This window comes from Chenopodium quinoa, unplaced genomic scaffold (assembly GCF_001683475.1).
Source record: "Chenopodium quinoa cultivar QQ74 unplaced genomic scaffold, ASM168347v1, whole genome shotgun sequence".
NCBI lineage: Eukaryota > Viridiplantae > Streptophyta > Magnoliopsida > Caryophyllales > Amaranthaceae > Chenopodium > Chenopodium quinoa.
In genome coordinates, this window is record NW_018745286.1 from 3,776,953 (window position 1) to 3,849,041 (window position 72,089).

The window sequence follows — 72,089 nt, forward strand, 5'->3', positions numbered from 1 at the left end:
TCTTTCAGGCACTTTTCCCGAGGCGAGGAGAATTATCAACTGTTTCATACTTCTCGAGGCGCGAAGGTTTGCAATTTTGTCCTGAGGCATGGACACCTTTTTAAGTCTGATTTCTGAGGCGTGGAATTTCACTTATGATGTTGTAAGCTACTCGAGGCGTAGGAGTTCACAATAAGATTTCCGAGGCATGGAATACTGTCATTCATCATCCGATACTCTTCCAGAGGCGCGGAAGATTATCATTCATTCAATAAACTGCTCAAGGCGCAGGAGTCTACGGCATGTTTCCCGAGGCGCGGAGACTTGTCATCCCTTTCATTTAGTGAATCGCTCGAGGCGCAGTGATTTAAGATAGGATTCCTGAGCCGTAGAAGACTGTCATTCAACATCCGGTAGATTTCTCGAGGCGCAGAAAGCTACTAAACGTATTTGGTGCCGATGCACTGGTGTCCAATACGCATTCTATCCCTTTACTCTTTTATCTGTGGAACGAACGCTTTTCTGCAAGTACCGGCGTATACAGAGTGATTTAGGATCGCAAAACATCTTAAATCATTCTCCGTCCCTATAAAACTACTTTGACTTTGTTTTCGAGACTTTTGTCTCTACAAACTCAGCCAAAGTAGGGGCTTCTGTAGACACCTTAAAATGTCTCCCCGACCAAAGCCCGATGACGAAACAACCTTATTGCTTATTTTGGTCCAGTTCGCGTGATGGATCTAAAATTTACTTGAATAGACCTTTAGTTCTAGACCACTATTATTTTCCAAGCCCTTCTATTCATTTCATTAACCCAAACCCTTTTTTTAACCCAAAGTCCATAAACCTTCACCCAATTTCATCTTTTCATAATTGCAGCCCAAAACCGAGCAAGTCTAATTTTCGTGCCTCATAATTTTTATCCAAATCCTACTTGGTTAGTTGGATAGCCCTTGAAATAAGATTTCCAATGATATATAATAATCTCAATTCCGATTATAAACGAATAAGATATGATCAAAATACTAAACTCTATCAAAAACTAACACCGTCCCACTATTTCGTCCATATCTTTATTTCTTCAAAATATATAAATCTGATTCTAATTGGGTTGGAAAGTAGACTTCCATATCTTTCTAACAGTACATTATTTTTCTTATTCTGAGTTCTGGATCAAAAGTTATGATAAAAAACAAAAACCGTAAAACTACAGACCCGCGCAACGCGTTTTCTAAACTCTATCTTTTCTTAAAAATTTATCTTCACTCGATTTTAATTCTATAAATTCCTCCCTTATTTCTGATTTTTAGGAGGCGATTTCGAGATCCCAACAACTATATTTCATCCCCGCATTTTTTACGTACAATTTCTATTGTTCGCAGCTTTATTTCTAATCCTATTCAAGTAATTCAAAAGCCAAAACAAGACCCGAAGGTTCTACCTTTTTGACTAAGGCGTGAAGGTATAATCCCAAGGGTGAAATCAATTTTTCTAACTCTTTAACTTAACTCTTTCAATTCAATTTATATTTTTATTGAAGTTACTAACTATGTATTCATGATATAGCAATTTAATCCTATTCAAGTAATTCAAAAGCCAAAACAAGACCCGAAGGTTCTACCTTTTTTACTAAGGCGTGAAGGTATAATCCCAAGGGTGAAATCAATTTTTCTAACTCTTTAACTTAACTCTTTCAATTCAATTTATATTTTTTATTGAAATTAATAACTATGTATTCATGATATAGCAATTTAAAGGAGCACACATAATATGTTGCTTCCAATATTATTGTTGATTCTATTGTTTATTGTTGATCACCATATTGCATGTTTAATGGGAATATGTAATTGAATATAACGCTAATAAGATAATTTAGACGACTGATTTAGGTTCCTTTTAATCTTGTTGTTTAATCAAAGTGGTCACTAATATTGAGAATTATGTGTGCATTAATATTCAACCAATTTAGCCTAATCTAGTTTGGAGCAAATTGAATCTTTGTTTGCATGTCTTTGAGATTGCAGGATTACTTTTCACTACAAGAATCGAGTAGAGGCCAATACAGGCGAATGTGACTCCATGACTCACTTCGTACCATCATGCTCGATCCTCCTTTCGTGGTTTCGAACCATATGGAGTTAGTAATCTCATGGATTATGAATGGGGTGTAACCTTCACGAGCCAATCGTTGTTGCCTATCGTTGTCCCTTATACGTGGTTGCCTTAAAATGATATGTGATGAACAGTTTACAAGTTCCTTAAAAACTTATTGGCGACTCTCTACTTTCCTTGTCCCTAATCGTATTATGTCAAATCTCGCTTCCTATGAGTGTCAAGCATATTTACAACATGCTTAAGTAAGCGCTTCGAATGACGCCTACATTTACCCATACATTATATAGAATATATATTAACATGAGTAATAATAAAAATGAACATGATTAATTGTAAAAATGAACATGATCATAATGAACATGAGCATTTAATAAATGATTTAGGAAACACTAACAAACTAAATATACTTATCCAAAAAAAAACTATTTATTTAACCCATTTTCAATGACAAAAAAAAAGAACCAATCTTCATAAATATATCATGTTATTACACATATAAACTCGTATTCTTTTTTTCTAATATAGTAGATATAAATTTCCCGAAATCTACTTTATTATGTATCCCTTCATATTTCTTCATAATGGACCATTGATTCGCGATGTGTGCAATCTTGTTATCTTCTGTTGATAATGAATGAATAATGCAACAATGGAGGGACAATGATGACTTATCACTCTCCCCTAGATCACTTCGATCCTTTGGCTTATTCCCATCATTTTTGCATGACTAACACTAAAATTACAAAGTAATAATGTTGGAATTAGCTTATAAACAATTGGTAAATGAACACAAAATACTAACTTAATAAACATTAAGTATAAAAAATGAACAAGAAAAATCATGAAAATAAACTTTTGACCATTTATTATATTGGAAATGAACATGAGTATAATTTATTTGAACATCGGGTTATAATTTATGAGCATAAGTATTTTGAACAAAAAATCAAGATGAAAGAAAACCTTTGACCATGAATGGAGTAGTATATTAAAATTGAACATGTAGACAATGAATGTGAACATCAAAGGATAGTTAATGGACAATGGGTATAATATTTCAATCAATTTAGAAGCGTAATCATGAAAATAAACTTTTGGCCATATGTTATATTGGAAATGAACAGGAGTACAATATATCTAAATATTGAGGTTAATTTATGAACATAAGTATTTTGAACAAAATTGAAGATAAAAGAAAACCTTTAACCATGTACTATATTAGAAATGAACATGAATACATTAAATGTGAATATTGAAGGACAATAATTAAGAATGGGTATAATATTTGAATCAATTTATAAGCCAAATAGAACAAGTATATAATACCATACAATCACTTTTAATATCTCAATGCTTCACATAAATAAACACAAGCGTTTAAGTTTTGAACATTGATATACTTTTTTAAAAAAATTCAAAAACTTTATACGTACAAAAAAAAAAGGGATATCAATTAATAATGTTATAATATGAATAAAGAAACAAAAAAATTATATTTACAATTAGATTTGACAGAGGAGATTCAATTTTCTACATTAAAAAAGTAAGAGAATCAATTAATGGCGGAATATTACGAAATAAAAGACAAAAAATATAATTTTCATTTAATCTTACCTTTTTGGTGAGGATTCGTGTTGTAAGTTTACTTCTTGTTGACATGAAATATCCATGGATGAAATTGCAAGTGAAGAAAGAGAAAATGGTAGAGTATGAAAATGGAGAAGATGGTACATGGAGCCAAACAAATCTCTGGTTATGGAGTTTGAGGAGAGTGAAAGTAATATGAGGAGGAAAATTTAATTGCGTTCCGCGAAATAAAACACATTGTTTAGGCCCGGTCCACCTTTAAATAACTACTGGGGAGTATGTTGTTTGATTTGGGGCGTTTATTTGGGAGGATATGATTTATGGGCTGTTATTTGGGCATGGTGCACATAATAACTATTAACCGAATTCACTTTGACTAATGTCAGTGATTTATACATAAGAAAAATATCAATCAATAACTATATACTAAAAGACACACCAGCAATGACACGTGTCATTTTCTGGTGTGTCTCTTATTATAATTTTTTTTAAAATAATCTTTAGAAAGCAAATCTTATACATAAATAAAAAGATAGCAAAATAAACATAAATAAAATATTTGGCAAATCTTATACATAAATGAAAAAGATCGCAAAATTATACATAAATAAAATATTTGATATGTCTTTCCATAATATATACATTGACAACTTTTTTTTTTTTTGAGAAAAATATAAAATTAAGTAAAAAGAAATAAATATTAAATCAGTTTTTTAACATAATTGTGCTAGAATGTTATGTACTACCTATTATAACAATAATTTTATTTTTTTTATTTAATTATGTGTTAAAAACCTCTAAGAAAGTAATTTGAATTTCAAATATTAAAAAGGTAGTTAATATAAAATATTCGATGTATCCTTCTACAAATAAATATTAATAAGTAACAACTATAAATTTAAGGGGGAAAAAAGCAGGTTATTTACATAATTTGTGACATACATATGGACTACAGAGTGCAATATACAATATTTTTAAGAAATTCATTTGGTTAACAACAAGAAAATTGTACCAATTTGTTGATGAAAAATATATGAACAACACATATTGTCAAATGTATTTTAAAAATAACTATATATCTAGCTAATAAACTCTTTTATAATAACTAAATGCATTATAGGCTATTTTATAATAAATTCATTACTCCGTATAATATTTTAGAAAAATTCATTATTAATGTCAAAAATAGTTATTAAGAATACCGTGTATGGCACGGGACCTAACCTAGTAGGTATATAAATACTTGTTGAAATTGTCTCAAATAATGCTTATTAATATTAAATTGCTATAATTTTTGAATTTTAATATTTAAAAATATTATTGGTCAAAATTTTGATTGATACCCAAGAGAATCGTTTCACACAAAAACGGAGGGAGTAAAAAAAATTTCTAGCACACGTGAGAAAGACGTGATATACTAGTTTTTTTTTTTTGAGTTATACCCACTTTACCCTTTGGGATGATGAAAGACGTGATATACTTAATCCTGGGCACCGTGCCGGGCCGTGCCGCCGCGGGCCGTGCCTGGCGGGCCACGGGCTGGTTCGTGCCGTGCCGGTCGTGCCGGCGGGCCCAGGATTTTGTGTCGTGCCGTGCCGACCATTTTCACAGGCCAGCCCACGGCACGGCACGGCCCTCGTGCCTGGCGGGCTCGTGCCGTGCCGGCCACGTGCCGGCCTGCGGGCTGGTGCAATTTTCAATTTATTTATTTATTTATTTATTTATTTATTTTATGACAACGTTATAAATTAATAAGTTTATAATGTATATAAGTTATAAAATTATAATTATAAGTTTTATAAGGTAACTTATAAGTTTATAACTTATAAGTTATAAGTTATTAAGTTATGCATTTTATAATTATAAGTTGAATATTTATGTTTTATAATTTGTATATTCAATATTCAATATTTATATTTATATATTTACTTTATACTATTACTTTAAAATTTAATGTTTATGATTTATTAGTAATTGGTATAATTTTATTTTATTTTAATATGAATTTACAAATTGTAACAAAACGGGGAAAAAAGGCAAATTGGACTTTGGATGTGAATAATGCGTACTTTATATTATTATTACTTAAGTTGAGAAAATTGTACAATGATAACAATGATAAAAATCATACAATGATGGTATTAAACAAAAATTGGAAAATGATAAAATTGATATTTTTAAAATCGTACAATATACAATAATTGTCTATTCTTCTTCTCCTTCTTCTTGCTCGTCTTCGTCTTCGTCTTCGCCTTCGCCTTCAAGGTCATCGGCTAGTTGCATAGATTGGGAACTAGCCGAACCCAAACCGGAAGCGGAGGTTCCTTCTTCGTTGTTGTTGTGGTCGTAAGAACGGTCTTGTGAGCGATTTTCCGCATCCAACCAATCTTTGAAACACACGCACATTTCTAGTGTTTCGGGTTTTAGACTTGTTCTTCTATCGTCTAAAACCCTTCCGGATGCGCTGAAAGCTCGTTCGGAGGCGACGGGGGAAACTTGGATAGCAAGAATGTCTCGTGCCATTGCCGCCAAAGTTGGATGCTTCAAGCTTTGTTGTTTCCACCATGCAAGGAGGTCGAGGATGTTTATCTCATCGTCGTCCATGCCTTTGGTGAAGTCGTAACTCAGGTACATCTGCAACTCCGAGACGTCGCTTTGCGTTCTCCTGATTGATGAATCACCTGAAAACCTTGAAATCAAGTTAGTAGCTTGTGAAAATAAATGTTTGGCCTTCTTACTTACGTTTTTGGATGGTTGGGAAGGCCCTGAGCGAGGAACGGTGCCATATTTGGCTTCATAGACTCTATATAAAGCAAAAAACTGATCCTTCACATTAGTCTTATAGTTTTCTACATCATCGTCAAGAAACATGCATTGAAAGTAAATGTCAACTAACATAAATGTGTTTTCATACTTTTGCCTAGGATCTAATATGGAAGCAAAAATATAAATCAAAGGAATCTCACTATAATATTTACGCCACTTTTTTTCCATTGCTGGAAGATACTGATCATAATCACTTTGATGGCGATGATCAGCGAAAAGTTGGGCGAGTAAGCATGCATTAGAAAGAAAGTTTTGAGCACAAGGATTGTAAACAGTAGAAAAACAATACGTCATGTTATATAATAACTGTAAAAATTGCATATATCTTTCGCAGTTTTTCCAATCATCATCATACAAAGCATTTTGTGGAAATTTTTGGTTGTAAAATAATGTTAACGGACCCTTGTACTCAATTGCCTTTGTTAACATGTCATAGGTGGAATTCCACCTAGTTGGGCAATCGGTTCTAATTTTTATTACCCTTATCTTTTGTTGTTTTAGAAAACTCTTCCATTCTTGGTATCTCATGTTAGAGTTATTAATAGACATAATAACATCTTTGATTTTGCTGTAGTATGGGCCAATTGCCCGAACTCCATCCTGTACACATAAGTTAAGTACATGGCAAACACATCTAGTATGAAGAGCTTCACCGTCTAATAGTACATCGGTTAAGTTTTGTTTGATAAGATTAGCTGTGTATGTCATAGAGGTTGCATTATCAAAAGTCATAGACATCATTTTATCTCGAAGGTTGTATTCGTCTATTGCTTGCATTAAATGGTGAGCAATGTTAATGCCGGTGTGTGGGTATTCCAGCATTTTGAAATGTATTATTCTTTTTTGTAACATCCATTGATCATCTACCCAATGGCAAGTCACACATAAATAGTGATATTTATAACCACTATCCCAAAAATCGGCTGTTAAAGATACTCTACAGTTAAGGTTACTCAATTCGGCTTGTAACCGGACTTTGTACTCTAGGAAATTTTTCATTGCGGCGGAACGAACGGTTTTCCTAGAGATTCTTTTATGTTGGGGTTGTAGTGCTTTGTTAATGTAGGTGTTGAATGCGTCACTTTCCGAGAAAAGAAAAGGTTGTTCGGCGTGTACTATCATTTCTCCTAGTTCATCCCTATCCCTCTCATAGTTGTATGTAAAGCCGTATGGATGAAATTGGGAAATTTTGGGCTGGGTTGGATCACTAGCTGGTTTTGCACAAGCTTTCATGTGTCTAGATAAGTGTCCCGTCCCGTTTTTGGTAACTGCCGTGAATACACTATTACATGTTTTACATTTTGCCCATTGTTCACCATCTTTACTTAGGACAAAATAACGCCATACCTCACTCCTTCGGTTTTTCAAAAGTAGCATCTCAGTTTCGGTTAACCATTCATGATGTGTGTGATGGTTAGTAGTGAGACTAGTGGGAGTGGCAGTAGAAGGGGTAGAACCGGAGGGAATTCGGGTACTTTCTTGGCTACCTTGGCTAGAACAATAGTTTTGTTGATCACCGATATAATTAGGTGGAAATTGGTATGGTGGTAGTGGAAATTGGTTTAGTGGTGGTGCTGGAAATCCCGACGTATTATATGGCTCATAGCCCGGGGGGAAGTAAATGGGGTCATTGGTTTGACTCGTAATTTGGGGGCTCGTTGTATTTGGTGGTTCCCTAGAACTACTACTACGGATAAGTCGGCCTTTCCCCCTAAACCTAGATGATGGGTTGTTCGATGCCATAATTAACAATTAATTTTTTTAATAAAAAGTGGTTAACTATAATAATAATAATTAATAACAACAATTTTAACAATAAAAATATCAATAATAATAATTAATAACAACAACTATAACAATAACAATAACAACAAAAATAAATAATAACAACAATTGTAACAATAATAATAATTAATAACAACAATTATAACAACAACAATAACAATTAACAACAATAATAATTAAACAAGATTATTCTAATAATAACAATAAAACAATAATAAATTTAAAATTAGTTTAGATCTTACAACCGTGCTTCAACGCTCCACTAATTACGATTACGAACTTTTTAATTTTTTCCGATATTAGGAAAATAATTAGAGAATTTAAGAAAATAAGGATTATTAGAGATTTAGAGAATATAAGAGATAAGAAGAAGAGATTGTGATTTTGTGATTTGGGAATGAAATGGAGGTGAGTATTTATAGAATTTTTGGGGAGCAAATTGGCAAAAAACTAGCCGTTTTTTAGCCGTTTTTTTGGCTTATAAGAGCTAGAATAAACGGTAACATTACCGTTGGCCCGCGGGCCATGCCTGCGGGCCAGCACGGCGGGCCATGCCCGTGCTCGTGCCGAGCCGTGCCTGGGAATTCTCAACCCTGTCCGTGGCACGGGAGTTGAACTTCGTGCCGTGCCGTGCTTGAATTCGGGCCGTGCCGGGCGGCACGCGGGCCAACCCGGCCCGTGCCCAGGTTATTATACTAGTAGTACACTCGGTTAGTCAGTTTTGTTGTAAGTTGGTAAACTACTTGGTGGGCAGTAAAATCTGTGTATCACTTTCCTGTTTCCTCTGTAATCATCAGTTTATATGAATCGCTTGACTCGTCCGTTAAACCTGTTCAACCCAACAACCCGCCTTCTCCTTCAACCCACCACCATCAAACTTCACCCCCGCATCTCCGCCGCACGCTTCCATCTCCGCCGCCGACCACACTCTCTCTCCGTCTCAGTCTCCGTCGTTCACCGGATAACAATGGACTCTGATAATTCTCCCGCCAATCTCTCCGGCAGCGTAATCGACGATTTCGTCAATGTTCAGAATCCGACGAATGAGCTCGATAATCACGACCCTAATTTAGTCGCTATCGATAGTGATGATAATGGAGGAGTGAGAATTAGTGATGATAATGGAGGAGAGAGAATTGCTGAAAGTGAAGGCGCCAACAACGCCGGTGAATCGGAGAGTAGATCGCTTCCTCAAGAACTTTCCAGAAATGTTGTTGTTTTGTCTTGCAATAATGGCGATGGTTATAATTGTGACGTTTATTTGGTCGGAACTGCTCATGTGTCTGAGGTAATTAATTATTTAATTAATTAATCAATTTGGGGTTTCTTGATTATGTTTTATCTTCGATGATTGTATGAATTTGGAAATTGGGGATTTCTTGATTGTTAGTTTTTTAAGAATTTAGTTTTGATTTGGATTGTTGGTGTTTTTTTTTTTTTTTTTTTTTTTTTTTTTTTTCTTGTTGATTGTGATGATTCGAACAATTTCTGTTGTTGGAAATTTTTGTTTTGAATGTTTTAAGGTGTGATGATTAGTTTGCTGTAATTGTCGGTTTCGAACACTTTATCGTGGTTGTTTGCTGTTTTTCTTACCAACAATATCATCATTTCAGGATAAAAGTGGAAATGTTGATAGATTGTCTTGAGTTTGAATTAGTGCCAATTATCGGGAAGTAATTCTAAATAAGTTGAGGTTGTCTCGTTCACAGCGTATTGCGATTGCTCGATTAGTCAGAGGGGTGTTCCCTCTCATTTTAACTGAATTATAGTGTGCATTTTGATGTTGCATTATGAATTGGTTTTGACCTTGAGGTCTCACTCTTGTTTTAAAAGGGCTTATATCTTGATTAAAGCTTATCTTCACTTTGCAAATATCGTTTGCAAGCAAATTAAGTTTAGATAATGGGTCGGTCTTAGGTTACATCGTATCGCTTTACAACTAGAAGAAGCTTAAATTAGTTTAGATGATGGGTCTCAGGTCAGATGAATCTGGGGTTAAGGGAAAATTTTGATGGTCGTTTGCTGGTATTTTTACCAATAATAATATGTTTATTTGAATATAAAAGACAAAAGTGTTGGTTGATTGATTGAGTTGATTTTTCTCATATTGCTGACTACTAAATCTTGAATTCGCAATTTTGGAGTCCCAATTATCACTGAAGATAATGTTTCTGCTTAAGTAGCTGTACACAAATACACACGCAACTTTACAGCTTCACACAGTTGTCAATTTTTGATTCTAGACTAGATAATACGTTGACATGAAAAGGCAGTATCTCGTCTTTTAATCCAGAGGCAGCGTTGAAGCATGATTTTAATTTATTTTGCAGGAATCATGCAGAGAGGTTCAAGCTGTAATCAGTTTCTTAAAACCAGAGGTGCTTCTCTATCTATCTTTTTAAACTTCAGAATTTAACAGAATAATGCTGTATAGCAATAAAGATTCCTGCTGTAGCTATCGTATTTAGTTTTGATGTTATGAACGTTTTTTAAGACTTCTTTTTGCTGTGGTACGGATGGTTTTAGGTTGTTTTTTTGGAGCTCTGTTCAAGTCGAGTGTCTATTCTTACCCTTAAAGATTTAAAGGTCAGTGTTTCAACCTTTTTTCCTTGATGATTGTTTGTACCTTTTGTCATGTTGAGGCTTGAATCACCATATTTTGCAGTGATTCTAAACTTAACAGCAGTTGTTTAAAGTTCTGTATGATTGATATTATTATATTTGTTCTTTTTTTTTTTTTTTTTTTTTCAAATATTTGCGGGGCTGCTGGGGGGGGGGGGGAGAGGAGGGGGTTTGGTTTTCATAATGACGTAATGTGTTATTTACTTGTTACATGATTGTTTTTGCAATGATTTCGGGCCTTGGTTGATGGTCTGCTTAGTTCAGTTGCTTTTATATTAGTATAAATTGGAGCTCGTTGTTTGATTATCTAGACTTACGTCAAGATGAGTATGTGGGATATGTGCTCACAAATGGGCTTGGGCTTAGTTTTCATCAAAATTAACAATCAAGCTATCTTGAATTGTGTATATGTTGTTACAAGTTAGAATTCCTGTAAAAAGTCTTCTAAAAATGGGAAAATATTCTATTTATACCATGTACCTGCTCCATGTCCAATTTTCAATAAGGCTCCGTGTCTGAAACTTTCAGCCTTGACACATTTGACACTTGGATATGTACCCACGCCCAACATTAATATCCGTGTCTATGTAACATAGATCTAGACAATTGTCCAAATTAGATCATCAAGCAAGGCTAGGCTATTCAGCAATGGTTAGTTATCTTGTTTTGGCAGTATCTTTGCAGTGATGTGGGAATGACTATTTGTTGCCTTTTGGGGGGTTCTGATTTTGGTTCTTTTTTCCAGTTTTTTTGGAGGTCGGGTAGCACATTTCATTAGCAATACCTAGCTCGCGAGTTCAAGGTTACAAGAAAATCAATGATCCGCACTAGAGATGGATTAATGAGGCTGGAGATAGGAGTCATAGGACACTTGGACGCTGGAAAGCACATAACTAGCTTTATACTATTAATTAAGGCTTCAAGTCGTTGAAGAAAGGGGCACCTTAGGCTAGTATTGCTTTTAGGAGCAACAGTGGATGGCCACAGCATGGCTATATTTTTCCTCTATTTGGGAAATCCTCTGATGTTCCATAATTCCCTTGGCATTTGAATTGAAATCTTGCTTTCAGGGGGGTTAAGCCAGCTACACATTCATCTGGACCACTACGAGTCTCTAGAATCACTGGTAATTGTTTGCTACCATTGCTTGCCTCTTGCATCATTTTCAGTTCTTAATTTATCTTAGTATGCAAAGAACTGAAGTGAGAAAGAGTGTGGGGTTCAATTGGTCCCAAAAGGCCATAATAAAAACAAATTGAACAGGAACATTTAATTTTTACTGTAAGGTTCAACAATGAAGTTCTTAGACTCACCTTACGAAATTTTTATGAAAGAATTTATGTATTTGTACAAGTGTTTTATTTTATGGATATGAGAGTTATTTTTAAGGATGAAATAGTGTATGTTAGTGTACCATGATTTCACCTTCTGAAATTTTTCAACAGGGAAAGTGTTTTGATTTTTGACAAATTAATAGTGGGCATTTAGTTTTTAAGACTTTTAGTTCCTGTGTCCATGTTCTGGGTTGGGCTCTTATTTATCATGTCCCTGGATCTTCAAGTTCTTTTGCCTTTTCAATGTCAGCCTCTTGGATGTACACCTTTGACAACCATATTCAATTTTGAGAATCATGGACAATGTCTAGTTTCCTAGTTTTGTGCCTCATAGGCCCCAACGCACTGCAATTCTCCCTGTTCCTGCACCCCCCATCGCATAAAATCTCATTCTGTTCTTGATGGATGTTAAACTACAATCTGATCACATGTTCTTTCTCTTGTACGTCTACCCAGCATTCACACCCTGTGTATCATAGAGGATATAAGTGCAACTCCCACTCTGTGATCATGATAAATGACCCATTAGAACCCTTTAGTGACAAATGAATGAATAATTAAGATCTTCCTTGACCACTCTTGCATCATGAGCTTTCCAAACACTTATTAGAACATTTTTAGGAGTTGATGGCAGTGGACTTAATGATGGAACACCATTTAAGAACTTAGGGCCTGAAAGACGGAATGATAGACTGTGGAGGATAGTACTTAACAACTGTGTTAAAAATCACATCGATGGATTTAGAAACTAGAACAAGCAAACAGCAAAAACCTTCCAGACATTGTTGGAATGGTGAGGACTGAGTACATGTATGTGGAGTCATATTAAATGTTGACTAGTTTGAATTTGTACTATGTTTCCTACACTTTTTTATTCCATGATGTCCACCCCTCTTCTGAAAAATGCTAGGGATACTGGTATTTGTTGTGGGCTAACTGGGCATTGATTTTTCATTAATTCGCAGATACCAACCATGACAGAAATGATAGACTCATGGAAGAAAAAGCAGAATATTTTTGGAATACTCTACGGCTGGTTTCTTGCAAAGGTATGTACTAATTTACTTTCTGAAAGGGCTTTTATTGATAGCATCCCTTGCAGTCTTTAGTATGCTGTATATTGAATCAATGTGAAGCTATTTGTTTTTTCTCATCAAAGTGACCAAACGTTTACCTCAATTTCAGTTTTTATGAATAGTAAGGTCTGCTGAGAAATTAAAAACCATGCTTAAGTGTGTGTTCTATTTTTGTTTCTCCTCCAGTATCGATAGGTCTCTTCAGCTGTATTCATCTTTGGCACTTTCTCAAACTGAGGCTCTAATTCTATTACAGAGAAATGCATTGGATTCGGGCCTTAGCTGGAACCTTTAAATGCTAACCGTCTTTCCTATTTATTTTTTTTCTTGAAATGTCAAGAAATCTTTTGAAGTTGCTCCTTCTGTATTACCCTTTCTTAGAGTTTATATTATATTTGTGAGATTATCACTGAAGTGAAATGTCAAGAATTGCACAAGAAGGTTGGTCGTTCGAGAATATGGTTGTAGGCTAGGAAGGCTGATGAGTGAATTAGATAACACTGGACCACGTCATTTGCGAAACACTGACAGCGATACTTCATTTTTCAGCTGACTTTTTTTTTGCAGTGGTCTCAGCTGATGAATGGCAAGTATTTTGGTGTTAAATGAACCCAACAGATCTACTGTAGTGATTGACCCCATACGCAAGGATGTTTACTCTTTCTCTTTAAATGTTAAGTCTAGATTTGTGAATCGAACATCAATTACCCAAGGCCCTAAGCTGTCTGCTGAATATATTGTGAAAATCAAATTGAGATCACTATCCTTTATTTCCAAATTTAAAGAACTTTACTGTCTGATAGCTCTTGCTGATTCTATTTGGGTATAGGAGACAAATTAGTTAGTAAAGAGGGTTATAGGACTTTGGTTTGCTAAAGATTGTAAGTGGCTAGCTTGATGTTGATGCATTACATATTTTTGCTGATTTTAGCTCTTCTGAGGGCGAAGATGTCTTATTAGGTGGGAGTTTGCTAGACTTGCTAAGATATTTTCTCAACTTTGAAATTCTGTCCATTGATCTGCATGGCTCTTGGTTATATCAAAAACCTGGGCTGGAACAAGGTCAAGAAAATAAACTTGATTCTAATGGCAGAAGTGGGATGGTAATGTGAGCTTGGCTACCTATACAAAGATCAAAAGTTTCATTTATGGTATCAAGGAGAAAGCTGATGAGAAGTTTTTCATCTGATGGGAGGAAAACAAGGCTTTTGTGGGCAAAAAGCTGGAAATTTGTTCCAGAATATTTAAAATTGGCAATTGACTATGAGAGACATTGTATGGATTATGCTTCAGGTCTTGTTAGTTGCTTGACGTCTCGTAGTCTCTTATGACAGTGACAGCTTGCTATCTTAAATTATTCTCTCCCTTCATAATTCATATACCCTATTCAATTTTTTTTCATTAAGAAAAAGCAAGTAGGGTTAGCAGGGATGATCGGGGTAATTTTCTTTGGCCTGGTTATTTTTTTGTAACTGCTCTTATTTTAATTAAGCATGCTTTATATATTGTATTTTTTTTTTTTTTTGGGTCAGGTTGCTGACAAACTTGAAGTGCTTCCTGGTTCTGAGTTTCGAGTGGCATTTGAAGAAGCAATGAAGCTTGGCAGCAAAGTTGTACTTGGTGATCGGCCCGTGCAAGTAAGATTATCACTGGTTAAATTTGTCCAGAATTTATGGTTAATTGTAAATTTTAATCCAGTCTCCTCACTCTCCTGTGTCACAAGCTAAAATAACCCAAATCCTTTTGGGATTGTTGTTTTTGTTGAAAACTGCCAAAAGTTAGTTTAGTGAGGGAGTTTGGAATTCTTGCAGCCTAATTATTGAATTATAATTATGTGAATATATTGATGCTGCATAAATTGCTCTTTTTTAATGCAGTTTACTCTTTATGAATGCTTTCGTTTTGCTTTACCCCTATTCAGTTTTTTTATTTGTTAGTTGTTATTGAGGGCAAGGCTTAATGAATTACCCCACTTTTCAGCAGTTGCATTGATTTTTATTCCTTGAAATTTCAAGATTTCCAGTGACCTTCAAATTTTATGTTTTTTTAATTACTGGTATTTTTCAGAAGATTATTCACCAAATAAAAAATTTACTTGGCAAACTTTTGACTTGTATTTTATAATCAAACTGAATTTGTGCTAGCTGCTTTTCATGAAAAGCGTTTGTTTGGCTTCAATGATTTTGTAAAGTGATATGAGGCATCATTGTTGATAAATAGTTCTTGCTGTCTTTGATTTGAGTATCTATATATTATACCCTCATTGTTGATAAATGGTTCTTGCTGTCTTTGATTTGAGTATCTATATATTATACCCATGTAGATGCTTTCGATAAAACCTTTTCCCTGCAATGGGTGGTAGTATCTGATGCATATTTAATGCAGTACCTTATATCTCTCTCTTTTATCTTCATTGGATGTTACCAATCACAAAGGTCTCCCTTTGTCCCTTAATCTTTTCACACTTCCTAACTATGGAGTTCTCCAAACTAAAAACCCTTATGGAGAACACATTTAGTTGATGTTTTTCTCTCCTTAAGAATGCCGCATAGGCGCATACCCTCCTCACTAGTCTCTTTTGAAAATATGGGTTATTTGTCAGAACGTACCTTATTTGACACATTTACGTGAGAGCTTTTTTGGGGAAAATAGTAGTATAGTACCTTAATAGACTAAGCATCTTTACAAAACATCTTATTGCTGGATCCCCAGAGAAAAGTCAACCACAGAAGCTTTCCCTTTTATAGGACTATTTCTCTCTCTTTTATTTTCCACACATTCACTCTCTCTCCCCTCCCTTGGATTTTCTTTTCTTCTTGTTAATGCAACCACACCAGTATTTTGTGATTTACATTATGCTCTCTCTTTTGGGTCTTCTTTGATGACTTATGGTCCCCTTTCCTATTCTTCCTTCATGAGTCTATCCCTCCCATGGCTCCCGTGTGACTTCCACTTCTAGTTCATGACTCCTTGGTGGTCGAGACAACCATTGTTTTTTTTTTTTTATTTCACATCATGCTCTCGCTCTTTTGGTCTTCTATGATGACTAATGGTCCCATCTCCTATTCTTTCTTCTTGCCTCTCCCCCTCCTGTGTGACTCCTACTTTTGGTTCATAACTCATGGTGTTAGAGACCAAAATTGTATGCAAGTATGATCACAATTTGTTGTATGTCATTTTGAATATTATTTGGAACTTTCGTTGTTAAAATCTTAATATGTATATATGATGTCAAATTTTGCTGTTGTATTTTGGAACTAGGTCACATTACGAAGAACATGGAGTAAAATGCCACTTTGGCATAAGATTAAACTAGTGTACTCTTTTCTCTTCCAAGCAGTGTTTCTCCCAGGCCCAGATGATATAAATAGAATGGTAAAGTTTATTACATGAATTGACTTGCTGATATCAGAATTACTCTCGTAAATTTTCATTTCATTTTTGATGCGCATTTCTGTATTGCTTTGAGGTTTGACATGTTGTACACTTGTCCAGTTAAAGGAAATGGATGATGTCGATATGTTGACTTTCGTGATTCAAGAAATGAGCAAAGAGTTCCCCACATTGATGGAAACACTAGTGAATGAGCGAGATCTGTTAGTTTTCTCTTGCCTATGTATCCAGTTTTTTTTTTTTTTTTTTTTTTTTTCAAAGCACTCTTACCTCTATAAGCTTGATATGATAAACGCCATTCTATCTCTTCTTCAGTTAGGTGATCTTACCGGTTTTCTCTTTTTCATGGGTATGCTGGACACCTATTAAATGAATGATACACCTATGTATTTTCCGTATCACAGAAATTTGATAAAGTTTAAAGTTATTTGCTCTTTTATTGTCTGCCTTTGAGAAACTTGCTTAGTTGTTTTTTTCCTCTTCTTTTTGATAAATAAATAAATTTTTACTGCTGAGCTGTCAGCAGAATTACAAGAACAGAAGACAATTTTTCTCAAATAGCAAAAATAAAGATGGAGTGACCTCCAACCGTCCAAAATTCCAACTGTCCAAAATTCCAGATGGTTTTTTTTTTTTTTTTTTTTTTTTTTTTCAATTTTCAATTGTGACTAAACTGTTGATAGTTATTACAAGTAATATGTTTCCGTGACATTATGCTATAAAATCTGTTAAAATTATCATTTCTCTTCTACTTTCTGTCTAGCAACCCATGCAACACCACCCAACCAGCCAACACAACATTCTACAGACCTTGAAACCATCGTTTGCACCACCAAAAAAAAAAAAAAAAAAAAAAATTCCACAACTTGGAATTTTGCTAAAGTGCAGGTCACCATCTAGAATTTCCCAAATAATATTAATTATCTAACAAAATTTTGACTGAATATGCTGTATATGGTCACAGAATTGTGCTAAAACATAATCACATACCATCTCTTATTCTTGGAATTGATGAAGAGATTATTTTTGCAAAAGTAGAGGTCACCATATAGATTTCCTTAATATGTAACAAATTTATAACGAAATATGCTATATATAGTCACAGAATTGTGTTAAACAAAATCACAAGGTCGCCATGGAAATTATAAAATATTTCCACCATCTAGAATTTTTCAAAACTGGAGTTCACCCATCTAGAATTTCCCAAAACAGATTAATTGAAATAAATGAAGAGAACTTGTTACAGATCTAAATTAGTACAAGAGAAAATTCGGTACTCCCCATCCACAGAAAATAGCCACTTCCAAATATTACTTGCCATTTCACAATGAAAATGACATGCGAGAAAGAGTCACTATTTGCACAACACAACATGCACACATCCAGCAAAATAGCTATCCCTGATCTTCCTTTGGAGTGTATCACTAATGTTGATTCTATCCAACCCAAGGTTCACACAAAAGTTCTCACCTCAAGGGGAACTCTAGCCTCTAATAAAACTATGAACCGGGAAGAGGGTGTACTTCCATGTAAAAGATTGACAGACCTAAAAAGACAGGCAACAAAAGGTGCTTTAAGAGAAATTTGCTTCTCATCACATCTCAGGAAATGCTCAGAGAAACTGGGTGTAAGTTGGTTGGCTTGGTTTCTGCTCTTGCAGTTGGTAAATGCAAAATATTTTTGTTGGATTATAGGTGTTTTAAAGAGGAATAACTGAATAGCTCTTTATCTTTATATTATTTGTCTTTATTCTTGTCAACCTGTTGATATGCCACTGGATCTTTGCGTGGCCTAGGTATATGTCATCTACATTATTGAGGGTTGCAAGGGAGCATACATCAGTGGTTGCAGTTGTTGGGAAGGGTCATCTACAGGGTATAAAGAGGAACTGGGAGCAACCTGTTGAGGTTAATGACTATCAAACTTGTCAAATTGTGTTATTATAGATAATGCTGAAAATTAATTGTCATCCAACGTGCCTTGACTATTTTATTATGGATTCTAATAGAAGTTATGTTGTGAGATAAATCAATATCTTTACATATTGACTGACGTCACCTTTACATATTGATAGATGAAGTCACTTCAATTAAACTGACTAATATGCACTGATTGTTCATATTAAGAAATTAAAAATGTAGGCCTAATCTTGATAAGCTGGTTTACTGTGTTTTATTCTTTTCCATGCTACCCCCCTTTTTTTTATCTTGAAGATTTTTACTAGCACTTTTGCCACCAATTAGTATCTATTACTCCCCTTTTAACATTATTCCATTTCAAAAATCTGTTTTCAATAGTATCATCTCAGCAGATTAAGTCTTTAAGGGAAATCTGTTTTGAGCCTTTTACGAGTGGCTGCTTTGATACAAAAACCTTTAGATGAGTGTAGACTTTAGTAAAACCCCCCACCCAAAGGGATCTGTTTTGTATACCGAGTTTTCGTAAATATAAGTTGGTGTGTTGGCAATCTTCACCTATCTCTGGATTTTCAGTGGTTTTGTTTTGCCATTTGTAGGTCGCGGATTTAATGGAAATTCCAACAAGTCGTCCTTTCCTCTCAGCTGTGAAGGTCCTTACAACTGTTGGTGTAGCAGTTGCAGGGGCTGCAGTAGTTTCCGGTATATACCTGGCATCAAAAAAGCAGACCTAGTGACATTTTACTGCTTTGTCAATCTTCTTGACTGAGAGATTGTTAATTGGGGTCGAAATTTACAAGATACTGAAGATCGAATGCCATGATGTTTGCTCGTTGATGAAAGCTGATTATCAGTAACTTGTCATCAAGCTTTTGCTGTGTAGTGTTAGTTGCAGTACATCATTGTAGTTGGTCGTAATATTCATCAATATACATATGATTCATAATGCTTTTGTTGATATTATCAGTGGTTGTAGGAGGGATCGTAACTGTAATTTGAGTGGATTTTGGCGATTTGTGTCCCTGTTTTGTAAAAACTTTTACACTTTGTTCTTCATTAAGAAAAGAAAATAACTTGTGATGTCGTTTTAAAAATTTTGAATCTTATTTGTAGCGTCAATTGAATGCAGGCCTTTTATTTTCATCCTTTTTTTAATTGCTTTTATTTTTTATTTTTTGATGCAATTCTTGCTCCCTTTTTGCTGGAAATAATGTTAGGTACAAAGTTCGCTCTCTTTTGGGGGAAATCGTAAAGCCTTTGTTTGTACTAATACATACTTTCATCGTTCACTTTTAATTCAACAGTTTGACCAAATAGCTCTCATGTCAAATTGTTGCAACTAAGAGTGAACACAGCAGGTAATTGTTTTGTATACTTCAATATAAGTTAGCCAATATAATACATTTTGCATTATTTCAACACATTGCAATGAACTTTGGTCTGTAGAAAATGACCTCTCCAATAAATATATACACCTATCAAGGGTTGAATATGAAGTGAAGACTTTCATTTTCCCTTTTAGCTCTATCACCTTAGATTATGTATTTTTGGTGAATCCAACGTACATCTTTTGCCGTGAAAACGAGGCCCTTATGTTATATTTTTTGTCAATTTCGAGCTCAATTTGGATCCTTAAGAGATAAAATGGCCCGTAAAACCTTAACGAAATGTTTTTCGGCACGTAAATCGATAAAAAAAATTAAATTGGGTTGTAATTTACAATTTATTAGTACCGTTGGGCTGTAATTTGCAATTTTTTTTGTTAAATAGCTGCAATTTGAAAAATACAAACTTTAAATGGCTGCAATTGGCAAATTTTCCATATTTTTATATGAACTGGTTTCATGAAATCGTGTTTGTCAATACATTACATTAATCACTACTACAACTATATGCACACGATGCATGATTTGAACTTCTAAATTTATATACACCATCCATTTTATAAGATTAAGTAAAATTAAAGGCATTTTAAGTGGACACCACAACTCTACTTCTTCGCTTAAATAAAGATATCTTTATCATTTAGTAAAATTATACACAAAAAAAACAAATTATATCTAAAAATTAAACATTAGAACAAATCTAACATCTTCTCATGATACTATGTTTATTTTTATTTTTTTTATTTTTTATTTTTTTTCTAAAGAGAAATACCAAAAATAGTCAAAGTAGATTACATTAATACAGTATAAGAACAGGTCATTTGAAAGACAATGGAGGAAGCAATAATTTTATTTATTCTGCTTGTTGATACAATGACACACTGACATGGTGTCAACCCCGACAATACATGTATGTCAAGGCTGAGTCATACAAACTGTACAATGGTTTAATTCACTAGTACCTGATACAGTATTCAGAACATGTCGAACTCAACCATGCTAAACTGCCAAAATTATTCAACACAAGGAGGAGGAGCTACTAGAAGAAGTGTCGACGTCTCAACGATAATCATAATGACAATAGATAGTGATCTTGGCCAGGCTTAAGCACGATAGTATTTTCACTTCTAGTCCGATTTTTGCATGTCTTCTTCTGTTTTCCAAACTACGTCCTCTAATGAGCTAGAAAGCTTTTTATAGAACTGCAAAAAGATGACAATGATGTACAAGTAAACCAACAGGCCAGGCAGGCACTAGTGATCTTTTACAATTACACTTTCAGTTTGAATATTCATGATGCTACAAATAAGATTTTTTTTTTTAATACCCTCTATCCAGAATAATTAATCACTTGTACTATTATAAAATATTAAAATGTGTGGAAATGATGTCACCTATCCTAAAATGGTAATAGTCTAGTATTGAATTTTCAAGACAACTTATAGAGAATATCAGAATATACACAAAATATACTCCCATAAAAATATCTTTACATATATTGTTAGATTTTCTAATATAATTATAACTCTCATAGCAACGAAAAAAAAAAAAAAAAAAAAAACTTTAATGAGAATACTTCATGAATGGGGAGAAATGTTAAACAACTATTATACAGTGTATAGTAAAATCTATACCTAGTCTATATAATCACAAACCCAGAAGGACATCTGTCCCTGCTTCTAATATCTTCCATTTTTTGGGAAAAATAAAGAAAGATGCAATGTAGATCATTAATAGTTACTTGTTTTATTCTCTCTTCTATTGCATCTCCTTTTCAGTTTTTTCGCCCACCTTTCACAGTTCCCCTTCCCTCCCTCTCTACCCTTCACGAAACTAGTTCTGCTTATATCCTTACTTGTGAGCGGTTGAGATAATATGACAACTAATCTAAATGGACAGCAAAAACAAGAACAAAAAAGCAAACCTTGTGAAATTCCAGGGTATCTCCCTTGGCTTTTCTAAGCTCCACCAGATGAAGGGATGGGGCAACTTGCAGTACCTATAACAAAGAAAGACGTATAAATGAGATTATCATACAGAGGATTTTCTCATGTCAGCATACTCAGTTTTCATTTTCACTACCTCTGTAGCGACATTGAGGTTTCCCTTCCGACCAGCTTTCATATTTTCAAGTCTCATCTAAAATAGAGAAGTAAACTAGTGTCAAATCAAAATTTTGTTAACCCACAATTACCTCACTTCTGCTAGCATCAACCCCTTTATCTGTCAGAAATATAGAGGCTTAAATGTTGCACATTGTTTACCTTGTAATTTTTCTTGTGCACATCAAAACCAAGAGGTTTTGCAGCTTCTTCTATCTTTTTAATTATTTCACTGGCAGGGCTACGAGATGTAAATCTTGTTTCTCTTTTAAAAACCTGGTTGAGGACAGAGATTAAGCATTGTGTGGCAAGGAACCCCTCAATCTGCAAGTGCAGACAAGCATCTCCAAGGGATCCAACTGCACGCAAAGTGTAATGCAGGAAAGCATACAAAACAATTGAAACAGTAGTTTTGACTAAAGCAATTGAAATTTTAAATTGAAGACCTTTCCCTGCATTCATCGAGGTATAAAATAATAATATCCCATAGGGCATATTGTGACACTGGCATATTCAAAAATTGATGAGCAATTTTTTTACATTATCTTCCTTGTCTACCCCCACTACCCTCACACAGAAAGAAAAATCATTTTGTCTACAAAAGAATGATAATCTGCATATGATTGAAGTATCATCAGCTACATATCAGATGTCTAATATTCAGGTCTCTATTCAAAAGATGGACAAAACAGGAGAAAGAGAAACCTGATCTGTATCAAAAAGACTTCCTAGGTTTAGCCCTTTTGACATGTTAATCAAGTCAAATGCGTTCATGGCAGTTGGCTTTTCTCTCTTCTCAGTCACATGATGTTCCTGTTGAGAAGAAAGTAACATATCAGTACAAACCATAAATCAACATGAACAAAGTCTAGATCCTATATTATCACTAAACTTACTTCTGCATCCTGGAAAACTGCATCTACATCATCTAAGCTAGTATCATCTTCATCATCAAAAACAGGAGGTTTATAATCTACTTTGAACCACTCATCTTCTAGAATTTCTGGGATAGTTATACGCTGCCAAGTATAAATAAAATGCTTCAAGTCACTATAAATTGAGTGAGCACAAATACATGAAAAGAAAATGTATCATAAAGATAATCTCACTGCCACTAGATTGGGATTCTTACGAAAGACATTTTAATTCACATTAATATTTCACGAATCTCAAAGAAAACAAAGTTAATATGTTTAATGAAGATTTATAAAGCAATAGAGCTCACTGTCATAGGATTGGGATCCAAGATCCGCGTAATAAATTTCCTCATACTAAAAGACATCCAAGGGGGGCAGGTAAATTCAGCTACTGAGATCTGCATATTGAAACAAAGAAATCAAGATACAGACTAGGAAAAACATGAAGACCAATTAAATACAATTACATAAACTTGCTCACTTTGTTATATAGATTCATAAGATTAGAATCATCAAAAGGCAAGTAACCTGCGAGCAATACAAATAAAATAACACCACACGACCACACATCTGCTGTTGCCCCATCATACCCTAGGTCATTAAGGACCTATTATTCATAGGATTAGAGAAAGGCCGTTAGCTACAACAAAAAATGCACAAATACGTAAGCACAAAATAGCAAGTTGGCACGATAGACAAGTCACCTCTGGAGCAACATAGTTTGGAGTTCCACAAGTTGTATGAAGAAGTCCATCGCCCTGGAAATCAAAGATCATTAAGTAATTACTTCAATATTTTACATGTTTGTATACCCCTAATCAGTATATTGCTCTTACAAAAAGTTGACTGTGTTTTGTTGTGTTTACATCTTTTCATTCGCTATATACCATCACAACTCTGCAATACAAGAGAAATGCATATATATTATCCAAAAGTCAGGACAATTGGCCTCGAATAAATCACTCCCTGACCCACTACTAGGGGTGAGCATAATAGGGTACCCTGTAAAAATTCTTGGAACCGGAACCGGAACCGGAACCTGTTGCAACAGGTTCCTCAAAATGGGAACCAGAACCGGAACCTGTTAAACAGGTTCCTGGAAATTGGGAACCGGAACCTACAGATTCCGGTTCGGATTCAGGGTACCCTGTCTTGTAATATACTTACTAACTTTTTGCAGATTTTTTTAATAAAAAAACCGGTTGGTCACTAATTTATAATGTTTACAACTCGCAAAATAAACAAACTAATAGTAGTTGTCTAACAAATTCGATACGTATATTTATAATTGTGATTTTGATATTTATTATTTAAAAAATAAGTTAGAATTGGTGCATAATTTAAAATTAAGTGATACTTTTAACAGGTTACAGGTTCCAGTTCCAAAAAATTGGTGCATAATTTAAAATTAAGTGATACTACCCAGAACCAGAACCTGCAGTTCCTAACTGGTTTAAGTTCCGATTCAGGGTACCCTGATTTTTTGCTCACCCCTACCCACTACTACATCAGTCCAACAGCATTTAGTATACTTCAACAAACAAACACTCTATCCTCAGGTTACTAGGCCTTGTTCTCTTTGCCAGATAATCACTAAAGTGGATTACTGGAATTATTATAATGAGATAATTACTGAGAAAAACTGATTTCTACTGGCCGAAAATGATTTTTAAATAAAGTTACGACCGCAGATTTTTACTGAGCAAAACTGAATTCTACTGGTTGAAACTGATATTTACTGCTTCTCTATTATTATTGTTAAATGAAGTTAGCTAATATTTACTGATCAAAACTGATTTATATAAATGATTACAATGGATTTTAGGTTGAAAAGAGCATGACCTTAATCCTACTTTGTATATATATATATATATATATATATATATATATATATATATATATATATATATATATATATATATATATATATATATATATATATATATATATATATATATATATATATATATATATATTAAAATGAGAAGGATGAGACAAATTTATTGTGCATAATATTTAAACTAAATGTGCAGCTTTGTTTAACTGAAATGTGATGTGCATATATTTTGAACAAAATGTGCACATTACATTTTTCCAAAAATGAAAATAAAAATCACTTTGAGAAAAAAAATACGTATATACAGATAGCAAGGGAAGCTTCAAAGCCTCCAATTTACACTTGCTGTGAATTTTTTGGGCTGGATAATGATGACCCAAATCTAAGGAATGCTTTTTGTAAGCATTCAGGAATAGGCCGTAGATTTTAAGAAGATAGAGGCTATCAGCCCAAATTTTCGCAGACCACAAGTTCTAGTAACCATCAGGTGGTGGCTCACTGTCTTCTGTCTTTATTTTTTAGCCCTATACAAATGAGAGTGAAGTCTTTCCCACATTTTCCCACAAGTTTATGAGTGAGGTTTTTTCTTAGTCATATGGATTTGCCTTTAAGAATAGTGGTGCCATGCGGCACTATGATTAGAGCATAAGTCTTTGGGTACAGGCACAATCCGCACACTGCATCCTGCTTGTATGTGTCAAAGCAATCATCAAAGACAGGCATTAGAGCATAGAAAACCTTTAAAGAGATTGGAATCTCAAAGATAACACTAGTGTCTTGGATGTTATCCTTGTGTTCTATATTTGATATAGGATGAGCTATAGGCTAATAAAGGTCGTCAAAGGATTCACTAAGGAAGAGAAAACCCAGTGTTAAAGAAGCTACCAAAAAGCAACTTGTTAACATTGAGGTGGCATTTATGAATGTGGGAAAATAGAGAACTGCTTTGGAAAAGACTACAAGTGGTATCAACTAATATCAAGGACTGGTGAATCCCTCCATAAATAAGCTGAATAATTCTTTCTTGCCTTCCCGAAAAAGGTGGATCTTTTAGCCATTTTGAGGTACTAGTGTGGTAGTTGAATATTTGTAAAGAGTTGGTTCTATGGAGGGGAGGTACTCTTGATCAGACCCATCAATGACTACAATCTTATACAAAGAAAAGAGTGCGAGCAGGAGAGCTCTTTCACATAGTTTTCTTGCAGATTATTGGGTGGTCAATTCTTAAATACCATTTGACTTGTTCAGTGTTGACTATGATGTTGTCAGATGACTAATGTTCTTAAATCTATGAACATCAAAGCTTCTGCTTAGAATGAAGTATGAATTACCCTTCTAATTATTTCATACCTGTGGAATGTGACTTGTAGGATAGTAGTGTGTTCATTGTATGATAGTACTCAATTGAAACTTGAAAGCAAAAAATATAGAAGTACAGTGACAATCATTGGAGCAGATCTTAATAGTTGCTCAAAAAGAGTGTTTCAAGAGAGCAATAATTAGAATGGTCTCACAGAAATCATCGAAGGTTACTCTACTTCATTGATACTAGACTGGCCAACAGTGAAAATCGGCATGGTAAGGGACAAACGGTGGGTATGAAAATGCAATTGACTTACACCAGGAGGCAGGAGACTTCCCCATGACTGGGAGGCAAGAGGTAGAGGAGCTCACATCTAGTTGTTAAATTTTGACCATGCAGTTGAAGAGAGTGGAGTATTCTAGAGTGTGGATGGGGAAGTATACAATCCAGTGGAGAATAGGATTGAATGCAGTTTACTGGAGTCAGGAAAACAGAGCTTTCCCAGATATAACAATATATTGTGCAGCAGGTGCACACAATACAAGAGTTGATCATAATTAAGCTAACTAAATGGAGCATGGAAACGATCAACTCAAATACAATTAATCCTTATGTTATGGAACTAATACCAGCGATCTAAAGCATTTAAACCTTCTTTGGCACTCTTAAGTATAAGGTAACTTATGACCTCAAATTCATAGAATAATAAATTCATGAATTTAAAAATAGATATGACTACCTGGACTTGTTGCTGAGAAATTGCACTTAAGCCAAAGTCAGAAACTTTGAGATTCCCACCTGAATCTAACAACAAATTTTCTGGCTGTAAAAACAAACACATAAAGATTCAAATTTCAAGATAACAATGATAATCAAAGGTATAAAACTGATTTTAAATATAAAAATAATTGGCTAAATATGTATTCCAAAATGTTGCCTGTATCAGTAACTTAGTCCACACTGCAGACTTGTTTGTGCTTTATAACAGTCAACAGTGGCTACTATGCTCAAAACACATTAATTTTATAAAATTACCAATAAAGGTAGAAAGTTGATTTATTTCAAAACAGATATATGTAGCCCTCCTAACCCCCACAACTTTATGTAACATGGACTCACATCCTTCTGTATCTCACTCACTGGAATCTGAAGACACTAGCCACACAACACCAACCACAACCATCCTTCCAACAAGACCATCTCCAGTCTCCACCCCTTCCACTCACCGTCACACAACCAGTATCCCTCTTTTTCTCTCCTCTCATCCACAAATTGTTTTCCTCTCATCTTCTCTTCTTCCCTTTCTACTCCCCTTCCCTAACTAATGGCTGTTATCTTGACTCTTGCCAACTATGTAGTCTGCTTTAAAACAAACAATCAATCAATCAAAGCCTTAATCCCATAAGTGGGGTCTGCTTTAAAACAAGATTAATAAAAAATTAAAAACTAAAATAAAGTGAGTGAGATTAGGAGAGAGGAAGTGGAGGAAGGCTAGGTTAGAGAGAGAAATAGAGAGGAGGAGGAGGAGGAGGAGGAGGAGATAGGAGAGCTCCAAGTATTAAGAAGAACAAGAGTAAGCGGAAAAGAATGACTGATTCAAGGATGTGGTGGTAGACACAATGAACATGGTGGGTTCTAGGGTGGAAGGGGTGGTGAACCAAGGCCTTTTATTATGCTTGTTTTGCTGATTTAGAAAGAAATCATGACTAGCAGAGGGGGTGAGGTAGTCTTTGTGACATATATTCATTTCAGCAAATATTTCCGAATATATTGGAAATGTTCTTTTTTTTTCCAGCAGAATAATTTAATACCTTTGACTCCTTGAGACCTTGAGCACTATATCTTAATCACAAAATTCAAAATTTTGAACTAATGAGCGGAGTCTCTTCAGTTTAAATTGTGCATTCGGGTAACGCTTTTCATTATTCGTGCAGACCAAGTTTTAAGTCATACCTTCAGATCTCTATGGTAAACACCCCTGCTATGACAATAGTCCACAGCATTTATCAGCTGCTGAAAATACTTCCTTGCTTCATCTTCCATCATTCGTCCATGGTGCACCTTCAATAATCAATACCAATATCTTTAGTTATAATACAAGCTAAGGTAGGACAACAGATCCAAAAAATTTAGGATCTCCAAGTAACCGCAATTCCTAATGTGAAATTAAATTTCAACTGATATATAAAATTACACAATGAATTGTCCTCCAGTTAAAATATCATATTCCTGAGTATTAAATACACAAAAGCAAAATACAAGGTATCACCTGAAAAATAATCAGAGAGACTTACAATCCTGTCAAATAGCTCCCCTCCTGTCACATATTCCAAAACAATGTATATCTTTGTCTTGCTCCCCATCACCTAAAGAATGAATATGTCATTAAAGGAAGCAATGTCCAAAGGATAGAACCAAATTCCAGATTTTTTTTTTTTTTTTTTTTTTTTTTTTTTTTGGTGTTAAGAAAGCCATAATGGCGAGTGATGAGAATCGACCCAGGATCACCTAGAACCGGGAGGGAAACTCTAACCACTTGAGTTATCCCTCACTCTCATTCCAGATCTTATGTAGCTACAGCAAAAAAAAATGGTATAGTAGCTCTAGAATATATCTGTCAGTCAGATAATAATGTCTCATTTTCTTTATTTAGGCATTCAAATAATAATTGCACAACTCTTCTTTCAATCTTACAAGAACACTTGCGAATTACACCGAGTCTAGAACGCAAAAATTTTCCACACTCTATAAAGTAATATCAGGACCCCATGAGAACCACAAACCCAAACCAAAAGAAAATAAAAAGTTCCCGAGGACCTAAACCTTCACTGAAATAAAAAAAAATAAAAATTAAAAGAACAATAAATACTAAAATAGGTAACATAGATATACTAAGATAGGTAATCCTGGCTGAATGAACAAAGCTCTGATGTCGACTTCTATATAGATTACTGATAATTTAGAGATATACTAACTCTAAAAAGTAAAAAAAAAAAACACAAATTCTCGTTTAAAACTCCTGACTCCTGTCTGGCTTTGCATTTACAAAATGAGACTTTTACTAGGGGTAGAGAAAGTAATAACCTCTGTTAAAAGCATACCACAATAAGGTTATTAACGAGAATCAAGGATTCAAGGAGCTTATACAAACACATATAGAGACATTCAAAATTGAAAAGAGAGAGAGAGAGACCTCATACAAGCGAACTACATGTGGATGCTTTATTCGCTTCATCGTAGCTATTTCCCGCCTTATCTGCAAGTTAAAGCATTGCAACAATTAACATTGATGTTTAGTGTCTGTAAACACAAGTTGGTCAGTAAGTTGGATGCATGAAGTTCAGGCAAAATGATCCTCTGGAGTTTCATTTCCATGGAAGTGTCTAAATACTTCTTGGCTGACTCCAGGAAGTAGAAACTTAAGGCACAACTTTCACTTACCTAGGAAAAACTAAGTGAGCAATTTTGATCTCAGCCAAAGCTCATTTATGTTTGTTTATCAAACGAATGAATTGAACTTGAACACGGAAAAAGGTACACTCATTCATATAAGTTCATGAACAACTTGGTTAATTAAATCATGAGCGGCTCGTTTATTTATGTCCATGAACAAGATCGTTTATTTTTATGATGGAAAAAAAAAACTTATTTTGTTGATGGAAAAGCTTGTTTGTTGTTTCAAAATTAATCAACCAGGGTATATATTTTAATCTACAACTATTTATGAATGTTGATTTACACTATTTGGTTTGATTTGAGATTTCCAAATAACAAAAGCACAAATCTTGTAAATCAACTCGGCTCATTAAGAAAGAAGTCGTTCATGAGCCGTTCCCGAACACTATAACAAACTAAACGAGTGAGCTTGAACATGCTCTTGGCTCACCATGTCATCTCATACACACTTATGGTTACTATATAAAGAATATTTCGTACAAAATTAGAGGAAAAAAAAAAACAATAAAATAGTTTGCCTATGAGAGGAAGTGAAAGGGGGAGAGATAATCACGATACCAACCATATTATGGTTGTGTTATATACAAGTGAAATACTAATAAGGAAGATCCCTAATAAAGTGTACTTTAGATTCAGTAACTTTCCCTTGTCTTCTCTTATTTGGGGGTGAGGAAAAGGAGAGGGGGCATGTTTCAAATCAGTTGCAATATTTAATTCATGCAACTAACAGCAGAAATGAATTATAAAGATGAACACATATAAAACAATATGAAATAAAAGCTTGCTAAGACAGAACACAGAAATATAGAGAATTAAACCAAGACATTGAGGGACAACAGAAAGAGTAATTAAGCAAATTAATACCTGTTCAGACATCTTGTGTTTAAGAACTTTCTCTCTGTCAAGAATTTTAATAGCCACTGGATCCCCAGTTTGAGAATCTCTTGCAAACTTTACTTTGGCGAATGTTCCTTCCCCGATTGTCCTTCCCAACTCATACTTTCCAACTACACGCTTCACTTTAGCTGCACTCATTGTTCAATATCAGGCAGACACGGGCTGTGTATTATTTTTCCTGCAGAACAAAACAACTATGATTAAGATCAAGATGAAAGCCGAGTAGCCGAGAATTTGGAATGGGAGTTATATAAGTCTAGAAACAAATAACATATTTTATTAAATCATAAACACCAAGTTTTGCATAACTCTAACGGCCTGTTGATCAGTTGTAACAAGCAGTGATGATAATTATGAATTATTATGATGCTTTCTAAAGATAGTCGCATTCCAGTGTCCATGGCATTGGTCAAATGGAACCTCATTGCTTTCCTTCATAAATTCAATACCACTCGATACAGAATCTAAAGTAGTGAGTTCAATGCCAATACTGCTATCTACAATCACTTACCAAATTTGACTTTAAAATTTTGCTTCCAAAAACAGCCTACTAAAAACCCCAGCAAGAAATATCTAAATTACAGTAATGTCCTTCTATCTAGTCATTTGAATTCAACACTATTAAAGTTGCCATAGCATGAATGTCTTACATTCTGCAACAGTTTAATTATGCATAAAATAGATGGGAAATTAGCTTACATCATCAAATGAGTACGGGTTATGAGCGAAGGCTAGTCCAATGGTGCCATGATGGCACTAGAAGAATCTAGTCAGCCTACTCAAAAACAATTAAGAACATGTCAGGGTTTCTTTTGAATATTTATATATAAATTCACATATATAATAATAGCCAAAATAGTATTTTGTGGAGTAGTTCTGAAGGGATTTTTCATCTCAACTTACACGAGTAAATTAGCCTAACACTCTAACCAATTGAAAAACTTGCAATTATTAATTCAAGATATAAAAAACATGTATTAACAATTCAGGAACAGCTGAATTGCGATAATACTTTTGGATCCTTTATCTTCATCATGCATTGATGATAAAGAATACCACTTTGAAGCAAGCAGATCAATGCTTGGAATACAATCATAATTCTAAACCCCTCCTATATAGCTCTTGAGAGAAACCATCTGAAAACAAACTGAAAAGGAAGTTGGTTTCCGGAAGGTTTCGTTAAGAACAATATATTGATCAGCGATAGTACATCAATCGGATATTGAAGCTAATGTATCCAGCTTAGCCTCAAGAACAATGATGGCATTAAAAACATGGGATCAAACAGTAAGTGAAGCAGCCTGATAACACTTATAATAATCAACCCGATTTCGAAACAAATACCAAATTATATCCCCAAAACCTAACTGAACACTCTGAAAGGCTTGAATAGTGAAGTCCAAATAAGTGAATGACCCAATAGAACAAACACAGAAGATACATAAGAAACTATACACAGCATGCATAAATGGAAAACAAACATAAAGTAAAATTATAACAGATCTTGCAAAAAAAATTGGTTACCCAAAAATTCCAGATAGTAATCAAAAGAAAGCTCACCAACAGTAACCAAAAAAACCAATTAACAAAATCAGCTACCAGTATAAAATTCAAGGAAATTAAAGCAAAAGTTGGATTAAAAAAATATTAGATACCCATTAACAAAGTTACAAAAAATCAAATACCCAAAAGAGTATATGATTAAATTAGTTGAAAATTTATATAAATTGTAAGAAATTAAGGTTGAAACTTACAGTAAATCGGTATAAAATCTGAGACAAACGAAATTGAACAGTGGGAAGTGTTGGAAGGGTGACAAGGTCGAAGATTTGGCTCTTGGGAGAGTAGTTGGGTCACTGTAGATGGTATGACACTAAGCAGTTGATGAGTATAACAGAGTAATTAAGAAAGACAGAATTGGAGAAGACAACAAAAGACTTCGGACAGAGAACTAACATGTCCTTTCTTGATATTATAAATAATTACTCATTACACTTTTTATCTCTATCCTATATGTTGTTTGCCAAATATTTTTTTACTAGGGATGTCAGGAGACGCACCTCACCCCCGCCCGCTAGGTTTGGCAGGTGGCAGGGCAGGGATAGGAATAAAAACCATACTCGCTGACGGTCACCGTAAGTGATGGGGCAGGGGTGGATTTTAAGTCATACTCGCCTCGCCCCGCCTTGCCTTATACCCACCTCATACCTATATAAAAAATTAAATTATAATACAATAATTAAAAAAATTTATAATGTACTAGTGTATAGTACCATAAAAGTTTCTACAAAATGAAGTTTCTACTACTCCACTAAAATACTCAAAGATATTTTCATCTCTCGAAAAAAAAACCCTAAAATCTATATTCTAGTCGAAATAACACACAAGCAACCGCTCCTCCATCAATTCCTCTCTAATGAGAAGATCTATTCTGAAATCTGAAGTTGCTCCTCCATCATTGTTCTTCTAAATCTTCGGTAATCTCTCTCTCTCTTTTTTTTTTAGTTTTGATTCTATCTTCCCAAAAAAAAATTCTCCTTTAGATTAAAAAAAATGACAAATAATTTGACAAATGTACTAAGAAATTGACGAAATTATACATTGTCTGAAACTATATTGTACGTGATTACTGGTATTTTAGTTGCTACAAATTAAAAGAACGAAGTAGCTAATTTGTTTAGCTTGAATGTCCAGAACATCTACTTTACTTACTGCCTAAAATATTATATGTTGGCTTGTTGATTAGAGCTAGTATTTCATGAATTTGCAGACTTTGGAGAATTCAAAAAGGATGAATAGAAGAATTAGAGGAAGAGTTTGAATCTTCGGATATCAAAACTGGAACAAGTGAAGATGCACTAAATAATTAATAGCTTTATGGATTCTCTATTATGTATTTTAATATATATATATATATATATATATGGTCGAGATCCGGTGAGAGCCACCCTTTATGTGAGAACACTCCTAATATATGAGAACAAATCTAAGCCTTAGGATCAAACGATGTCAACGGCTCTAATAAATCCAAACTTTTCATCCATATACTTGCTGCTACTCAGAAAAACAAACTGAAGAAACTACGAGTTTCAATTTCAATGAGATTCAAGGATTTCGACCACAATTCCGTTCGATTTTTGTCAAATTTCAGCAGCAACAAGAATCAACAAACTTCATAGATTATACAGATAAATAATCAACAAAAGTTATGTTAGTTTTTTCCGAATATAATTTTCTTAATTTTTGTCAATATTTTCGAATTTCATGGTTTGAATGTTGGATTTTAGTTAAAATTTTAGCAATGAGTGATCATAATTTAGTATTTTCGTTAAAATTTACAAATTTGATGTTCTAATTCTCGATCTTAGTGTTCTGGAAAATTTCGAATTTGAATGCTCTTAATTTGGTTATTCGAGTTTGACTGTATGATTTTTGCTAGATATTTAGAGTTTAGTGTTCTAAATTTAGGATTTTAATTAAAAATTTCCTATTGCATGTTACTTTTATGTTGATAAAAGCTTATTTTCGTGAAATTTCCTATTGAATGTTCTTATTTTGTAATTATTTGATAAATTTAATAGAAGATATGTAAAATGAGCAAACATAATTAAAATGAGCAAACTAAATATGAAAAGTAATATAGTGAAAATAAAATGAGTGAACAAAAATAAAATGAGCAAAAAGAATTAAAATGAGCAACATTTGCTCAATTATCAAATGAGCGACAATTATTTGCTCATTTATCAAATGAGCGACAATTATTTGCTCATTTATCAAATGAGCAAACAGTTCTTTGCTAATTTATCAAATGAGCAAACAGTTCTTTGCTCATTTATCAAATGAGCAACTAATTCTTTGCTCATTTATCAAATGAGCAACAATTCATCGCTCATATATCAAATGAGCAACAATTCATCGCTCATTTATCTAATGAGCAACAAGCTGGATTAAGGGATGCCATGAATTGACCAAATTAGTGGCTGAATCTCCATCATCTCTTAGGCAACTTATAATCAATGGTTGTGGGAGACTGAGAGACATAACGAGTGCATTACAGCGTCTCTCTTCCCTTGAGGATTTGAAGCTTTATCACTGTGAAAAAGTGGATTTGTGGGATGTCAAGAATGATGATGATGGTGAAGATGAGGCTATTAGTGGCAGGTCGTTTTCTTTGCAAAGCCTAAAGTGCCTTAGCTCCTTGACCTTGTATTCAATCTCAAAACTGAAATCTCTTCCTAGGAGCCTATGCTATGTCTAAAGTCTTCAAGAAACTTACATTGATGAGCTTTCTGAATTAAGGGGCCTACCAGAATGGTTTGGCAACGTATCGGTGGTTGTCAATAAGGAATTGCCATAACTTGGTGGCGCTCCCAGAATCTTTTCGTGAACTCACTACATTACAAGAGCTTAACATTTGGAATTGTCCAGAACTTGAGAAAAGGTGTGTGAATGGCCAGATGGTCAAGATCGGTCTGCCACTAATATAACATATGTCAATTAGTGGGTTAATTCTCAGTACTTTGTTTTTCATAGCTCCATACAGATTTAAATTAGTTTTTTTTTTCTCAAATTTTCATTGATTTGCTAAATTTAATATTCCCGTATTTGCTAATTGGCAGACATTTACAAATCCAATCTTGCACAGGAATTAGTGGCATCCCAAGTCACTAAAATTGACTGTTTATATAAGGTTTCACCTAACATATATTTTCTTTTGGATGCTAGTCATTTACAATGGATGACCATGTCCAGAAAAGGCAACGGAAAGAGTCATTATCTATGAACAATGATTGCTCGCCATTGTATGATCGAGGATATGTTGTTGGTTTGGCGTCTGATGGGGAAAATGTCGAAGATAGGTAAGAATTCAGTGAGGCCTTTATGTCCAAAGTAGGATGTTATGACAAATACTTTACTTATTCCAGTGCTTTTTGTGAGTAGAAAAGTGAGTAAAGAAATTGATCGTTCGATGTAAATTTGGTTCTATAGATAAGCTTTATGCTTGATGTTGCTGCTGAAGTATGGAATACCCTTGGATGATATGTTATGTTTGTCTGAAGTAGGATCTTATGATAAATGTCAATATATTTTTGCTTATGTAATTTACTTTTGAGTTGATGGAAGTGATTGAGTATTATTTGGTTGTGTGGTTTTGATTTTAATGGTTGTGTGAAGAGTTGTTGTGTGGGGGTTATGTTTGGTAGAAGCAGCATTCCCATCCTATTGAGGATGTCTTCTTTCTATAGGAGCAGGAGGTGTTGGCCCTGTTGGTAAGACCGTCCTTTTTCGTTTAGTTTTTCTAATAATTCTTTGTAACTTACAGGGAATTGCATGAATTTTCTTTCTTTAGTCCATCTTTTTCGAGGATCATTATATTATGTTATATTATTATATTGTGTGGACATTGCAAAAACATCGATAGAGGATGAAGTGTATCATTCCCCTTCTTGTAGTTATTTTTAGGTTGATGATGATGAGGCTTATTTGTTTTTTCTTTAGCAAGATCATCTTCAATTCTAGTGGCCACATAATAGACTTTTTGAAAAGTGTCTAGACCAAGGTAGTGTAGATGCTTGTTGTAATGACAATTGTCAATTGAACTTTTGTACTAACTCGAGTTTGGGCGGTCTTTGGGCAATGCCACCTTTTCACGCCATCTACCATAGAAAGCAAGGAAACTTCGTCGTCACCTTGCTTAAGCATTTCGATTTCACGTAAAGTTGATTTGAACTCTACGTTACTCTCATATTGGGTGATGAAAGCTGAAACTACATCTTCCCATGTGCTTTTGAACTTGGCATCTAGCCCATAGTACCACTCTCTTGCGGCTGGGTCTAGAGATAAAGGAAATGTCAAAGCGTAGAGCTTAGGATCAACTCCCTTTAAAGCCATGGTGCCAGTAAAACTCATTAAATGATATTTTGGATTATTAGTCACCTTAAACATTGGTAAGTCCGTAGCTACGAACTTTTCAGGTTAAGTAAGTCCTATGAGAGGAGCAAACTTTTCTGCGTCAAAGTACTGAGTGAAGAACAAGCTTCTCCAACGTCTTCTCTCGTTCGGCTAAAGCATCCGTTTTTTGTTTCAAAGCTAAAGCCTCGACCTCTTTCTTTTCTTCCTTTTCGAGTTTCTTATTCTCCTAACCTCGGCTTCTTGAACCTTTTCCTCTCTCATGCGGACAATCTCATCTTGGAGTTGCTCGATGGTTGACATTGTTGGACTAGGATGAGTTGACAAAGGAAGATGGTTCGAAAGGGGTGGATTGTTTGATGGTAAGCGTAGAATGAGAGCGCCCGGGTGTCTTCATTCCCAAGCTTGGTACCCAGCTCTAAAGGAAGTACGAGAAGTTAAGAAAAATGATACACTTGTTTTTGAAAAGAAAAGAAAGAAGAAAGAAAAAGACGCAAATTACATTCGAAGGGATATTGTTTGAACGAGCCACTTGTTCATGGGGATTCAAAATGGCCTCGTATCAGAAGGAGCGCGCAAGATGCTAGGTAGCGCGCGGTTGGCGCGCGCAGCCCTAGTACTTGCACTGGGTGTGGTCGCACAACTCGATGAGTTGCACGCGCCACCTGTTCGAGCAGGATTTTTATTTTTGGTCGAACGATTTTATATTATTTTTGTATGACCCCTTAAATGTGACTCAAAATTACGAAGGGACAACTTTGTAATTGGGAACCTAAATTAAGACTAAAAGGAAAAAAGTTATCCTAAACACGTCGCAAATAGTCATGTAATCATATAAGCATACGAGAGAACCTTTAAATCACATAATGTCATTCTAAGGTCAAGGTTTGGGTGTCCAAAAGGTACCATATCTTTAAGAAGCGATGCCTAAATCAATCACTCAACGTGTTGACCCGTGACTTGGTTCCCCCCAACATTTTGTTGGCGATATGGGTGGAATAATTGTTATTAATTTTGGGATAGAAGCCTGGTGTTGGCGACCCCTAGTCAATGAGCCAATCCCCAAATGGTTTGAAGGTGCTATGATTATGTATGATGCAATGTTGCTTGTTAGGCTTTTACTTTCGTGAAAAAGGAAGATATTATGTGTTCAAGTCTCGCTCTCTAACTAGAGATTATCCAAGTTAACCCTCGTTACAACTCATAGGCAACCTAAGTTGGAAACCTTGAGCCATAAATAAGAACTAATCTTGTAACCTCTAATTCCCCAGTGGAGTCGCCACTGTGAGGAGGATTTGCCCATCGTAGGGGATCCTTCTCCTCTATGCCCATGGTCCTTTAAAGCTTAGGACTTTACACTGTTTTAAGGTGTGTTAGGATTTGAATTCCTGACTGTTTAGGGGACCTTGAATTAGAGTTGATCCTATCATTACGCTTTTTTTGTAAGAAACTAATAAGGAGTCGCCAATGAGTTTTAGGAAAACTCATAAAACTCGTTCATGTCTTTCTCCCAAGTAGGGTTCAAGGAATATTTAACATGAATCATAAGTTTACCAGAAATGACTTCGGGAGCGAGGGTACTAAAATAATGTTCCTCTTAAGGAGGAATCGCTATTCTAGCCCAAGTGCGGCCTCTACTAGCTCTTCTTTTTTCAAAATTTCATTGCCAAACAATGTATGCAACGTGATACCTAAAACTAAGTTAGTTGATTTTATTTACACACATTAATCACGTAGGAATTACATCGCAAATGTCGTTATTCTTATTTATTCAAATTCGTGAAAGAAAAAAAGGTAAACAAGATTCGCCTTGGCTTAAGTGATAAAACAATCAATTAATTATTCAAATTCTAGTCTTGATTAACGAAAGAATACTATGTAAATTAATTGATTAAGTTTGTTTAGAGTGACCAAACAACACTAATTAGTTGATTAAAAGTTGTTTAAGCAAGAAAAGAAAAGGTGATTTATCTAAGTGTTCGGGAATTTACCACTTTTCCTTGCTAGATCTTCGTTTAGAACACTTATGGACTCCTTCTTGTTCGGGAACCTCCACCGTAAGAAAAAACGATTAAAAGGGTGAGTGTTTAGGACAAGGGGAATGATTAGTGCATAAGTTCACAAAGTTTCTGCTGACTTCAGGTTAAATACTGTGTCTAAAGCTTCGTATTGAACCTCTATTTATAGGGAATGGGTGAATTTAGGGTTTTGAACATTCTGCCGCAGCAGGTGGCGTGCGCATCTTGAAAGGTCACTCGCGATTGTTGCGCGCAAGTGTTTGAGTTGTCTTGCGCGTGGCTTTATGGTAAGATTCAATTTAGTATTTTTATGATATTCTGAATCTTCCGCGAGCGCACCACTAGAGGTTGCGCTGGACGTCACGCGCAACCTCGTGGGTTGCGCGCGCCAGGCTAGCGCGAATCCTTGAGTTGCGCGTGGTTTTTTCCTGCGGCAGCCTCAGATTTTAACCTAGGCACCTCTAAATTCATCAAAATTAGGTTTAATCTCAGGATTAGACCTAATCACTAATCGAGCTTAGTTTTAGTTAGCTTTGGTTCATTTGGTATTGGGTCAAGCTAGTTGTTTTATGTGTTTAAGCCTTAATCAGCAATCCGTATGTATTCTTCACGTTGATCTAACACAAAGATGGTTTTATTTATCGTCATAACACTTCCGGTCGGGACAGGGGACTAAAAGTAGATGTCTACACATAGAAAATACATTAACTTCTTCTTTTTTAGTGAGTAGTAGACAAGGGGGTTAAATGGTAAATGGATTTATCATGTCCGACGCCCATTATCAAAGCACAAAGCTAAATTCTTGTAATTATCGAAGGAAAATAAAAATCCCCCAAAACCTACAAAATTATTTGCTATCATCTCCAAATTCAATGTCAACATTTAATTGTGCTTCTCTATTTGAGATATAATGTGAGGGCAAGAGAAGAAAAACCATTAAGTGCAGCAACTGTCAATGCTTTGGGCACAACTCAGCTACATGTAAAGGAGGCCCCACTGCAAAACAAGCTGCTGCTGCTTCTGCCTCTACAAAGGGTAAAGGGAAGCAAGCTTATGTTGCTCCTGCTTCTGCCTCTACAAAGGATAAAGGCAAAAGACCCATGTCCTATTCACAGCCTGCTCCAAAAATGAGGACACTTAGGGGAATTAGGTTCTCAACCCAGCCTTAGTAGATGAATGTGTTTGTTGTAATTAGCATAAGTAAACATCACTGGAAACTGATTTTTTTGGGTATTTGAATCAGTTTATTTTGGGTATTTTGGGGGGAACAAGGCATATTAACAGTTGGTTTGTGTACAATTGCTTAAGTTTGGTTTGTGAACAAATTGCTTAAGTTTTAATCTACAAGTATTTCCTTTATGTTTATATTGTGTCCAGCTATATTATATGAACCATTGATACAATTGAATAACACAGTCACAAAACATAAGAAATTGAATTTAAACAAAATTTTGATTTTATTTAGCTAGGAAGATCAGTACATCATTCAACTACCTACATTGTTGAGGACTAAGTACACACAACCAAAATGCCCTTACATGAAACCCTAATTTCAACTAATTTCCCCCAAATTATCAATCTAGGGTTTACGAAGTCCAAAAATAAACAAATTCACTTAATCAAAGTACAGAAAAACCAAATTAAAAAAATCCAAATTGCAATCTTCATCATCTTCTTCCCAAAGCCATCGAAATAACCTTCATCATTCACCTCATCAACAATCCTCACAATATTTTCTTCAGGAACCCACGCAAAAAAGTGACAAGTACTGCATTTGTAGTAGGGCCTGTCTGGATTGGAGCGTGTTTCAGAAAAACGCACATCCAGATACCTCTTAAATGAACACTCGCAACAGCGAAGCTTGATTGCTCGAGCTCTTCCCATGGTGGCTGCGTAATTTTGGATGGCGAAGAAGACAACAATGGAGGAAGTTGGGGGAATTAAGGGAGAAAGGGTTTTTATAGCCCGTTTTCTGACTTTTTGGGGGGAAAGGTTAATTATGGTTAACTTTATTAATGATATGTAAGTTAAAAAACCATCATTAATGTTATTATTAGGAGAAAACAGAAAAGTGGTGTCATTTTGTATAATCCAAAAAAAGAAGGGTTACCATTGGTGCGTAGTAATTGTAGGGGGTTACCATTGAGTATATCCCTAAAATATCAAATAAAGTAAACACTAGTGTTGGAAAAATGACCAAAATTTAAATTATGCCATCCGAGTTCAATAAATACCCGTTATGAAAACCTAAAGTTTCATTTGATAATGTGCTGACACTCTCTCAATGTTAGATATATAAAATGAATTGAATGGCAAGACATAACATTGAGATTGAGCTATATTTGGGTTGTGATTTTTAATGATTTGTGTTGAAGAAAATTTAAAGAGATAATATATTCGTTTTGAATAAATTTTCATACGAAAGAGTAATAGATGACTAGAAGTTCACCAGAATAACTTATATGTTTGTCACATGTTGGTGACCAGAAGCTCACCAAATACAAGTTGTATGTAGAAATTCTAAATATTTAATTAGTATCATACTATTAAGGCTTCTAGTGATCTAGAAGATCATCACATAGTAGAATTACAATCAAGCTTATATTTGTATAACAATTCTATTGATTGGGGCTATTGTATGTCAGCACATAAGAAATAGGAAAAGAAGGAAATTCAACTGCACAACATATGTCTCCCCATTGATGTTGAATTATTGATCTCCTGAAGAGAACAAATTATGAAAGATTAAATAATAAATACATATACGTTATGCAATGTATAGTTAATGAAGAAATGATTTTTCTTTATAGTTGCTCTCTAGAAGAGATAAAAGCTTGTTTAATATAATTCTTTTGAGAGATAAATTTTGATTGTGAACCTCGTATGAAATGAATTTTAATGCAAAATGTCTAAAGAAGAATAGTAATGAGCTATATTGCAGTAAGGATAATCTTCTTATGGTCCGAAGAACCATGAGTAAAGTATATAATAATTACTTATGTTATATATTACTAATTCATATAAACTTAGATAATGATATCAAGATATCACGAGTTGTCATAAATTGCTACTTTAACGACCTCCAGAAGTAGGTATAATTTTGATGGTAAGGCAACTTGAAACAAAAATGTCATATAAGATAATAGTGGTAAACGCAACATAGATATTGTTCTCACAAGTGTGGAGAAATGAAGATGTCTCACAGTGAAGATTAGAAGATTCAAGTTTGATTATATCAGGGAGGATCAACTATCAAGTAATGATATTCAACTACAAGTGTGAAGTTACTAAGGCATTGGATAATTACGTTGGAAGATCTCAAGTTATGCATTCATCAGGGGGAGAAAATACGCGCTGCACTCTTTTTCCCTAAACCATGGTTTTGTCCCAAATTGGGTTTTCCTGGTAAGGTTTTTAACGAGGCAACATGTCAAGGCGTATTACGATACAGTGTTGTACTCTTTTTCCTTCACTAGGTTTTTATCCCATCGGGTTTTTCCTAGTAAAGTTTTAACGAGGCAAACTATTCGATAATGGTCATCCAAGGGGGAGTGTTATATAATATATGTATTGTGGATGTCCATTATACCCTTATGATTATTCTAGGATATTCTAGATATACTAAACTTATTATTCTACAAGGAAACCCTAATTGTATCACATGTATATATACATATGTACTCCCACATTGTTCAGTAATAAGAATATCAATCTATTCTCTCCCCCAATTTTCCTCTTTCTCTTTAATTTCATAACAGTAAGAAATACTACATTAAAAATAAACAAAAATTATAGTAATACCATAAGAAACAATAAAGACCCAGGAAAAGAACGAGTTGGACGTTCTTCCCAGAAAAGCTTGCCCTTCACAAGACAATCAAGGATATACTTTGACCAATTCAAGTCCTTGATTTTATCAAACATCAGAAAGAAATGTAAGAATATCAGATTAATATTCACGTTTTGTTTCCTTGACAAAAAAATGAGCAAACAGAAATTCAATTGAGCAAAATAAAATAGAAATGAGCAAATTGAAAGTAAAATGAGAAAAATAAAAATAAGAAGTTTACCATCCATCAGTGTAGACACACAAAGAACTACAAAGTTCCGTTTGAACATAGCACCAGCTGACTTATGCCCCTTCAAAAACTCTTTCAGCTCCCCTATTTTGATAGAGAGTGAGTTGCTTTGGAATTGCTTTTTCCATTGCTTAATGACATTACTATTTCTGGAAAAATTACTTTTATCAATCTCTATGCCCCCTATTGGAAACCCAAGAACTTGATGCACATGGTCTTCAGTAATACGGAAAGGATCAGAGTTAGGAATATTTAATGAGCATGTGTTAGCATCAAAGTGCTGCACCAACCATAAACCTAACTGCAAAGGCAGTTGGGTCACCTTCAAAAACTCCATTGACCCAAATCCTATATCTCTAATTGCTTTCAATTGATTTTCTGAAACTGATTCCATAACTTGAACAATGAATGAGGGTGACATCTGACTATGCAATGTCCCATGAACATGAGACTTCAAACCTTCCACTTCATTGCCTGACTTCAAACCTTGTGATTTGTTGCTGGATTTCATCTCTTCTAGCTTAATCAGCTGTTTTTCTATCAATCCTTTTTTAACCTTTTTTCCTGGACCCTTAATAGCAACTAATTTGATTCTCTTCTGCTTCTTTACAATGAGCTTCTCTTCTGCCACTACAGCCTCTGATGAACCAACATTAGCAGCAACCCCTGTTAAATCAACATCGGCAGCAGCCCCTGTTGAACCAACATCGGCAGCAGCACCTGATGAACCGACATCGGCAGCGGCACCTGATGAACCAACATCGGTAGAAGCCTCCTTTTCAATAGACTTCCTGCTCATAAAAAATCATAAAAAAAAAGTAAAATATCACATAGATTTTTTTTTTTAGAAGTGTAGTGAAGTGGATACTTTAGGGTAGGATTTAGAGTATGCTATAATAAAGAAGCATAGGCCGATAATTATCTAATGAAAAATTGTCAAATTAGCAATCAATATTTTGTTCATTTAGCAAATGAGAAAATATTAAGTTGCTCATTTGTCAAATGAGCAAATACTTAGTTCCTTATTTTACACAAATGAGCAAAAAAATAGATGCTCATTTGTCAAATGAGCAAATAGTTTAGTTGCTCATTTGTGAAATGAGCAAACATTAGTATGCTCATTTGTCAAATGAGCAATCAGTTTTATGCTCATTTACCAAATAAGCAAATAGTTAATTGCTCATTTGTCAAATGAGCAAACATTTCTTTAATAATTCATTAAATCAATAAGCAATTAATAATAAAACATAAAATGAGAAAATAAGAAAACACGTACATTATCCTTTCCAAATGTACATTCGTATAATCTTTAGCATTATTAGGATCAGTAGCAACCGAAGAATCCATAGCACTGTTACAAAAAACCCGAAAAAAATGAAAGCTAACTAAAACAAAAGAAAAATCAAATTAAAAAGCACATTTGTAAGAGAAATAAAGAGGGGAAAAGGGGGGTTCACCACATTTCTAACAAGAAGCAGAGGATACTAAATGTGAGAAAATATTATTAATATATCACAAGATTCTAGGACATGATAGCAGTCCCTGTTTTCTCAAACCAACAGAAGGTACAATCTGTATAAAAACCAACACAAGGTACAATCTATATTTGGTCTGTATAACATTAACTTAATCTACAATGTTGAATCAGGTAACATGTCCATCAGCACAATCCTATCAAGCCACCTTCACATTATGGAAACACATAAACACCTACACATGTAGTCTCCTTGTGCTTGTTTTGTTCCTTATTCTTATCCCCATTCTGAGATACTTTGTGTTTGACAATGAAAATGCCCTTATCCTTCACAACCACTTTATCTACCCCCATATTCCTCCAAATTCTTCTTAAGAAACCATCCATTACAGCTAATGGCGGTGTTACAATTTGCCACACCATTAAAGCATACAACTAAAAAATTCCATAAATCAATTTCATCTTGTATATCATCTATATCAAGTTTCACACAATCATCTTAAACAGAATCAGGCTTGTTAACATTCAACTCAGTATAATTCTTAACTTCAGCATCAAATTTCTGTTACAAATTTTTCGAATCAGAATTCACAAGTAAAACAGGGGTTTAAGTGTTTGGATTACCTTGAATGTTCGAAGGAAGCTTTATACTGGCTTTAACAGTACTCACAACCAAACCAAAAATCGCAACATAATCGCAACAAAATCGAGCAAAAATCGCAACAAAACCACAACATAATTTCGCAAGTACACAACCAAAACAAGAATACATGTTAAAACCTAAATTCAGGCAAAATAAAACTAAAATCAACTTGATAATTACTCAAAAAAACGAAAATAAAACTGAAATCAACAAAAAAAACAAACTAAAACATAATCGACACAAAGTAACCTAAAATTAGTGAGATAAAATCAGCACAAATAAAACGAAAATCAAAACGAAGATAAACAATGAATGTAACCTAAAATTAATTGAAAAACAGCAAAAAAATAAACAATAAAAAGTTGTGATGAAAATTCAGAGAGAAAGAGAGTAGAAAACCGGATGAAATTGAACGAGGAGAGAGAAATTACGCGTGAAAGAGGAAGGAGGAGAGAGAAAAAACGCAGAAATTGTTTTGAAATAAAATGGTTTTGTTTAAACCGGGATTGTATTGTGACCGTTGGACGTAATTGATCCAATGGTTATAATGAGTTCTCACATATAATAGTGTTCTCACATAAGGGGTGTGGTCTTATATATATATATACACACACATACACACTAAAGGCGAATTAAAAAGATACATGTCTTCACCTCATTAAAAAAATTTCCGCCTAAAATTCCTTTCCTTCATTCTTTGATTATTTTTGTTTATTTTAATTTGTTTTAATAACCTATATCTTTTCTTTCCATATCGCAAGATACAAAATACTATATTATATTATTATCCAAGAATATTTTTTATTATAATTCTTTTATTTGGCAATAAATTTATTTCAATTAAAATGATAGAGTACTATTTTAGTAACATATCACATCTTTTTATAGAGCAAATTTTAGTAACACATCTAAATGTATATAAATAGTTTATTTTCTTCTCGGTGTCCAAAGTTTGTGCAAGAATTTTAAACCAATTTTGTTTTCAACTAAAAATTTATAAATACAATACATAATCTTAACTAATCATATAATACAAATTTTACATAATTTCTCCAAGAATAATTTTTTTTTTCAAAAAAAAACCCTACTACTTGGTAACAATTTTTAAAAAAGTTGATTACTAATCATCATCAAGTAAAATAAAATCAAATAAATTTTCATAAAATGTTGTGCCGGTGAAAGTCTATCAACAATATAAAAGGTGTATCTATATATATATATATATAAGTATATTGTTCTACGAGTACTAATCTAAAATTTTCATTTTTTATAAGGAGTAGTATAAAGGTTCATATTACATCAATATCCTTCATTTAACATTTATAAAATGTTATGCATGCATCAATAACCTTAACGTCTTTGGCACGGGAATAAATTAAGATTCAATGTTTTTTTTTAATTTCATTTTAAAATGTGGTTTTTTTTTTATTGTTTGGTAGATTTTAATTAACATTATAATTCATCATAAAATTTTATAAAAATCGTGCATGGCACGAGACTTAATCTAGTGTATATATATATATATATATATATATATATATATATATATATATAGATATATATATATATATATATATTATATATATGTATATATATATGTATATATGTATATACATATATATATATATATATATATATATATAGGGTCGGGATCCGGTGAGAATCACCTTCTATGTGAGAACACATCCTATATGTGAGAACCAATCTCAGCCATCAAATTGTATTCAATCCAACGCATGTGATTAATCACATAAAACTCCTAAAATCACAGCTAACTGTCATCTCTCTCCACCTAGCTAACTAACTTCTCTCTCCACCACGAGCTTCATCAATGGCGCCTAATCAGTAACGTTGTTTCTCATTGCTTCAAATTGCTTCATCAAAGTAATCATAAGCAAGTTCACACCGACCTTGCTCGCCTTGCGCTATATTACTAATCGCGATTGCAATCGCTGCTACAAATCAAATTCGCCAGGTTATTGAATTGCATGCTAATTGGATGATAATTTTTGATTTTTTGGTTTGTTCTGTTCTTATTAATTTGCATATTTAATTGCATCAATCACCAGGTTATTGAATTGCATGTTAATTGCATGATAATTTTTTATTTTTGAGGTTTGTTCTGTTCTCAATGAATTACTTGTTTAATTGCATCAATTATGGATTTGATTGAATTTACTTCTTTGAAATTTTTTGAATTAAATCAACAATTTAGGTTTGATTAATTTGATAGAAATTGGAAATTTGCAATCAAATTTAAAATGAGCAAAAGAATTGAAAATGAGCAAACCTAAATATTTGTAATAATATAAAAAACATATAATGAGCAAACATAATTAAATTGAGCAAATCCAAAAAAAAAAATGAGCAAATATAAAAAGGAGCAAATGAGCAAAATAAGTTGGTAATGGTGGTGGTGGTAGGGTGCAGGGGACAGGGGCGTCGACGAGGGAGTGAGAGTGAGACAGGTTGTGGTGGTGATATTGGTGGTGGTAAGGTACAGGGATAGGGGCGGAGGAAGGAGAGAGAGTTTGGTGGTGGTGGTGATTGTACAGTGTAAGATAGAGGGTGAGAAATGGGATTCAGCTCATTAACATGAGTTACAGAAGCAGTGAAAGTGAAAGAGGTAGCTGTAGCTGATGAGCAAATATTTAGTTGCTCATTTATCAAATGAGCAAGTGGTTGTGCTTCTTAGATTGAGCATTTCTGTGTGCTGTGATAATCTGAAATTACTGTGTGTGTGTGTGTGTGTAAGTGAGTGTAAGAGTGCATGTGTTAGAGTGTGTGTGTGTGTGTGTGTCTAAGAATGTATAGTTTTTGTAGGCAAATATGCTATACTGAATGCTATATATGCTAGGTTTTGCAAATCATAATGAAGGGTAGCATTATCAAGTTTTACTCCTTTTCAAATCATCTAGTTTCTGCTATCAAAGCATTGAGTTCCTTGGTTTTCTTGCCTGCACACAAGCCCCACCCCCCTTCTTCTTGGTCTGTTTCCTGCACACCAACCACACTCCCTTCTTACACTTCCTTATACAAACCTATTCCCCCCTCCCCCCTCATCTTTCTGTTTGCAATTCTGATTTCTGAATCTGATTTCAGATCTATTTTAGATTCTGAAATTATTTTGTGTGTGTGTGTGTATGTGTGTGTGAGTAAGTGTCAGATTATGATGTAAGTAGTAATTAGTATGGTTAAAAACATGATTCAGCAACACATATGAGATTTTTAATGAGCTTCCTTAAACTATTTTATGGAATTGTTACTAACCTGTTATTTCTATTATATTTAATGTCAGAAATGATGAGCAACAACGAAGAACTTGACAGTCATTCTAGTACCATCACAAATGTGGCAACTACTCCTACAATAGTAGTTTCTCCTAAAGTAGCACCTTTGCTCACTCCTGGAGGAACAAAAGAATGGCTTCCAATATGCCCCAATGAGTTGAAACCAGCTATAGGGATGAAGTTTAATAATCTTGAAGAGGGCCTTGAATTTTATAAAAGATACGCATTTGCTGCTGGATTCAACACAAGAAATTCTATAACTAAAAGGCAAAGAAGAAGCAAAGAATTGAAATCACATTATATCTTATGCAATAAAGAAGGATACAAAGAGAAAAGAAAACCTACTGTTGAAAAAGATTTAAATAGCAACGAAGGAGAAAGCAATGAAGAAAAAACTTCAATCAAAAGGAAGAGACTCGTTACTCGTGTTGGGTGCAAGGCACATATTGTCATAAAGCATTGTGATGATAACAAATTCATAGTGTCACAATTTCATGAGGGACATACTCATCCACTTTATACACCTAGTTGCAATCTCTTCCAAAAAGAAGGAAGAAAAATGAACATATTGCACAAAAAAATAATTGTGAATAATTCTAAGGTACGACTTTCAAAGTCTCTTATGTTTCATGAATTCTCTATATGTTCTAATAAAAGTAGTATAATTGAATTGTTTGCTCATTTTAAAAATGAGCATTAAATTATTTGCTCATTTGACAAACTGTTTTATTCTTTAAATAGGTGAATATTGGTCCGATTACAACTTTTCGAATGATGAAGGAAATTGTTGGAGGATATGATAACATTGGTGCATCTAAGTAAGATTTCAAAAAATTTCATAGAGATTTGAAAGCATACATTCAAGGAAGTGATGCTCAAATGTTCGTGGATAACTTTACCAACAAAAAGCTAATGTGGAGCGCTTTTTTCTTTGATTTTGAGATGGATGAAGATTATTGCCTTTGTAGAGCATTATGGGCTGACCCACTATGTAAAAAGAGTTACGCTCTATTTGGTGATATGGTATCCTTTGATACCACAAACCAAACCAATAGGTAATTCATAAAAATCACAATTCATTTTTATGTTATAACTATAGCTTAAATTAATAACTTTGTTTTAAATGAACTTAGTATAACTGTTTGCTTATTTCACAAATGAGCATTGACTTATTTGCTCATTTTAGAAATGAGCATTCAATTATTTGCTCATTTGACAAAAAAGCAAACAACTGTTTGCTTATTTCACAAATTAGCATTGAGTTATAAGCTCATTTGACAAATGAGCAATCAATTATTTGCTCATTTGTCAAATGAGCATTGAATTATTTCAGTAGCTGATGACAATTCTGATTTCATAATTTGATTTCAGATTCTATTACAGATTGTGAGTGCGTGTATGTATGTGTATGTGTGTGTGTGCGTGTGTGTGTCTGTGTCTAAGTACGTGTGTCTGTGTATTTATGTGTGTGTGTGTAGTTATTTGATCATTTAAAATTTAATCTGTATGTGTAAACAGGTACAACATGGTGTTTACTCCATTTACAGGGGTTGACCATCATAAGAGCTGCATTACTTTTGCTGTTGGTTTCATAGCAAAGGAAGATATAGTGTCATTTAAGTGGTTGTTCAGATCATTTCTCAAGGCAATGGGTGGAAATGAACCGAATTGTATGATTACAAATCAAGATCCAGCAATGAAAATTGCTGTTAAAAGTGTGTTTAACAAGACCGAACATCGCTTCTGTATGTGGCACATAATGAAAAAGTTACCAGATAAGGTGGAGAAATTAATCATGCAAGAAGAAACTGGTTTCCTAAAAAAATTATGTGCTTGTGTTTGGCATCTTGAAATTGAACCTGCTGAGTTTGAAGAAAGGTGGAACAAGGTGATGGTTGAATACCACTTGGAAGAACATGAGTGGTTAGGTTATATGTACAAGATAAGGAACAAGTGGATTCTGGTGTATTTCAGAGATGTGTTCCTTGGAGGAATAATGCGTACAACATCAAGATCCGAAAGCGAAAATAACTTTTTCCTGCTCCTTTATCAATCCTCATGTGTCACTTGTTGAGTTTTACTTGAGATATGAAGCTGCAATTGATGCCCAGAGACACACTCAAGGTCAGAATGATAATGATTCAAAGCACAAATATCCTGAGTGCAAAACACCACTAGGGATAGAAAAGCATGCCTCACATTTATATACTAACTCTGTCTTTTATGAATTTCAATATGAGGTTGAAATTGCTTGTTTTTCTTGTGGTGTTGATGAATTGAAGAAAGAAAATGGATTGGAAGTTGCAAAAGTAAGTGAAGGAAATCGGATTAGAACATTTGATGTTGTGTTTAATCCAACTAACTATGACACCACATGTTCTTGCAAGCTATTTTATAGACAACGAATTCCATGTAGACATATGATTTGGGTTTGGAAAGCAAAAAGGTTTGAAACCATTCCTGAGCAGTATATGCTACACAGATGGACTACTATGGCACTGAAAAAACCAATTTTTGACTTGGGTGGAAACTTGTTGGAGCAATGTGCTAATTTAATTGACAAGAAAAAATTGTTAAATGATTTATGGTCAGAGATACACACTTGTGTAAGTTTGGCAGAAGGCAATGATGAAGATATTCAAGATCTTGTGATAAATCTTCAAGGAATAAGAAAGGATTTGGAGGCTAAGAGGATTGCAAGGAATAATGAAACAACAGGAAGTGCAAACAACAAAGGACAAGACATTGAGCTATTGATTGGAGCTAGTGTGCCAACTGAAATAATTGTCAAACCTCCAAAAATTTCAAAGAATAAAGGGACTGGAATTCATGTATCAAATGTAGAGACTTCAAAAGAGAAAGGGGCTGAGATTGATGTGCCAAATGTTGAAACATGAGGTAGAAGTGCAAAAAGGCTGAAGGGAGAAAAAGAAAAGGCTATAGAACAAAACTAGAAAAAGAAGAGATTATGTAGAGGTTGTGGTGAATTGAGCATGATATTAGAAATTGTCCAAACAAAGTATAATGATACTTTTATACAAATATAAAAGTTAATATTTTTATATAAATATATGATTTAGCATTTTGTGTTTTAAATTTTGTTGAAATGAGCAAATATTTTGCAAGCTTTGTTATCTATCATACACACATGTAATTATACCAAAGCTATTCTAATGTCCTTGGCAACAGAAATAGTCCAATCCAAGATATTATACAATGAGTTCAGTAAAGAGAACAACCCAACATACCCTAATCTTCAAAATCATAGAGGCTAAATTAACTAGATATATGCTGATATTTGTATAATGATACTTTTATACAAATATAAAAGTTAATATTTTTATATAAATATAAGATTTAGCATTTTGTGTTTTTAATTTTGTTGAAATGAGCAAATCGTTAATGCTCATTTGTCAAATGAGTAAACATTCCTTTTAATAATACATTAAATCAACAACCATTTCTTTGCTCATTTGTGAAATGAGTAAGCATTAGTTTGCTCATTTTTTAAATGAGCAAATAATTAGTTATTCATTTAAAAAATAAGGAAACATTTCTTTGCTCATTTAGCAAATGAGCAAATAGTTAGTTGCTCATTTGTCAAATGAGCAAATATTTATTTGGTCATTTGGCAAATGAACAATTATATACTGTTTGGAAAATGAACAATTAATTTTTTGCTCATTTAAAAAATGAGCAAATAGTTAGTTGCTCATTTGTCAAATGAGCAAATAGTTAGTTGCTTATTTGTCAAATGAGAAAATAGTTAATTAGCAATTTAACAAATGACCAACAACTTAGTTAATAAGATAGAAAATGATATCCATTACATTAACATAGCAAAAGTTATACTTAGAAAATCCTAACAACATCATAAAAACATTTGATCAACTAAGAACATTTATCACATTTGTCCTATTAAGAACATCATAAAACCAACACTTCTGTTGTTCTATACAAAAACTATACAAATCCTAAGAACAATTGATCAACTTCAGTCTTCAATTCTCTCCGTTAATTGCTCTTGGATTGCTGCCCCTAGCTTTCTTCAGCATCACTTGCTTCCTCGACTTTTTTTTTTTCTTTTGGACAACTTGTTTAACAGGTTTACAATATTTACTTCACTTGAAATAATTGAGAAGGTATACTTCAAACGAAGTTTTTCAATGATTATGTCCTGCAAAGAGAAAAAATGAAGCAATAATTTAGAGTAAGTATAGGGTAAGTAATGGCTTCATGAATGTATATCAACAAGCTGCTCACAAATTTTAACCTAAAAAGTGCAGATTTCTCATTCCAGAAGAAGCAAATTATAAAAATTGCAATTAGACTTTTTCTGGTTAGACTTACATTATTTTTCTTTAAATGTGAAAGACTATAAGTTGCAACAACAAGCATGAAATGTGAAAGACTTACATTATTTTTCTTTAAACCTGAATTCCACTTTTGCAAACCCATATATGTTTCCATATGCCTCATCATTGCAACACCGCAATGCAAATGATGATCATCTGAAGACTTCCAAGGTAAATCAACCACAACATACTCCATAGACTTGATCTGTTTTGACATAACAACACTTTGTATACTTCCTTCACCATTCATGAAATATGAAAATGCACTTTTCTGAAAATGAACAAATAAGTTAAAATAAGAACAAAAACAGGTGGAACAAATATAGTTAGAACAAGCAGAACAAGATCAAGATAAACAACTAAACTCAAATCAATTTTCTAAAATAATCTAACAAAATCTTGAGCCATTACTGCCACCTACCCACACAAACCTACCCACACATTACACAATTCTGATTCCAGAAACTAATTTCAGAATCTGATTTCAGATTCTATTACAGGTTGTATGCGCTTATGTGTGTGTGTGTGTGTGTGTACGTATGTGTATGTGTGTGTGTATGTGTGTGCGTGTGTGTGTGCCTGTGTGTGTGTGTGCGCGCGCGCCTATGTATGTGTGTGTGTGTGTGTGTCTGTGTGCGATCTGATAACAACATGACAGGCATCAATGAGGATATTGATGATGAAGAAGAAGTGGCAGAAGACATGTGTGTGTGTGCCTGTGTATGTGTATGTGTGTGTGTGTGTCTGTGTGCGATCTGGTAACAACATGACAGGCATCAATGAGGATATTGATGATGAAGAAGAAGTGGCAGAAGACATACCAGATTTTTAAGCAATTTTCTTATTTTCTCTAGGACCTTCACTGTAACCAATAACCTCAATTGTACCACAGTCTGTGGTGGTGTTAAAACATGCCAAATAATAATGATCCTTTTCAAATACTGGGAAAAAGAAAAGCTCAATATCTTTCTTTGGGATGATTGTTTTGCTGAATTCCAACTCCACAACCTCACAAAACATTTTATTCCTTTCTTGAGCACGATCACTTTCGTATTGAAAAGGCAATCCTAAAAAAAATACATAAAGAAAAATACATAAATAAGATGAATATAAATGAAAAGAGTAAATAACAAATGAGCAAAGTGAATATGAAATGAGAAAAGTCATATAAAATGAGTAAATTGAATTTTTTTTTACAAATGAGCAAGTGAATGTTTTGCTCATTTGACAAATGAGCAAAAAATTAACTGCTCATTTGGCAAATGAGCAAAAAATTAATTGTTGTTATCATTCAATTATTTATGTAATTACAGAACATGCAGAATGTTAGTTGTCAGATAGCATCAGAAACTTAAAGAATTAAGAATGTAATTAGAGGTCATGCTTTAATATATGAAAGTTAGTTCATGCTAATGCTAGTTTATGCTTTAATCTTGTTCTTTTAATATTTTAAAAAGAATAAGATTGATCTGATATATGATAGTTCATGCTTTAATATATAGTGATTGTGGCATATATCATGAGTTCTGAATACAGCAGTTTGCTAACTTTCCAAAATTCACACAACGAAAATTCATTTGCTAATCTTGATTGAGAAATTCCTAATAGCTCAGTGAACTAGGACTCATTTTCTGAACACTTACAACCTGCTCTCCACATTCATCCAGTGAGGCAGTGTGGTGGATGTACATAGAACATATAGAATTATAGATGCAGCATGTCTGTGAATTCTCGCTCGTCACTGATTCAGACCATAATACGGGTCATAAATAAGAGTCCGAATTGTGCAGGACAAAAATTAGACCATAATACAACTCATAAACACTGATTATACATTGATTCAGACCAAAATCAGTGTTGGATAATTAGACCAAAATACGTTGCATTGTAAAATTCAGACCTGATTGTTCAACTATTCTCCAATAATTAACCTTGGTTAGTGAAATAACAGAAACTAATGGCCCTTTAACTGCTAATTAGCAACTAACGTTATGTTTAAGACAATTCTTAAAGTATATAGTTACTTTTGGGATTTTTTAAAACTTTAATGCTAGCGATGGGAAAAGTGTAAAATACAACGCTATCAATGGGAATTTCCCAAATTTTTATTAGAAGTTCATAACACATCATTTGTTTCTATTTGCTAGGGACATTGATCAATTTCTTAAATCGGCTACTTTTTGGACAAAGGAAGTCAGAATTTATATTGTTATCAAAATTAATTGCTCATTTGACAAATGAGCAAAAATTAATTGCTCATTTGACAAATGAGCAAAAATTAATTGCTCATTTGATAAATGAGCAAACGCAAGACAATACACTACAAAGTGCAAACAAACAACCATGACATGATTATGCCTTGAAGATAACTATAATAGGCAAATTTCTTAAATTAGTTCTGTATTTCAAATATTTTATCAAAAGATTTTATGTTATTTAGTATCCAATAAGAGACTTGAATTAGTTCAGTATTTATTTTTTGCTCATTTGACAAATGAGCAAGAATATTTATCAAATGAGAATTGAATAGTTTGCTCATTTGACAAATGAGCAAAGAACTAATAATAGTTTTTGCAAATACAAAACAACATCTACATTCAAATATAAAAAAATTATATGAAATGAGCAAAGTGAACATGAACAAAATAAAACAAAATAAAATGAACGAGTTGAACTTACAACTGCATTAAGACCGAAAAAGAAACGTCCACTAGAATTGATATCTCTATATTGCTCATTAAAATTCAGAACAGTAGACCATGCATTAATGATATCACCATGAATTTTGCTCTGAGTTTTTAGCATTTCAAGTTGAAATAGCATTACTTCAGTATCAGGCTCACCCTCGCATAAAAACCCTGCATCACTACATATAAGATTTAGGGAAGTTAAAATAATTTCAATTGTAGATATGTAAAGTGAGAATATAGAGCTAGACTTGTTATAAGAAAGAAAAATAAAGTCAGTTGTCAAAATTTCCAGAATTGAAAAAATTGAATAAATACTTACAAACGATTTTTCTTCTCATGAAAAAATGAATCCATAACACCTTTCTGAACTGCTGTTAATGGTGTATATATGTTGATAATCCGAGACTTAAAAGGAGATCTTATCTGCAACAATGGTTGCACTTTACGCTTCTTTGGAATACAACTCTCATTTTCAGCATCTCCTTTTCTCTTAAGCGCAATTGGATCTTCTTGAGCATTCACAACATCAGCATCATCAGTAACAGCAGCAACAACTGATTTAGAAGCACCAACATGTGCACTGACAGGAGCAACTACATGTTCATCAATAGGTGCAATGCCAGGGGACTTCTCCTGAGAATCAGTTTCTTGAGAAGAGATTCCTAAGCTGAATGAAGGAGTTCCACATCCTTTGGCAACTGAACTTCTTAAACTATATCTCATACTTGACTCTCCAAGTTTTTTAAACACATGTTCAGCAACCTTGGGTTGTATGATAACAGATGGAGCTTCAACATCAGGTATACCACTTGCTATGTGAACACATTCAGCAGCAATCTTAGTAACATCAATTGGTTCCGATTCAATCAGATGATCAACCCTAGCATTAATTGTAGATTCAGCATGCTTGTCATTGCCTGAAATCTTTGAAAACCTATCCCAAGCTTCAATTACAGCTGGATCTTGCCAATACTGTTCATCTTGGCTAAATGAGAGAGGAATATCTTCAGTCAAAGCTTTAGAGCTCATCTTCTGCTCATCACAAACAGTCATTGCATCTTCCTTCAGCTTTTGAATCTTCTCATTGTTTGGAAAATACTTAACAGCAGTTTCATGTTTTTCACTGAAATCCATGTATGCCAAGACTAGATTTGTAGATGTTGTTGCAAGCTCCATAAGGAATTTCTATAAATAAAAAAAATAAAAATAAATAAATAAATAAATACATAATAAGGTTAATATAAATGAAAAGAGAAAATATGAAATGAGCAAAGTAAATATGAAATGAGCAAAGTAGATGTGAAATGAGCAAAGAAATGTGGTACACAAATGTGATATTAACCTTATCCTCCCTAAGATACAACCAGAAGATGTATCTTAGGGAGGATAGGGATTGGGCTTATAATTATGATGTAGATTCAGACAACTTTTCATAGGTTAGCTTAGGGGAGGAGGCACAAATCACTATTTTACAAGGTCTGGGCAGAAGTCTGACACTAATATGGTACAAGGGTAGGACAGGTAAGCTACGTATGGGACATCCATAGTTATATGCCAAAGCCACAAACCTCTTATGACATATTCGAGTTCCAAAGAATAGACATTTTCAGCATTTAAACAATTTAAAAATTATATGCTAAAGGCAAATCAAAGACATTTAAACAAGGCATAGCTATAATTTTGGATATTAACTAAGTATAGCACAAATGAACTTAACAAAGAAGTAAGCAGAAGCAACAGAAATAGTCCAATCCAAGATATTATACAATGAGTTCAGTAAAGAGAACAACCCAACATACCCTAATCTTCAAAATCATAGAGGCTAAATTAACTAGATATATGCCGATAGTTAAAAAATAAAAAAAAATGATATCGGATTCAATTAATATGCACAACTCAAAGGATATTCACCATGAAAGTCACCCTCACCTCATAACAACTCGCACACCCCCAACCTTTTAACCCCCTACTCTTTCATCGCACGGCAATCCCCAAATTCACAAAACAACAATACAAATTCACAAATTAAGTAAAAAATAACAAAAAATTGGAAAAAAAACAAAAACAAAAAATGAGCAAAGTCATATAAAAATGAGCAAGCTAATATAAGTTTCTAGAAAAGTCATATAAATACCTTCTTCGGATCTTGTTCAATTTCTTCATTTTTTGTATGAATTGGATCAGATAGTTCCTAAAATCAAGCAAAAACAAAAAAAAAAAAAAAAATTAGGTAATTGTGTAATTTTCATCCAAATCACACAGAGTATCAAATGAGCAAAAAATAATTGCTCATTTGACAAATGAGCAAATATTTTTTTACTGATTTAGGAGGTCCATTAATGTGCTATAAAGAGCACCACATTGCATCATTTTCCTAAAAGCAAGATTTGTTCCAATTCAATTCTTCAAGCAATGCCAAAGACATAGAAAAACTAAGTATTGGTTACAAGTGAAATACCATTTTTGGTTGTTTGCTGCCAGAAGGACCAACAAGCTTCTGATTTTTATCAAAAACTACAACCCTCCCCTTAAAAATTTCCAATTTCTCACGACTTGAAAACATATTGGTTGTCCAACCTTTGAGAACTGGAGTTTCTCGTTTGGCTCTAACTTCCTCAATGACAAACTGATCAACGTATAAAAGCTACAAACAAGTAAGATAGAAAAAATTAGTACATTAAAATTAAACAAATAACAATTAATACATAAAATAACTACAAACAAGTAATAAAAAATAATTAGTAAATTAAAAATCAACAAATAAGTAAAAAATACTACATTAAAAAAACAACAAAAATTAAAGTAATACCATAAGAAACAGTAAAGACCCAGGAAAAAAACGAGTTTGACGTTCTTCCCAGAAAAGCTTGGCCTTCACAAGTGAATCAAGGATATACTTGCACCAATTCAAGTCCTTTATTTTATCAGCATCAGAAAGAAATGTGAGAATATCAGAATTGATATTCACATTTTGTTTCCCTGACAAAAAAATGAGCAAAACAAAAGAAAAATAAGCAAAAGAAAATTTAAATGAACAAAATATAATATAAATAAGCAAACAAAGTTGAAAATGAGCAAACTCCTATAAAATTTAAAACCATGATGTTGACTCTCCACCTTTTCCTGATGATATAATTAATTTTTAATATAACTTGAAATTTTTTGACAAGTATGTTAATATGAAGTATGTACCAAATCCTATTCCAAATTTGTTCACCCATCTTATCATTGACTAACAACAATAATCCATCAAATTATACAAACTACTTAGATAGCCCAAAAGATAAATACATAGAACAAAAGATATATATATATATATATATATATATATATATATATATATATATATATATATCTTATTTTGAAAGTGTCAACAGTCTCTATCTAATGATGTATAGTTTCAAGTAACTGATTCTATACATATATGACCAACAACTTAGATAATATAATTGTTATATATAGCACACAATTGCTAAGTGCTAACTATAACTAAAAATAAGCAAAATAAAAATAAAAAGTTTACCATCCATCAATGTAGAAACGCATAGCACTACAAAGTTCCTTTTGAACATAAGACCAGCTGAGTTATGCTCTTTCAGAAACTCTTTCGGCTCCCCTATTTTGATAGAGGGTGAGTTGCTTTTGAATTGCTTCTTCCATTGCTGAATCACTCTCTTATCTCTGGAAAAATTATTTTTGTCAATTTCTATGCCACCCATTGGCAGCCCAAGTACTTGATGCACATGCTCTTCAGTGATACAAAAAGGTTCAGAATCTGGAATGTTTAAAGAGCATGTGTTAGCATCAAAGTGATGAACCAACCATAAACCCAACTGCAAAGGCAGTTGGGTCACCTTCAAGAACTCCATAGACCCGAATCCTATTGCTCTAATAGCTTTCAACTGATTTTCTGAACATTTTTCAATAACTTGAACTATGGATGAAGGGGACATCCGACTATGTAATGTCCCATAAACATGAGACTTCAAATCTTCCCCTTCGTTGCTGGATTTCATCTCCTCCAGCTTAATCTTTTGTTTTTCTTTCAATCCTTTTTCAACCTTTTTACCTTTAACCTTAGTACCAACTAATACCACTGATGAACCAACATCAGCAGTAGGCCCTGCTGAACCAACATCAGCAGCAGGCCCTGTTGAACCAACATTAGAAGCAGGCCTTGCTGAAACAACATCGGCAGTAGCACCTGATGAACCAACATCGGCAGCAGGCTCCTTTTCAATAGACTCCCTGCTCATACAAAACAATTAAAAAAAAAGTAAATAATTAGTTGGTAATTTTATACAAATGAGCAAAAACATAGATGCTCATTTGTCAAATGAGCAATCAAACATAGATGCTCTTTAAGTGACAAGCAAAATTTTTGCTTTAACCAGCCTAGAAACTACATTTAGTCAGTAAACCTACTCTCACATGCTTCATACCCATCTTACATTCCTCCCACCTCATTCCAACCCCAAATCTATCCTCAAGTGTAGTGGTAATACCCTACAACCGCTTGTCATCCGAAACAAAATCAGTAAACTTAAATGAGTAAATTCCATTTAATGCAAGACCATAAATGACAAAACAAACAGGAGAGAATGAGTAATTATGGAGTACATTTCATTATATTTATTCTCTGATATTAGATTTTTGTTCTGTTATTAAAGCTTAATTTCAAATGAATTAAGCTTTTTATACACATAAACAAGGCTAATAATGCTTTTTTTTCCCTGAATGCAGCAAATTTGTCCTAGAGATCTTAAGTTGGAAAACACTCTCTTAGATGGTAGTTCAGAATCGCGTCTCAAAATCTGCGACTTTGGCTACTCTAAGGCAGGGAAACTCCTCTGAATCTATCATTTTGTTTATAATCAATTACTAATCATGACTAATCTTTGTTAATTATAATAGTCTGCAGTGCTACATTCTCAACCAAAATCGACGGTAGGAACACCGGCCTATATCGCCCCAGAAGTCCTTTCCCGAAAGGAATATGATGGAAAGGTAGTGTAACAACTAGTGAATAGTGATAGAGCGCTCTAGATTGCAATAAAAATATAAACAGCTACATGTGTTACAGAGATGTAATATTTCAAGCAGAAAAGCTCAGTAAGGTCAGGAGATTAAACAAAATTCAGCAGGTTAGGTAGACTACATGACATAAAGGTGCAATTACACATCATGGAGGACCTTACAAAAGACTCGGAACCATCGACTTTACTGGTTAGATAATATAACACATTCAACGCTCCCACTATTTACATAAAACAAACCACCCCAAATTTAGTTCTAGGCAAAGTCATTACATTAAACGTTCAAGGTACAGAAAGAACCAGTTTAAAAACCTGCAAAGAGCAAGGTACAGGAATATACAGACGAAAGAAGACACCCATAAAGATTGACCCAAGTACACAAAGCATGGAATAGAGCAACATTAATCATTGAGAAATTAAGAAGATTGTAGTAAGAATTCATGGTAAGGAAAGAATGCCAGGACTAAAGTTACTACCAGAGTTACGACAAAGTATATAGCTCGTCAGAGACCCAGAGTTATCCAGCAACCATCACTAATGACTAACTAAGCACCAAAAAACACAAAAGAAGAGAACGCAAACTTATCAGGTGGTCAATTCCATAATAGCACAAACAATATCACCATCAGCAGCCTTGAGTACCTTGACTACCTTGCCCCTTGGGACCCCAAGCCTTGAGTCAATATACACTCAGACACACAGTTGAACAGAGTCATGGTCACTAATGACTCAAACACACAGTTCAACAGAGTCATGGTCACTAGTGACTCAAAATAAAACTAAAAATAACTTGATAATTACTCAAAAAAACGAAAAAAAAACTAAAATCAACAAAAAAAAACAAACTAAAAGATAATCGACACAAAGTAACCTAAAATTAATACACAACCAAAGCAAGAAGACTTGTAAAAACCTAAATTCAGAGAAAATAAAACTAAAAATAACTTGATAATTACTAAAAAAAACGAAAAAAAAATAAAATCAACAAAAAAAACAAACTAAAAGATAATCGACACAAAGTAACCTAAAATTAATGAGCTAAAATCAGAAAAAATTAAACGAAAAGCAAAACGAAAATCAAGCAAAAATCGCAACAAAACAACATAATATCGCAAATACAAAACTAAAACAAGAACACTTAGTAAAACCAAAATTCAGGCAAAATAAAACTAAAATTTACTGGATAATCACTCAAGAAAACAAAAATAAAACTAAAATCAACAAAAAATAACAAAATAAAACATAATCGACGCATTGCATGTTAAAATTAATGAGCTAAAATCAGAAAAAATTAAGCGAACATCAAAACGAAAATAAAACAATGAATGTAACCTAAAATTAATTGAAAAACAGCAAATGTATAAACAATAGACTCACATTAACGAAAAATTGATGAAGATTGAAGAACTTGTGATGAAAAATCAGAGAGCAGCAGAGTAGAACATCGTAGAATGAAGGAGGAGAGAGAAAAATGAGCGAAAAAGAAGAAGGAGGAGAGAGAAAAAACGTAGGAAATAAATTTGTTTTGTTTTGTTTGTTTTACCGGGTTGTATTATGACCCTTGGATGTAGTTGATCCAATGGTGGTAATATGTCCTCACATAAAATAGGGTTCTCACATAAGGGGGGTAGTCTCATATGATCCTATTTCTATATATATATATATATATATATATATATATATATATATATATATATATATATATATAATTGAATTTTTGATATTTATTCCTAGAGTTATTTATGTGATATTTAGGTTACAAATTACAGAAAAAAAATAAAATAAAATAAAGAAACTTGTCATCCTTGGACCTAGTGTAGTCGTTATATGTAGATTGATGATATATTTAATTTGAAAGAATATGATAACATTATGTAGTATAATTTCTTAACGATATAATTGAAATATTTTCCGTAATATAAATAATATAAATTTTTTGATGTTTCTAAATATCTTATATGAAATATACTTATAAAATTATTTGAAATTATACTTTAGTTGAATATTTATGGTAGATTTATGATAGATAAATGGGAAGGAAATAATATTATAGTATATTAAATATTCATAAGAGATTAGATAAAGTAAACGAAAAAGTGAAAAAAAAATGGTTTTGGGGGGAAAAATAGCACCAGAAAGTAACACGTGTCATTCATGGTATCTGTTTAGTATTAAGTTATTATTGATTGGTTATATATAAGTGATAAGTATAAAAGGTTGGTATAATGAAAATATACATAAAGGCTAATTCAAAAAATAAATTACATGACAAAATATGTTTTTTTTATATATTGGGTAAAAATATAGTCAAAAAATTCTTAAAAAAAATATAGTCAAAATAAGTATATGAATAATACAAAATTCAAACTTTTGCGATTCGATAATTATGAAATGGAGGTAGTACTATACTGTTATACTCCCTCCTTTTGTTTAATTGATTGTCGTATTTGAATTTTTGGGAGTTTAATGCTTATGGAATCTACTTGCAGTACATAGACCAGATCAAAGTAGGGGCGGGTTCGGCTAAAAAAAATCAGCATATTTCTCGAGTCGGGCCAAAGCTTCGGGCCGAAAATCGCATGCCCAAACCCGTCGAAAATGGCCAAGCCATGTAGGCTTTTCAGGCCTGGCAAAAAAAAGCATAAAAGCGCATGCCCAAGCCCGTCAAAAAAATAAAAAAATTCGGGCTAAAAAAATCTTCCTAAAACTGCCCAAATTCGGGTTGAAACAACCATACTGGCAGGCCGGATTGACTTTGATCAGCTCTAGTAGTATGTAAGGGATATATATATATATATATATATATATATATATATATATATATATTACTTCAAAACATAATAAGATTTTGTTAGATTTGTCTCGATTTTTAGTTTTCAAATCTAATCAAATCCAATACTTGTATCATCTACAGTATGATTCAATAGTGGTCATTTAAAAAAAGACCGCCATAGTTGTATTCATGATGGAACATTATGATTGGTTAAATTTTCGATGATATCATTTTCATTTCCCTTTTAATTTGATATACAAAATATTTTAAAATTATTTTCTATTACAAATTTAAAATTACATTTATGAAATTATTAACAAATTTGATAAAATAATTTGGAAATGATCCACATAATTTAAGAAAAATGATTTTAAGTATTTTGTATAGAAGAAAAGAAATGAAAATTGTGGAAAAAATTGACCAATCATAATGCTCCATCATTAATCGCTTATAGCTGTCATTTTTCACAAGACTACAATAAAATTAAACAATCACACTTGCAGTCCAATTTTTCGCCAAGTAATAATTTGCCACATGTGATATAAATGTATAAATCAATAATAATCATGACAACTATAATGTCATGTTTGCAAGATTTCGATAGTAAAGTTTTATTTTTAGATAAAATTCTAGAGTTGCAGAAAATAAATTTTTTCAAAAAGTACTTCAAAATAAGATCCATGTTATGATATATTTTGATTGATAAAAAAAAATCATTACTTTAGTAAGTACGAGATTTAAACCATTTGTGTAGATAAGATGAATTGTCCTACTAGATTAGAACCTCTCAAAGGTTAACCTGACTGAGTTTTAAGGTAAGACATAAGAATATAACCATTTAATGTCAATTAAACTTTAATGTGATGGCAATAACAATAATTTTATTTAATTTTAATTTAAGTCATTTTAGTTTAATTCATATTAGTTGAGCTTACTTTAATTTTAGTTTAAGTCATTTTAGTTTAAGTCATTTCAGGTTAATTCAGTCTAAAAGAACAGGGGCTTAGGCTATATTTAATTCACCTTAATTTTACTTATTTCAGATTAGATCAGAAAAAATAAGTTCAATTTAGATTAATAAGTTTTAATCGTACTTCATCGTTTAATGTGCGGTTATTTATCGCTAAATATCTTTAATTTCGTAATGAAAAAAATTATAATAATTACATATTAATAAAATACATATTATTATGAATCTAATAAGACCTCTTTTTCCTTATAATTTTGCATGCATTAAGGTGAAAGTTTAATCAAATCAGACAATTAGATAAGATCAGAATAAGTTATCTCAGATCAAATCAAATAAAAATAAAAAAACCAAACATGGCCTTAGCACTCATACTCCCTTTGTCATTAAATATAGTTTCCGTTTGAAAAAGAACAGGGAATTAAGAAATGAAAGGAAGACTTACTAAAAGTACATGAGAAAACCAAATTGATATCCCTATCTTATCTTATAAAAAGTTTAAGAAATCTCTTATGAATAGTGAATGGACATTTATATCCCTAAAGATATTCTTTTACTTATTTGCCCCCATTGAATTCAAAAGTTTTTAAAATGTCTGTTGAATCCCCTAAATTGATATATTATTTGTGTTTATTTCAATGTTTAAAGCATCTTTTAGTCTCTCCATTTTTTTTTCTATTTGGAATATAAACACTATTTGATACAAAGTATTTCAAATTAATTTTAAATATATATGGAGTACAGTACAAAAATTACGGAGTATATAATTGTATGGTGACTTGTTTAAATTATTCAACTTGTTTCAATAAGTACTTAAAAATTACGGAGTATATAATTGTGTGATAACTTGTTTAATTTATTCAATTCGTCTCAATAAGTACTTAAAAATTTATTAGACATTTATATATATAGAACTCGATTTTTTTTTTTACCGTTCCCTTGCTAAATCAAAGTAGATCTACTAAATTTTCGTACATTGCACAGCTACACAACATCCAACACTTTTATCACTTTTATGCAAATAGATATAATAAAATATCATGCAAATATGCATAAGGCATAAAGGCCCCCAGTAAGAATTCTCCTCAAAGGGCTACTATGCCGCGCGCGTAAGAATCCCTAGTAATTATTAAAAGTAAGAGAAAGTCAAATCTATACTTATCTATTAAAAAGTGTTTCTAATACAAGATATGTGACACATAACACCTTTCACATGTATTAGAAGTATGCCACATCCAACTAATAACAAATGAATTTATGTTCTTATTAACTTTGCTATCTTTTAATCATGCTTCATATTTAATTATAATACACTAAATACTTTAATTTGTACAAAGCATCAATTTGAGAGCGTTCATTTGGTTTCAATAGTTACTATTGTTCAATTATTTTTTGTAATTATATAGTTTATGATTTTATAGCTCAAATAATATTTATTGATATTCAAAAGTAAAACGCGATGCATCGCCCGGGCCACACACTAGTTGATATGCATAAATAAATGATGCACAAAGAATAAGAAAAATTATAGAGTAATTTTGGTACTTCACCTAATAAAGACAAAAAATGAGGGTAAATAAGTAATTTTGAAGGACTAATAATAGAAAGAAAAAAAAGGAAGATTATTGAGGACCACCAAAAATGAAAAACGAAAAATATATTTAAGGATGGGGGGAGTATAATTTTGAGGGAGTAGGCATTTAATTAAGCAAAAGATGGTAAATTTAAACTGTAAATAGCACTTATCCCTATCTTTTAAAAAGTATGAGATAACTCTTATAAATAGAGTCTGGACAAATTTATCCTTTAAAATGTTAATTTATTTATTTGCCCTCATTAATATTATTTGCATCTTTTTTTAAACTCTTAAGAATTAGGCTCCGTTCACTTCACCTTATTTTTGCTGAACTGAAATTATTTTTACTAAACTGAAATTATTTTTGCTGAACTTAAATTATTTTTACTAAACTGAAATTTTTTTTGTTGAACTGAAATTTTTTTTACTGATTTTCTATTATATTTCTTTATAATTACTGAATTTTACAAAACTGAACTTTTTTTTACTGAATTGAACTTATTTTTACTAAATTAAAATTATTTTTTACTTAATATTATTTTTAAAGTAAAGTGAACAGGGGCCTTAATATACAAACATTTATACCCTTAAAAACATTTATTTACATAATTACTCTCATCAGCGCGTTGCGTACATTAGGTGCCTTAATAACCAAAAAGAAGGAAAGAAATTTTTTTTTTTTTTTTCAAAAGAGAAGGAAAGAAATATTAAAAGGCGGTGTGTTTAGCGCTCTAGAGGCAAACCACGACACCCTTCTATTTTACTCACGGCTAAAAAATTAGCCACGCCACCGTCTCTAACGCAGCCAAACCCAATTTTAATACTCACTTGTAATTTCATCATTCCTTCTTTTATTTGCCCAACAAACTATCTCTTTCCTCTTTTCTCGCAATTCCCATTTCTCCTGATTTCCCCCCATTTTCTCTCTCCTCTTCCTCCGACCACAACAATGGCTTCGGGTCTCCTCCGCCGCACCACCACCACCGCTACAACCTCGCCGCTCAGCCGTCTACTCCTCTCCCGCCTCCACGCCTCCGACGCCTCCGCCTCCACCGCATCATCGCCGCCACCAAAATCGATGAAAACCTTCCAAATCTACCGCTGGAACCCCGACAATCCTTCCAAACCTGAGCTCAAAAACTACGAGATCAACCTCAAGGAGTGCGGCCCCATGGTCCTCGACGCTCTCATCAAGATCAAGAACGAAATCGATCCTTCTCTCACCTTCCGCCGATCTTGCCGCGAAGGAATTTGTGGCTCCTGCGCTATGAATATCGATGGTTGTAATGGCCTCGCTTGTCTTACGAAGATCGATTCGTCGGCTTCGGCTGCTTCGATGATTACGCCGTTGCCGCATATGTTTGTGGTTAAGGATTTGGTGGTTGATATGACCAATTTCTATAACCAGTATAAGAGTATTGAGCCTTGGTTGAAGAGGAAGAATCCTGCTACTACTCCTGGGAAAGAGTATCTTCAAAGTAAGGAGGATAGGAAGAAGTTAGATGGAATGTATGAGTGTATTCTTTGTGCTTGTTGTAGTACTTCTTGCCCTAGTTATTGGTGGAATCCTGAATCTTATTTGGGTCCTGCTGCTTTGCTTCATGCTCATCGGTTAGTTTCTCTATCCTTCTACTCAATTTCGTGTTTGTTTTTGGGACGTTTTGACTTTTACGCTATTCATATACAAAGTATAGAACACGAGAGTGTTTTTATTAATATGTTTAACGGTTTGACTTTTACGCTATTCACATAAGCGAGTCTGTGTTTTGTTGGTGTGATGATAAAAACTAAGGTTATGTTGTTAGATGCTGTTGTGTTAGTCTAAATTGTATATTTTCTATTTAATTTTCTATAATATATTAATGCCCAAAGTTGCGTGTTTGGCAAAATGACTAAGGTGATGATGAAATTGTTACAATTTTTAAGGAGATGAAGGAAGTGTGTGCTGAAGTTATCACAATTTTTAATATTATCGATAGATGTTATTGCTAATATGATTGAAAATTTAGATGTTATTGCTAAAATGATAGAAGATTTAGATGTTATTGCTAAAATGATTGAAGATGTTAGGGTCTTATTGATGAGTTTAGTAGTACATTGATTCAAATTGGTCATTACTAAATTTTTTAAAACCATGTTGATAATTGTTACAGATGTTATCTATCTTTCTCATGGTAGCAAAAGTTGCATGGCCTGAATAAGCTACTGATGTTTTAGCTCAAAAATAATGAACAAATTCAACCACCAGTAATAAAGCAAACACTCATCTCAAAGTTGAACATAATTATTAGGACTCTGAGTCTCACTAAAAAATAAATATAAATTGTCGAGGTCTTGGGGACGTTATACTGTTATAGTCTCAAACTCTCAACTATTTCAATATAAAGGTAAGGAGTCGGACAATCTGTGAGCTACATGTATAACTCTGCAAAAATACATTACTACTACGTACATGCATACATATAAGAAGCTGATTCTTGTCAAAGCAATATGCAGCTACTCAATCCGTCCCACTTTAATGAAAATATCAGTTATAATGGAAAATATGCATAATTTATAGAAATCATCATTGTTTTTGTTTGTTCTTTAATTCATTGTTGAAGTAAAATCTGCTATAGACTAGGAAATCCGTAACTGATATTTAAGAAAGCAAGAATGTAAATAGATGAAAGCTTGAATATTTGATTGGTAATTGAAGATAATGGTTACAAGGAATATAGCTTAGGCTATAACTCTCAAAGGGAAGCTAAAGCTACTTCTATACTACAAACTAATCTCACAAATCACATAACATTCTACTGTTCTATTGTTGTTGATTTATATACCAAGCATTCACCATTACAAAGGTACCCTAATATTAAATAGCATTTGTCTTGTACTGCTGTTGTAACCTTCAGAAAATCAGATCAGTCACCGCACTCCTTAGTGGTTCATTAAAAGTTTTTGTCCTGTCTCCTTACTTGCATTTTGTCCTGTCTCCTTACTTGCTGCTGCTGGATGAACTTGTCCCCTACCTTGGTGTTGTTTCTTCCTCCTCTCATAGACCCGAATAGCTTGTATGGGTGGGTTGACCCAGTTCATTGTAAAATCCAGTTCATTAATTGCAAAATAGATTAAATCAGCTCACCAGCTAAGCATAATGTCTAATTACTTTATCAAATTTTGAAAGAAAAAGCAATTACCGTCAACAACCCATTCAAAATGTATGTTAAAACTGTAAGCCTGAGTCGGAGCACATGATTGAGATTCAGATTTAGCTTTATGGGAATTATACACATATGATTAGAAGAAGAAGAAGAATGACTAGAGAGAGAGAGAGAGAGAGAGAGAGAGAGAGAGAGAGAGAGAGAGAGAGAGAGAGAGAGAGAGAGAGAGAGAGAGAGAGAGGGAGGGAGGGAGAGAGGGGGAGGGAGGGAGGGAGGGAGGGAGGGAGGGAGAGAGAGAGGGAGGGAGAGAGAGAGAGAGAGAGAGAGAGAGAGAGAGAGAGAGAGAGAGAGAGAGAGAGAGAGAGTTTTCATGAAACAAGGTATGGGACATTTATTGGGCGACATCCATTGGGCGAATAGGGCATCTAAGAGACAAAGAATTCAGTAATAACACAGACATTGCAAAATTTTAGAGTCCTAATGTTTGAAACTAATTTAAATGTAAAGATAGTGGCAACAGTGTCAAGTACATATGGAATAAGCAAAGTTATTAAAAAAAAATGATAATGATAAAACAGAACACACACACACACAAACCATAACTGCAAACAGATTGAGGTTTTGCATATTCGAGAATTCTGTACGCAGTAAGAGGTAATAAGCCATTGACCCTATTCCTCAATTTGATGAGATCAAAGATTGAAATTGAAATGAAAAAAAATGAGATATTGGAAATATGGAGCTATTGCAAGCTTCGCAGAATCTGCTTCATATTTAAAGGATCAGATATGATTAGCTAGAAGGCAAACAGTTAAATCCAAAATATATACCTTGCACCTCTCATTGGCAATCCTGTTGAGGATATGGAATACGTTTTTTTTTTTGGTAGAAAACTTAGATTTTAGGCTGTCATTTTTGTGCTTATAAGTTTACAGTAGACCAACTAATATGCCTTCAAGTGGTGAGCTTTACACCTAAGATTGTATATATTGATACTTTGAAGGTCTAGGATTCCATGAGCATCTTTGCGATGGCATAGCCCTTGCTAGATCTTTTTTTATGTTTCTTCTGCATCTTCACTTTTTGTATGGCATGTTTTATGCTTCCTTTTTATGGTTTTACTAATCTTCGTGTTTATTTTGCTAGTATTTAATGTGTATTTTTTTTAATCTATCTGTATTGATTGAATTTGTGTTGTATCATATGTGATGTTTGGACTCACATCTATACAATCTAGCCACACTCCTGGAATTGACCAGTTGTGGGTGGGGCATGGAGTACAGATTGGATGTGGTTGAGTAAAAGGACTTGGTAACTTATTGCATGGAAATTGATATTGCCCAAAAAAAAAAAAAAATGAAGTCCAACTTTGTTAATCTAGGATGTACTTTAAAAACTCTAGATCATGAAATTGAACCATCAAGTTGCATGTAAATTGAACTAAACATTAATGATTTTGGAGAAAGGTGAACCCACTTCTTCGCACCCTTATCAGCAATAAGTGGTTGGCCATTTGTAAATGATGAGAGATGTGGTTGGTGAAGTTGTAGCTCTTAGCCTATGGTCCTCTATCGTGTTTTCTTAAACATGAAAGAATAAGTGCGGCATTTTATCATAGTAGGGGGTGGGGGTGGGGGGTGGGGGGGAGGGTTGGAGGTTTGTTGGTTACAGGTGTAAGTAGCGTTTACTTGCCAACTTTTCTCTATACCTTTCCTTTGCCCTTAATATCTTCATTTTCAAATTTTGGACACTTCTTAAACATGTCCCTGTATCCTGTGACCCTGGATAATTTAATATGTCCGGCTCTCAAAATCTATACCAGAGTACTCCTTGTCTCCAAGCTTCATAAAATGTTATTGAGGAGCAATTTATATGAGATGACAGTTAGTCCAATACTCTAGCTCTGTGCTCTTTGAAATTCAACCCTTAAAGATGTCAGTATTACATGTTGAACAATTCTGAATTCTTTCTTTCTTTCTTTTTCCTTATGTAATTATTTGAAAAAGCTTGCCTGCATTTGCTATGTGGTGAGTTTGTACACGAAAATTTAGCTTATAGTTGATTAGAGAAAACTTGTCAAAATTGAACATGGTTTAGTCTTGCCTACATTTGCTTTTGTGGTGAGCTTGTACAAAAAAAGGAAGTTTATGCCCAAACAAAATATGAAAGGTGCATCATTATTGACAAATAGGATTCCAGAAATATAGGAAATGGAGTTAAATGCAAAATTAATTGCTGAACTTAAAAATTGAAAAGGTATTCTCAGCCTTTGTATCATTTACTTCTTCCACAAGAAGCATCAACGGAAATAGTTGTAATCACGATTTGTACTTGAAAAAAAGTAAAATATTTTCAAATAGGAATATCTTTAATGAAGTATGAAACAAAAATTAGCTGAAGTGATGCAAAAAATAGTTCAGCATGGGCACAACCTTTATACATAGTATTATTTTGTTAATTCCACCTTTTGTGTTTGTGTAAGCACTGGAAAATTGTGCTGACTTACTTTTTTCCTTGTCTGCAGATGGATAGCTGATAGCCGTGATGAGTACACTGAGGAGCGACTAGAGGCAATTAATGACGAGTTCAAGCTGTATAGGTGCCATACTATTATGAACTGTACTCGTGCCTGCCCAAAGGGTTTGAACCCTGCAAAGCAGATCCAACAGATTAAACGTCTCGAGCAGCATGCTAAGTGATGATGCTAATTTTCCAGTTCTTGATGTTTAGGGTTTCTATCAAATGTTTCAGTGCAGTATGTACACTGAAACATGCAACTTGGAATATTTATTGCAAGCCTATTTGTGCAGGAAAATAATTTGGGAACTGCTAGTCTGCAGTTACTTGATTTGTGCCAGTGCTTCTATGGCATTTTTATTTTGTTATATTGAAGTGTATTGATTCATAAGATTATCAGGGGTGGTTAATAAATTTAGGTTGTGATGTTCTCCTTTTGCTGCTTATATGGAGAGAGCACTGTGTGTTCGAACTAGATTGTACACCACCTTGAATATCTTTACATCTAAGACCCCTGTTATTGGAAATTTATACAAAATTATGTGGTCAAGGCTAAATTTTTGTAAAAAGTTTTTTTGACAGATGAGATACGATAATTAATTAAAATGAAAGGGCTAGTGAAGGTAATAGCACCGGTGATCATCTTTCTAAAACTCTAATGGTTGGCTAACTCATCTTTAATACCTTGTGGTGACTATCATTTTCTCAAGGTACAATAATTCCAGCTACTATTTGTTCCCATAGTTAAGTTAGTTGTCAATTTATTAATTTATATTTAATAAATAATTACCATAATAATTAGTTTACAAAGTAAATTTGCTTGCCAAAGCTAATTCATATACAACACTGGTGTGACTACTAGCTTAACTAATATTTATATTTAATATGTGTCACTTTTTCTAACCATCGGAGTTCCTAGTGATTGCTTTCCTTTTTTTGAGAATTGTGTTCTTGCTAACACAATCCCCGAGAAGTTGTCAGCCAATGGGAGTTTTTACTAAGGCTCCAGAGATGCATTTAATGCATACTAATCCCACCAACCTCTTTGCAATTAGAAAATAAAAAATAAAAAAAAAAGAAAAAGA

General features: G+C 33.5%; 5 protein-coding genes and 1 long non-coding RNA gene across 9 annotated transcripts; 3 read left to right on the plus strand and 3 right to left on the minus strand.

Annotated features, from left to right (window-relative positions):
* The first annotated feature begins 9,015 nt into the window (after nucleotides 1-9,015).
* On the plus strand, nucleotides 9,016-19,776 carry LOC110711837 (traB domain-containing protein-like). Its single transcript, XM_021890271.1, has 9 exons — nucleotides 9,016-9,580; nucleotides 10,623-10,670; nucleotides 10,819-10,878; nucleotides 13,214-13,297; nucleotides 14,857-14,961; nucleotides 16,586-16,699; nucleotides 16,820-16,920; nucleotides 18,513-18,624; nucleotides 19,233-19,776. The coding sequence occupies exons 1-9, from the start codon at nucleotides 9,095-9,097 to the stop codon at nucleotides 19,365-19,367; spliced, it is 1,245 nt and encodes a 414-aa protein (XP_021745963.1). The 5' UTR covers nucleotides 9,016-9,094; the 3' UTR covers nucleotides 19,368-19,776.
* A 1,020-nt stretch (nucleotides 19,777-20,796) lies between these two features.
* Nucleotides 20,797-32,501, minus strand: LOC110712116 (CBL-interacting protein kinase 32-like). Of its 4 annotated transcripts, XM_021890539.1 has the most exons (16): nucleotides 32,285-32,501; nucleotides 31,230-31,305; nucleotides 30,498-30,708; nucleotides 29,371-29,433; nucleotides 28,472-28,543; nucleotides 28,131-28,238; nucleotides 26,917-27,000; nucleotides 23,742-23,795; nucleotides 23,519-23,644; nucleotides 23,346-23,435; nucleotides 23,017-23,139; nucleotides 22,826-22,933; nucleotides 22,283-22,396; nucleotides 22,101-22,157; nucleotides 21,943-22,017; nucleotides 21,146-21,220 (listed from the first exon to the last, which is right to left on the minus strand). In XM_021890539.1, exons 3-16 carry the CDS (start codon nucleotides 30,666-30,668, stop codon nucleotides 21,146-21,148), a joined length of 1,320 nt encoding a protein of 439 aa, XP_021746231.1. In that variant the 5' UTR covers nucleotides 30,669-30,708; nucleotides 31,230-31,305; nucleotides 32,285-32,501. The 4 variants fall into 4 exon arrangements, with proteins under 4 accessions (XP_021746230.1, XP_021746231.1, XP_021746228.1 ...); XM_021890536.1 differs by lacking the exon at nucleotides 31,230-31,305; XM_021890538.1 differs by lacking the exons at nucleotides 31,230-31,305; nucleotides 32,285-32,501 and having other exon boundaries at nucleotides 20,797-21,220; nucleotides 30,498-30,668.
* A 16,385-nt stretch (nucleotides 32,502-48,886) lies between these two features.
* Nucleotides 48,887-50,841, plus strand: LOC110712058 (protein FAR1-RELATED SEQUENCE 5-like). The gene is made up of 4 exons (XM_021890483.1): nucleotides 48,887-48,999; nucleotides 49,316-49,330; nucleotides 49,463-49,907; nucleotides 50,227-50,841. Exons 1-4 carry the CDS (start codon nucleotides 48,887-48,889, stop codon nucleotides 50,839-50,841), a joined length of 1,188 nt encoding a protein of 395 aa, XP_021746175.1.
* Nucleotides 50,842-55,507: 4,666 nt separating this feature from the next.
* LOC110712059 lies at nucleotides 55,508-57,716 on the minus strand. Its single transcript, XM_021890484.1, has 4 exons — nucleotides 57,448-57,716; nucleotides 57,124-57,180; nucleotides 55,587-56,174; nucleotides 55,508-55,543 (listed from the first exon to the last, which is right to left on the minus strand). The coding sequence occupies exons 1-4, from the start codon at nucleotides 57,550-57,552 to the stop codon at nucleotides 55,508-55,510; spliced, it is 786 nt and encodes a 261-aa protein (XP_021746176.1). The 5' UTR covers nucleotides 57,553-57,716.
* Nucleotides 57,717-57,722: 6 nt separating this feature from the next.
* Nucleotides 57,723-59,012, minus strand: LOC110712002. Its single transcript, XR_002509485.1, has 3 exons — nucleotides 58,844-59,012; nucleotides 58,513-58,670; nucleotides 57,723-57,968 (listed from the first exon to the last, which is right to left on the minus strand). It is a non-coding gene; the product is annotated as an uncharacterized LOC110712002 (long non-coding RNA).
* Nucleotides 59,013-66,045: 7,033 nt separating this feature from the next.
* Nucleotides 66,046-71,561, plus strand: LOC110711834 (succinate dehydrogenase [ubiquinone] iron-sulfur subunit 2, mitochondrial-like). The gene is made up of 2 exons (XM_021890267.1): nucleotides 66,046-66,952; nucleotides 71,012-71,561. Exons 1-2 carry the CDS (start codon nucleotides 66,291-66,293, stop codon nucleotides 71,184-71,186), a joined length of 837 nt encoding a protein of 278 aa, XP_021745959.1. The 5' UTR covers nucleotides 66,046-66,290; the 3' UTR covers nucleotides 71,187-71,561.
* The last annotated feature ends 528 nt before the right edge of the window (nucleotides 71,562-72,089 follow it).

Bases quoted from the DNA above. Each gene is read 5' to 3' on its own strand.
- LOC110711837 (XM_021890271.1), top strand. From the start codon at position 9,095: ATGAATCGCTTGACTCGTCCGTTAAACCTGTTCAACCCAACAACCCGC. The intron at 9,581-10,622 runs GTAATTAATTAT...TTTATTTTGCAG, and splicing joins GAACTGCTCATGTGTCTGAG to GAATCATGCAGAGAGGTTCA. The intron at 10,879-13,213 runs GTCAGTGTTTCA...ATTAATTCGCAG, and splicing joins TTACCCTTAAAGATTTAAAG to ATACCAACCATGACAGAAAT.
- LOC110712116 (XM_021890538.1), bottom strand. From the start codon at position 30,668: ATGAGTGCAGCTAAAGTGAAGCGTGTAGTTGGAAAGTATGAGTTGGGA. The intron at 23,796-26,916 runs GTAGTCATATCT...TTTGATTTCCAG, and splicing joins TTTCTCAGCAACAAGTCCAG to GGCGATGGACTTCTTCATAC. The intron at 23,140-23,345 runs GTGAGCTCTATT...TATACTTGGCAG, and splicing joins TGGATCCCAATCCTATGACA to CGTATAACTATCCCAGAAAT.
- LOC110712058 (XM_021890483.1), top strand. From the start codon at position 48,887: ATGGATGAAGATTATTGCCTTTGTAGAGCATTATGGGCTGACCCACTA. The intron at 49,908-50,226 runs GTGTATTTCAGA...GATGAATTGAAG, and splicing joins TAAGGAACAAGTGGATTCTG to AAAGAAAATGGATTGGAAGT.
- LOC110712059 (XM_021890484.1), bottom strand. From the start codon at position 57,552: ATGTTTTCAAGTCGTGAGAAATTGGAAATTTTTAAGGGGAGGGTTGTA. The intron at 56,175-57,123 runs GTATTTATATGA...TTTTATTTATAG, and splicing joins TTGAACAAGATCCGAAGAAG to AAATTCCTTATGGAGCTTGC. The intron at 55,544-55,586 runs GTAGTTGCTCCT...CTTCTAAATCAG, and splicing joins TTGCACCTATTGATGAACAT to TTGTTGCTGCTGTTACTGAT.
- LOC110711834 (XM_021890267.1), top strand. From the start codon at position 66,291: ATGGCTTCGGGTCTCCTCCGCCGCACCACCACCACCGCTACAACCTCG. The intron at 66,953-71,011 runs GTTAGTTTCTCT...CCTTGTCTGCAG, and splicing joins GCTTTGCTTCATGCTCATCG to ATGGATAGCTGATAGCCGTG.